Genomic DNA, 72,089 nt, shown 5'->3' with positions numbered 1-72,089 from the left:
CGCAGCACTGCTAAAACAATAGCAATCAATTCACAAACATAAGCTGACTTACTGTGGAAGGTCGAGCCCATTGCACGACTGAAGCATGCGAGTGGGTGCTAATTCTTACTCAAAACCGCCCTAACACCTACATCAAAAGCATCGACTTCCACTTCGAAGGGGATCTCAAAATTGGGCATTGCTAGTACTAGCACTGACATGACTGCTTGTTTTAATGCATCGAATGCCTTTCCTACTAGAGGAGTCCACTGGAAGCCATTCTTCTTTGTCAACTCGGTCAGGGGTGCAGCTATGGTGCCGAAATTTCGAACAAAGTGCCTATAGTACCCCGCTAGTCCAAGGAAAACACAAATCTGCTCGACTGTGTGAGGTAAAGGCATACCACTAGCACTTTATTTGCCTCCATTCAGACACTACCTCGACTTATAACATGGCCCAAGTATGTGACGTGAGACATGCCGAAGGTACATTTGGATAATTTGGCATATAATATGTGTTGCCTCAAAAGAGATAAGATAACATGCAGATGCCTGAAACGTGCGTCCTCATCTGCGCCAAACACCAAAATGTCATCTAAAAAGACAAGGACAAACCTGTGCAGATACGGTCGGAACACGTCATTCATGAGAGACTAAAACATGGCCGCCGCATTGGTGAGTCCAAACCGCATCACACGGAATTCATAATGGCCGTCGAGTGTGAGGAAAGCGGTCTTGGGGACATCTGCATCTAGAACTCTGATCTGATGATAGCCGGCGTGGGGGTCGTTCTTGGAGAAGAATGACGCTCCTTGTAACTCATCAAGAAGATCCTCCACCATAGGGATAGGATACCGATCCTTAATCGTGATGGCATTTTGGGCTTGATAGTCCATGCAAAACCGCCAACTGCCATCTTTCTTTCGCACTAATAAGGTTGGTGATGCAAAAGGGCTCCGACTAGGTTGGATGATGCCCTACGCTAGCATTTCTTGCATGAGGTGCGTGAGTACCTCCCGTTGAAAGGGCTTGTACTGATAGGGACATTGTTTGACAGCGACTGCCCTAGCCTTAATATCAATCATGTGGTCGCAGGAGCGGGGGGTGGTAACCCTCTAGGAACTGGAAACATAACAAAGAATTCGTTAAGAAGTGAAGATAGACGTACTGCATCTATGTTTGGTGTGGCATCTGAACTCTCTGTTGGTTCTGCCTAACTCATGAGGAGCACCAAATTCACAGCTACGCCTCTCAACATCTTGAAATTAACCCCTTCTGTAGCTACGGTTCATGAGCTGGCTGCTAGCGTAAGTCGACGGCCGTCACCTTGGGTAAAATGCATTCGCATACTCACAAAATCCCACACCACTTTGCCGAGTCCTTGTAACCAATGCATGCCCAACACAAGGTCGGCGCCTGCCATAGACAATGTATATAGCTGCACCGGAAAACAATGAACTTGAATTTCCAGTTTGTCTTCATTGCAACAACCTTTACACTTGAGGGCGCTACCATCCCCTACTACCACGTCATACATAGGCTGTGTATCGATCTTACAACCCAGTGCCCTTGCGTATTTTTTACAAATAAAATTGTGAGTAGAGCCTGTATCGACCAGTACACTCACTGTTCGGCCCCTTAGCCACCCTTCGACTCGCATCAACTGTGGTACCTCTTTGCTGGCTAAAGCGTGCAGAGATATTTCGTGTGGGCAGCCAATGGTCTTGTGTACGGCCGACGTCTCCCCAAGTGTCTCGGTAGGGTCTCCTTCGAACGGCTCTTCTTCTTTCTCCACCAAATACATGTGAAGGCATTTGCATGAGTGCTCTATGGTCCAGGGTTGATCGCAGTAGAAACATATCCCTTGGCGATGCTTCTCCCAAATCTGGGTGAGCATGAGTCGTCGCACAAAAGGTCGTGTTGGGCCCTTGCCAACGGGTGCGTATCGCATTAGGCAGACAATTTAAGGTCAGGAAACAATAGTGCTTCTCCTCGGCCATGCGTGCTGCAGCAAAACACGCGTGTAGAGTGGCTGGTCGTAATGCTTGTACCTCAATCTGCAATTCTTCCTTGAGGCCGCTGACGAATGTGCCAATAAGGGCCTCTACAATCCACCCGCGGACCATGTTGCTAACTTCCTCAAAGTGCTCCTGGTACTCCACCACACTTCCTTTCTATCATAACTTAGAGAGTTTTGCATTGTAATCCACATAGATTGACAGGTTCAAAGCCTGTCGTCATGGCCATTACCAGTTGCTGCCAGTCAGGTCAGTCGTGTTGTGAAACTAATCATCGAAACCACCGGATGGTGGGTCCTTCAAAATTCATGTAGCATGACTAACCTTCATTGTCTCCAGAATTCCTTGGCACTCAAAAAACTGTTCGGCCTTAAAGATCCAAGTAGGCAGTCATCTCCATTGAAGCGGGGGAAGTCCATCTTAGTTGGCTTCCATCGGTTGGAGTCACCCCCTCCATACGGAAAAGTGGGCGGCATCAAGGAAGGATTGCCTCCAGTGGGCACTGAATTCATATTGCTGGAGAAAATGCTGCCTGGGGTTGGTTCCACGCCCGCGTGGGTAGCACCGAAGGTGCCAAATGAAACACCGAACCCTCCACTGATGGGTAGTTGTTATGCGGGCAGAATGGCTCCCATCAACGCTGCCGTGTCAAGGTTGGGCGTGTGGGCCTGCACCCAACAATGTGCCATGAACCGCACCAGGCGTCCCAAGAAGAGAATCACCGGCGGCAGGGGGAGGCGGCAGTGGCACCCAATTAAGAACTTACATCTTAAACAAAGCGGGTTTAGGTCCTCACTAAGGTCCCGATCCAAACTGATAAACTTACTAACTCTAATAAACCCAACGTAATGAAAGCAATATTGTAATAAGACTAAATAGAGCCTAACACAAAATTCCAATTCAAATGCTTTACCTGATCGTCCATTGTTTCAAACTCCAACTTGTGTGTTTGGATGCACATGCTTTGTTCATATTCTTGGACCAAAGCGAGATAAACTTGCTGCCCAAGCCCAAAAATATATCTTCATTGGTTATCCCAAGAACCAACGAGGCTACAAATGTTTTGACCCTCTCACCCAGAAAGGGTATGCTAATGCGGATGTCACATTCTTTGAGTCTCTTCCATATTACCCACAATTGTCTACCTCTTGCTCTAAAAATCTCCCTCAATATCCTTTGCCAATCCCAAATTTCCCGCTTATGTCCCTTCTGAGTCCATCTCCACCCTGGAGTCGTTTTTCATATCCTCCTTTAGTCTACTCTCGTCGACATGGCCTCTCACATGGCTCTCCTCCATCATCCTCTCCTAAGGTAAGCGTATCTGATTCCTCACCTTTGGTTATCTCTGACTCGGAGGATCTTTCTATTGCCTTGCAGAAGGGTAAACGTCAATGCACCATTCATCCCATTTCACAGTTTATAACTTTTGAATATGTTAGTGACAAGGTGCGGCAATTCATTCATGCTCTGTCTACTTATACTACTCAGACATGTCATCAACAAGCATTACTAGACCCTAATTGGCTCCAGCCTATGGAAGAGGAAATACATACTTTACGGGAACGTCACACGTGGGACTTGGTTGCTCCACCTTCAGGTTGTGATATTATTGGCTTCAAATGGGTATTTAATGTCAAATACCATGCAAATGGGACCCTTCAATGCTATAAAGCTTGGCTGGTTGCAAAAGGATATACTCAAACCTATGGTATTGATTACTTTGACACCTTCTCACTAATTGCCCGATTAGGTACCATTGATGTTTTGATTTCTCATGCAGTATGATTGGCAGATGCATCAATTGGATGTTAAAAATGCATTCTTGTATGACGATCTTGAGGAGACAGTTTATATGCAACAACCACCGGGCTTTGAGGTTCAGGGGGAGTGTGGGAAGGTGTGCAAATTGCAGAAAGCCATATATGGACTGAAACAAAGTCCCCGAGCATGGTTTCATAAACTATCTGATATTATCTCACAGAGTGGATTCCAAAGGTGGTGCACCCCTTGAACATTCAGTGTTTGTTAAGAAGGGAGCATTGGGTATGGTTTTCTTGGCAATATATGTTGATGATATTATATTGACCAGCAACTATAAACAAGGTATATCTGTGACCAAAGAATTTCTTCAAAAGCACTTTGTCACAAAAGACCTTGGACACTTGAGATATTTTCTTGGGATAGAAGTGGCTTGTGGTAAGGAAGAAATAGTTCTCTCTCAAAGAAAGTATGTTTTAGACTTATTGCAAGAAACATGAATGCAAAACCTACCACCATTCTCATGCATCCACGATTGCATTTACATGATGAGCAATCAGAGCCTGTAGATTCTAAGACATACAGATCTTTGATTGAAAAGCTCCTTCATGTGACAGTTACAAAACCAGATATTAGTTTTGTTGTGGGAAAGTTAAGTCAGTTTATGGAGAAACCATGGAAGGTCCATTGGGAAGCTGCATTAATGATACTCAAATACTTAAAATCTTCTCCTAGCAAGTGACAACTATTCAAAAAAGGGAGGACCTTAGATGTCCAAGCCTATAGTGATGCAGACTACGTAGGATCTGTTGAAGATAGAAAATCTACCATTGGGTTTTGTGATTTTGTAGGAGAGAATCTTATATCATGGAGGAGCAAGAAATAGAATGTGGTCTCACAGTCTAGTGTTGAGTCAAAATATAGGCTCATCGCCTAAATAGCAGTAGAACTGATATGGGTCAAATTCATGCTTGAAAGCCTAGAAATTCCAGTTCAACTACCTATGACTATGTTTTGTGATAATAGAGCAGCCACCTATATTGCAAACAACCCGGTGTTCAATGAAAGAACTAAACACATTGAAGTAGACTGTCATTACATTTGTGATTTAGTTCAAGGAAGAGTGATCTCCACAACTCATATGGTCTCTGAAGAAAAAGTTGCTAATATCTTTACTAAAGCTCTTGCAATTAGTGAGTTTTCAAAGTGTTGTAACAAGCTGAGCATGGTAGATATCTATGCTCTAGCTTGAGGGGGAGTGTTGACAATGAGGAAGGTTTTTGAATATTAAAGAACCTGATAGTTCTTTAATAATTTTAAATATTTTCCTGGTTTACATTGTAATGCTATTGTTTACCCTAATTCTCCCTTAAGGGTTAGGGTAAGAGATCAATAATGAATCACGTGTTTTCCTTCTCTCTCTTTCTCTCACAAAGACAAAACTAATTAACAAACATTCAAGTAAATACACTTTCTCTCTCTAGAACAATTCGTATTTAAAAACTAAGTATATCTACTAATTAACAACTAATTTTCATCTAAAACTATTTCTTAACAAAAAATAACTATTTTTTTCTTCTAAACTACACTAAGAACTACAGAAAATTATAGCAAAAACAAGACACATCATAGGTGGACATTCACTCTCTAAAATATAAATATGTAGTAAATAGCAATCTACACCCTAAATCGGAAAAAAATCATTATAACAACTACTCTTTATAATAAATATAGATTCAAACAAGAAAGAATTGATTAATCTATTCATGACAACAGATATTTGCTTTAAAAAATAGTAAAAACAAGATTAAACACCTGGACACTATACTTGAAACCTGAAAACAGTGAAAAACAGTTTGAAGTCGTAACTACAAAGATTAACAACTAATTTTTACTTTGAAACTATTCCACATGAAGGAATGAAAGATAATTAATATTCACAACTTAAAAAACAAGATTTGACCTGGAAAACTGCAGTTAACTACTGTAAGCTAAGTCCACATTAGCCAATAGTATAGTAAAACAGCTAGAAAACTGTAAAAACATGTAAATATATACTAGTAATTTTACTAAAGATAGTAACAAACATAAAACAACCTAAACACTACTTCTAACTGCACGACATTCCACACACTCAACTGAAGCACATCTAACAATATGACTATGCAAAACAAGTAACTAAGCTATGGTTAATATATTACAATTTTAGTTTACACTAGCTGGCAGACCTGTAAAACTATCGATTAGTGGTTCGACCTTACCATACACTAAGACTATGAACAAAACAACTCTTTTACCGCATTATGAACTAAATCCCTAGATTATGCTGCTCCAAGAGAAATTCCAGTAAAAACATTATGTAGATATACTTAAAAAGCAAAGGAAAATATAACATACACTTTAGTTATCTTGTACACAGTCTACAACTGAATCGAAAATGATTAAAAATGCAGAACTAGGTGATGAAAAATAAGGCATCTAACAGCTACACAATGGAAAAAACAAATCTACAACACAAAACACTCCTATAATCAATTAATTTAAGTGAAAATGCATAACATAAACTAGAAAAAATATGAAATGCAAGCATGAAAATGTATGATTCTAATGCAAACTTACAACAACAAATGGGGTTTGGTCTCCTTGAATCTGGGATGGGAAAGCTATCGATGCCTAGAATCATCCGATGACTTTACTCCTCCATCCACCGAGCTGAGTCTATAGGTTTTAGAGATAAAGCCATGGAGAGAGGTTGGGTCACGGTGCAAATGGAGGAGCTCCTTTGAGGGGCATCGCCTAGGAGAACCGGCGGCATCTTCCTTCTCCAACCTTTACTAAGAGAAACCACCGAGAAACACAAGGGAGCTCGTGGTCAGGATCACCAATTTCTCATGAACTAGAGTTTGGGGTTTTTAGTTTTTTTTTAATGATCCTTCATTAATGCTGGATTTTCAAAATATTTACCTTATTTTATTTCTTTTCTATTTAATTCATCTATTTACATTTAAACTTGAATTTACCAAAATAAAATACATAAACCAAGTTTACTCAAATGAGATATAGGATTCAAGGGCCTAAATTCAACCAAAAATATGAGTTTTTAGCAATAAAAAAAAATTACCTTTAGGAACCAGATTTTACTGTTTTGCACATAGTTTTTTCATTTTAACTTCGATTTCAATCAAATTTGAATCGTGATTCCTTGAGCCCTACACAAACGCAAACATGAGCTTTAAGCATTAAATCACATTAAAGTTGTATGAAAATAATATTAAAATTAATGCATTTCACGCATTATCAGTCATGAAATTGGTGCATCATGTCCTGAGGTCCATCACTGATGCCTACTAAGACATGTACAAGCCATATTCACAACAGTCATAAGAAGCATATTATGAGCAAACAACAATAGTCATTTTATTGAATATAACTTGAATATGAACAATGTTGAATGTAATAAATTTGAAACACGATAGACAACATACATGACATTACTAGATTGAATTACTATTGAAGCACAATGGGTAGTCAAATACACTTTCATATTTTGATATATGTAGAATAATACCTTCATTTATGACTTAATCATCATCAAAGGCTTTTTCACCACCTGAGAATAAGGCCATGAAAATTCAAGAGGTAAGTTCCCTCTTTTGGTAAATTTCCTTCCAAGTCCTTGTAAATAAAGAAGCAACCATTGGTTCATTACATCCTACTAGTGTGCTAACAACATAAACCTTAGGTCTATGTAGTGTTCTAATAATCTGGTTCTAACTTCTACAGTACTATTAGAGACAACTGTGCTATGAAAAAAGCAATCTTTTAGAAGTCACTTTTATCAATTTCTTCTCATCCAAAATGAAACAAGGAGAAGCTTACATAGTTAAAGAACAATGTATGAAGGAAACTTTTCCTAGAATTTCAAGATATATTTGTGTTAGTCGAAGACTTGAAATTTCACTTACAACAACATGAAAGTAAGGAATGGTGCAAGTAGGCTTAGTTATTGATAGAACCTAGCACAGTGTTGACCACGATCTTGCCCGACTGCCGATTCTATCCCCAAGATCACTTGGGACAGCCATAGATAAAACCTAGGACAAGTCAAGTCCAAGACACTACCCAGTCGAACAGGCTCCTCGGCGCAAATTCCTTTAGGACAGCAGTACAATTAGTGTTTTCCTAGCCCACAAGTCTTGCTTCCTACTACAAACATCCATCACATCCACCCTGTCATTCATGCCTAAGCAATGGCCAAACCACACCCAAATCCCAATAGGTGGTCTAGTGCCCACGTGATTGTGTATTCGGCTCTTGAGACTTAGAGGTACTGCAACAAGAGGCAATAGGCCGTAGCCGGGTTTCAAAGCAAATACATGCAACAGAACACCCGATAATCCCGCGGCTATAGGGGGTTAGGATCTTACTAGTCGAGACTAAGCTCGGCCTAAGGCAACAAAGTTGATCCGAGGTGAATCTCGGCAGCAAGCTGCCCTCGGATATTGCAGCTACAGGGTAGATGAACCTCCTTCGACATGAGCGAGAGTGGTTGTAGTCGGCCGGCAAGAGGGTCCTTCGTTCGAGAGAGCGGTTGGACCATGGCGGGCGTGCGACGTTACGGCCGAGCGGTGGAAGACTTCTTGGCCACGGTTCCTCCTTTGCTACTGGCTAGGTGGAAGGTGAACCACGTCAGCCCTAGTTGCTTCAGAATGAGCATGCTGGTTTGTGAAATTATTGACCTAGGGGAATCTTTCAAATTTTGTGGTGTATGCTTCATGTTTCTTCCAAATGGTTCTTTTTTGGTTACCAAGTCATACTTTTTCCTCGTTATAAAGGACTTACGTATGTTTTGCACAATGTTTATTGTATCCTTACAATCTGAAAAATGTTTTGAGACTAAGAATCACATTCTACTTCTGGCTTGTTCTTAGTCTCTTATGTTTGGCGCCTGTGGCATGATACTGGCTTGTTAAGATAATAGCTACTTGTGGTTTATCTTTGTTGGACATATATCGCTCTTTTCCAAAAGTTAAATTATATTTGCCTTCAGTCGTAGCTCTTTTCTCCTTTCTATTTTCTGTTTACATATTCAACAGAATCGCACTTATATGTCACTGGTGGTTTATTCTTCAGGATACTGCGATCTATACCACGGCAAATGGTTTTTTGACCCCTCTGGACCACTATATATATTGCATTCATTTTCTGCAATGTTTGAGCTACTTGATATTTGATTTATTGTATTCATAAATGTATGAGGTAATCCATTTTCATATACCAGTTCTATTAACAATGAGATATAGAATTGTAAAGAGAGAAAAGCCTCATCTGCCCATGGGAATCTGGTAGAAGTTTTTAAGACAGAAAAAATCAATCGGCAGGAGTGAATAGATGTTAAAAATTGCTGAAGAAAAGATTTCTAATTGCCTAGATTTAATATATTAAAAAAGTGTATGCTTCAAATTTAGTGATAGCTTCAATTTTTTTAAGGTCAAATTTAGTGATATTATGTTCTTCTACTAGTTAGTTTCTTCATAATTGCCTGCTTTTAACTATGTCATTAATTCGGATTAAGATATTTCTATATTAATGAAATTACGCATTGTGCATCTTAATGGTCCTTTTTATTGTTTTGGTTATTTACATGTGTCATTTCAACTTTATGTCAGTTATGTCGCACGGTATGTCTGATAAAGAATATTGTCCAACTTCTAATATGGAATCATTGGAATCATCTACCGAGAGAGAAGCTGTCTCCAAGAGAAAAAGGACTTCAAAAGTATGGATTGATTTTATATTGGTTAAATATAAAGGAGAAGATTTTGCAAAGTGCAAACATTGTGGAGAACGATTGAAAGCAAGCAGTGGTCATGAAACTAGCCATTTAAGTCGACATATAAAATCTTGCTTAAGTAGGCAAATCAATGAAGGAAAACAAAGAACTTTAGCTCTTGCAGTCAATGATTCTGGTGCCGCTTCTGTATCTATACAAAAATTTGACATGGAGTCTATTAGAAAGTTGATGTCAAAGTGTGTAATAGCCCATGAGCTTCCATTCAATTTGGCAGAATATAAATATCATAATAAACTTCTTCAAGCTTGCAATCATAGGTTCGTTCCATTTTCTAGAAGAACTATGAAAAGAGAAATTCTGTCAATGTACAAGATTGAGAAAGCCCGACTTGAAGGATTTATAAATGATTCTACCCAGCGAGTTTCATTGACATTTGATATGTGGACTTCACAGCAGACATTGGGTTATCTATGCGTGACAGGACAATATGTTGATAGATATTGAAAGTTGCATGCTCATATGTTCAGTTTTGTACATGTACCTCTGCCACATAATGCAAATAGTTTGTGTGAGGCTTTATTAGATTGCATCTCCAAATGGAACATTCAGTCAAAGTTGTTTTCTATTACTGCTGACAATTGTTCGACGAATGATAGTGCAATAACTACATTGACAAGGAACTTAGGAAGAAGACATCTTATTCCAATGCAAGGGCAACATTTGCATATTCGCTGTGGTGCACATATTCTAAATCTTATGGTTCAAGATGGTATGCAGGATCTGCATGATACAATCTCAAAAGTTCGTGAAAGTGTTAAATATGTAAAGGGATCACCAAAGCGGTTACATTCCTTTAAGGATTGTATAAGAACAGTGGGCTTGATTGGTACAAAGAAATTAACCTATGATGTTCCAACTCGATGGAACTCTACATATATTATGTTGAGAGATGCATTGTTCTACAAAGATGCATTTCAACATTTGGCTTCTGTGGATCCCAATTATATAAATTTACCTTCTGAGGATGAATGGTCTTATGCAACTACCTTGTGCCAATTTTTGAAGTTATTCTATAATGTTACAAATATCTTCTCTGCTACTAGAAATGTAACAGCTAATGTGGTTTTTGAAGAAATACAGAAGGTACGCAATCATTTGCATACACATAGTGTGGCAGGCAATGATTATATAAGATCATTAGCCATCAAAATGCAAGGAAAATTTGATAAATATTGGAAAAATGACTACAATGTCCTCTTTGCAATTGCATTTGTCTTAGATCCCAGGTCCAAATTGGGATATTTGAAGTATGTGCTTGAGAAATTAAATGAACGTGATGCAATGGTACAATATGAAAAAGTAGAGAGAAGTCTTCATGAATTGTATGCTGAGTACAAAATTGTGTATGCAACATATGATGAAGAAAATGAGAATGCAAACAACACCAATGTGGAATTTGAAGAAGAGAGACCTTCAATTTTTTCAAGAGATGCCTTCTTCACATATTACATGAGTTCTGTATCTCCTCAAGTACCTCGCACAGATCTGGAAGCATATTTAACTGATCCAATAGAACGTCCTCGACCCAATGAAAACTTCTGTATATTAAATTGGTGGAAGGAAAATGAAAGTAAATATAGAGTTTTATCCAAAATGGCTCGAGATATATTGGCAATCCCTATATCCACGGTTGCATCTGAGTCTTCATTCAGTACAGCTGGAAGAATCATTAATGATTATCGATGTTCTACCACTCCTGAAACTGTTGAAGCACTAGTTTGTACACAGAGTTGGATTCGTGATGAAGATAACTCATGCGAAATGTAAGATGTTCATTGTTTAATGTTAAATTTTGCTCATTCCTTTTGTTTTTTATGATATACTAACATTGTAGTTTGCTTGTGGTGATGTGTCTTTTGTAGTTTTGAAGATAAGGAGGACTCTTCTGGTGACGAATTAGCATGATTCATATTTCGTTGTGGTAAAATGTTACAACATTTCATTCATATTTCGAATTAGCATGTCCATATAACATAGCCTTTTATATGTGTAGGTTTTATTGAATTAATTTTTACTTGTGTTTCCTACCGTTGCTCTTGTAGGAGAAATCCAAGTTTGTCATTGGGCCATTGCAAGTGCAGGAGCAATTGGATTGCAATCATGGTGGACATAGAGGAGGACTGCAATCATGGTGGACATAGAGATACAGTGTTATTCAGATTTGTTAGTGAAACATGTAACTAGGCCACTGATTAAGTGATTTTCATTTGTCTATAGACCCCTTAGAGTTAGAGGGTTATTCAGATTTGTTAGTATATCTGAAACATATGCTTGTTAAATCATATTGAACTGTTGAAGCTAACCAAATGAGCAGCGGTGCTGCGTTGGTGTTGGCCTTGGTGGATACAGGCACACAATTGCATTTGATAGTGTAAAACAGTCTTATGCACTTGACGATCAACTGCACCTTTGTGCATTATAAGAAAATGGATTAACTTGTGCAGGATTTCAAACCTAAGATTTTGGTTTGTCTGAACTCTGAAAGGTAACCCAACATTGCACGTTATCTGCAGAGTGAAACTTGTTTACAGCACAATGGTGTCTTGCTAATTGCTATGTTCATAAATCTAGTTTAGCCAATCAGTCTGTAAACTATCAATGTGCCTATAAAAGAACTTGATACTCCATGGTGTTTCATCATCTGAAGTTGTAAATTGTGCTGCCTCCTGCATTCGTTGTGTCTGAGTTTTTTCAATAACGGTCCGGGCCGAAGCCCATCTCAGCCCGCCCGGCCCGTTATTAATGGGGCCGGGCCGGGCCTCGGGCCTTGACCGAAGCCCAAGGCCCGATATGACTTGGGCCCGGCCCGATATGACTTGGGCTCGGGCCGGCCCGTTTCTAAACGGGCCGGGCCTCGGGCCGGCCCGTTTCTAAACGGGCCGGGCCTCGGGCCGGCCCGTTTCTAAACGGGCCGGGCCTCGGGCCGGCCCGTTTCTAAACGGGCCGGGCCTCGGGCCGGCCCGTTTCTAAACGGGCCGGGCCTCGGGCCGGCCCGTTTCTAAACGGGCCGGGCCTCGGGCCGGCCCGTTTCTAAACGAGAAACGGGCCGGGCCTCGGGCCGGCCCGTTTCTAAACGAGAAACGGGCCGGGCCTCGGGCCGGCCCGTTTCTAAACGAGAAACGGGCCGGGCCTCGGGCCGGCCCGTTTCTAAACGAGAAACGGGCCGGGCCTCGGGCCGGCCCGTTTCTAAACGGGCCGGGCCTCGGGCCGGCCCGTTTCTAAACGGGCCGGGCCTCGGGCCGGCCCGTTTAGGTTATTGGGCTTCATTTTTACATTTTTATCGGGCCGGCCCGATGCCCAGCCTTAATGGCAAGATCGAAAACCCTTTAGCATTGTAGCATTACACCGACCAAATACAATTAATAAGGAAAAAGTTATTGACAGTTCAGAGTACACTGAAGAGTTATCCCGACATTCGACACAAGAGAATCGGCTTTTGATGTTGGTAATCATGTGTTCTTGAAAATTTCACCTACTAAAGTGTTTTTTTGATTTAGTATTAAGGGAAAGTTGAGCCCAAGATTCATTGGACCTTTTGAGATATTAGAGAAGGTCGGAAAGGTGGCATACAAATTGGCACTACCACCTATTGGAGTCATATTCATGACGTTTTCTATGTTTTCATGCTTCGAAAGTATGTACTGGATCCTACATATGTGATTGACTTTCAAGGTATCCAAGTGCAAGATGATTTGATGATTGAAGAAAAGCCTATTAAAATTATGGATCAAAGAGAACAAGTATTTTGCACTAAGAGAATTCCTCTAGTAAAAGTGGAATGGCAACACCATGCGTTGAAGAAGAGCACATGGGAACTTCGAAGATAATATGCGAAAGAAGTATCTACACATATTCTTGCATTGAAGTATGATCTAAATTTCGAATACGAACTTTTATTTAAAGAGGGTAGGATGTAACGACTTTCGTTTCAAGCAAGTCAGATTGGATCAGGATCCAAACCCGGACTCGAACCTCATTACTCAAAGAGGAAGCCCGATGTGGGTTCCACTTCCCCTCTCTCTCCCTCTTTGTTGCCCTCCCCTTTCGCAGGCGTCCATCGAATGCAGATAAGAAGAAGGTGGAAAAAGGAGCGGCGGAGGTGTGGCGGCATTGAGGTAAGCTCGCCTCATTTCTCTCTCTTATTTCTTCTTTCTTCTCCTCCTCCCTCCCTCACGGTTTTCTGTCGCCTCTCCCTTTGCGCCGATTCTTCTCTGTCGAATCCCTCTCTCACCTCCGCAAGCTCTTTCCCCTCTCTGTCTGCACTCTCTCACTCACATCCCCTTCTCATTCTCCTCGGCCAGCTCTCTCCTGCATAGTTTCCCTCCTACGCTACCCTCTCTCCATTGCCAGTCCCCTCTCATTGTCTTTCCCTCTCCTAAATCGAGCACTCACTCTACACCCACTCTCTCTCTCTCTCTCTCTCTCATGTCTTTTTCCCTCACCCGAACCCTATGTTTCCCTCTCTTTCGTCTGTCCATTACTGCGTCCCTCCCATGTGGTGTCTCTTCACTCAGGCCCTCACATGTATGCCCTCTCATCTTCAATCTCCCTTAGCTGAACCACATGTGACTTCATTGAATGCCCTTTCTAACGACAATCCCTCCTTTTGAACTTTCTTTTGCTTATTCTCACTCTATTTGGTGATGTTTGATCGGAATTGCAGATTGAGGGACACGTCTTTTCCCTCATTAACAGCGAATCGAAGGCATTGGTGGTGACGACATGGTATGATTTTAGCTGCTTGCGGATCAATTGAGCATTTGGGGTGGCTGCCGGAAACATTGCAGTAATTTGGACTCTAAGAGTGGGGTGAGCAAGGCCTAATCGAGCCTAAATTGACTAATATTTTTCTAGTGCATGTATAATTATTCTTTAAGCATACTAGACTCAAGATTGGAAGATTTAGAATGCATGTTAGTGACATTGCTATTTTGGGGAAGGTCTAGGACTATTTTGGAGGAACAATGATCCATGTATATAATTATCTTTCTATTATGATGGATTAATATTCGATGTGATTAGAAGCATGATAGAGATTTGATGCGGTTTAGAAGGTTTAGAACCACTGTTGAAAACAATGGCACATGCTATTGTCGATGTCCATATTGCATTGTTGGTTGGAAAAAAGTATGTAAAATTATTGGAAAGACGCTTCAACTATAAAAGCGAGTGAGAAACACATTAGTGATTGGTTGAATTGAAAGCTTGAAGCTTAAATTGTTTGGTCAAAACCTCAAAATTTTGAGAAGAAACCTATTTGAGGGCTTTGTGGGCTGATGCTACCTGCCGACACCCTCTTGAGGCAATGACCTATGCCTCAATGATTTTGTTTCCACTTGTATAGATTGTGAAAGCGGAACAAGTAGAAATCTTATCGCTTGACTTTATTTGCTGGTACACCAGACATGTTGAGTAGTCCTTGAGAGACACAATTCAAAGCTCGAGGTGTTTTGGATATTTTGGCGATGCGCGATAGGTATGGTGGCATTCCAGGCAAATTCCTACCTTGAGCCAACTTTAGAATGTGGGCCATTCAGGATCGTTGGATCCTATGTTTGTGTTATGATTGAATGAATGTATGCAAGTGATTGAATTGTTATGAGATTGGTTTTGTTTTCAAAAAATTACTAGGCAATTGCATGTGCATGCTAACAATGATAACTTCTTAGGACAAATGAGGTAGGACATCAAGTTGAGTATCTCTTCGACTCCGATTAAGCATTAGAAAGCATCCTAAAATGATAATTGTATAGAACAGCTATAAGCCAATCACGGATCGAGACTACTCTCTATGGTTCAGCTAAGTTTTGAAAGATGTGATTGATGTATTCGATTGATGTGAATGTTATAATAAGTTCCATATGCACTACTGCAGGCATGATATAATTGAATGAATTTGAAGGGTAGTTGCACTCGTAAAGTTAGCTAAGAATGTGGACTACATGTGTAGCCCTCGTGTGGAGGCATTCGAAGGTATGAGTGCACTCGTGAAGTGAACCAACCTCATTTGCTAGCTGCTCATTTTGTGAATGTACTATCATAATGATAAGTAAGAAAGAATAATAGATATGAGGACAGAGCAATGTGTTTGAGAGATGTCCCACCTTCACCACTGGTCTCACCTGTTTGGAGTACAGGTGGTGCAAAGCCCTAGGATATCGTGTATGATGTGCTTGGAGCATTGGGCTCCCGCTTTCCCAACCTGGGTTTCCTAGGGAAGGCTGAACAACTCTAATTAGAATTCACACACCTATGAATGATTGCTCTACCATTGCTGCGTAAATGGATCTATATCGTTTCGGGCCACCACGGAGTTGTCTCCCGACTGTAGGTCACTCATGGTGTGCATGTGTCTGTGTTTGCACCCACAGGAATTGTCAATTCACTAAAGCTAATGTAAATAAAAATGATGTAAATGAAGTGTATGTGAATAAAGTGAAAATTCTTGAAGTGGACGTGATTATTAAATGTGTTAATTATAGCCATTGAGTGGCCTTTACATGTCATGGTATATGTGAGGGTCTTTCAAGACAAGTCATGTAACTGCATGCTCCTATCACGACATGATAGTGTTTTGTTATCGTATTTGTTTTATCCCATATTCGAGCCCTTACCTTAGAGGGTTAGGATTTATCTAGTGTTTTGCCATATTGCGAAAGCTAAGCCTTCTGTTGTTTTCCTTTTTTAGGTTTTGGCAAACCTAGGGCAGCAGGTTGATCAGATGGCTCAACTCACATTCTACTTGAAAGATTTTGGGTCTATTGTAGTGCCAGCACATCATGTTTTGGTTTCATTGATGTCATGCTTTTGTTATGAATCAATGTTGTGGTTTTAGTGGTATTTTTGTCATATGTGATATTGAAAAATGTGAAATAATTTTGTATGAATGGAATTTATTATATAATGAAAAGTTTGCACATTGTCTTTGATTTGCATAGCTCTTTTCATTTTGAATCGTTGTGTCGTCACACCTCAATGTTTTATGTTCTAACAAAGAGAAAAAGATTATTTGAGGGTCAAAGGCTTGGAGTGTGACAACTAGTGCATTCAAGAGTTGCATTTTTACCCTTTTAAGGTGTGACTGAAATAGTCTATAGATCAACCCAAAGGGACAAAATTTTCCTCATCAAATGTTATATTAACTAGTTTGTCTTTCAAAGCCACTAAGAAGTGCAGTCCAAGGCAATATGTTTCTTTCATGCAACTCCTTGAACACTCTCTATGTCAATTCTAGCCAGCCATGTTTGACCCTAATCTCTAAAAGAAGTGAAGGCCATCAGCTGCACATCCTCAGCATTAACTACTCCTCTGTCACATTAAATCCTTAACATTGACGCAGGTTCACTGCTGATCAATTAAATTGCAGTGCCAATGCATATTGCTGACCTCAGCACAATCAAATTAGGGCATCTGAATGCCAAAGTCAGAAAAAACATGATGACTTAATGCATCAGAAATCTTCTTTTGAAAACTCTGACGCCTAGCATACCATCAGAAATCGGCAACTAGGACATGATTAGACCAACACTACACTATTATTGTTTCTTCATTTAGCATTGGGAGCAAGGTCCTTTATGTTTGCCACCAGCACCACAAGAGGAACCACGTGCGGTTCCCCCAGTTTCATTATACTGCTGACAATGGACGTGGACAGAGGGTGAGAGAGGGGGAACGGGAAATATTACAGCCATGGGGTTTTCACAGTCATTTTGTTTATCTGGAGTTGGTTTTTAAACAAGGACAATGCAATAATGATGAATTAATTCCCATTAAACCATATGGGTGATCCGTGCATTAGTGTAGACAAAGCCAACATATGTCTTTCCGTGTGTTGGGACATAGGTGTTGTTAAAAGACAAATTTAGTGTAGTACAAGTTGCATTTGATGGGATAAAGAAATTCTCCAAAAGTTTCCAAGTGTTTGATGAGCATGGAAATATTTCATGGATAAATTTTTAAATCTGCCTCTTAATAAAGTAAACAATTAACATCCAATAACAAAAAAAAAAAAAGCAATTTACTCCCTCTAATGTCATAGTAAATTCATCACTCTTTCATTATCGGCCTACCTAGAATACAAGCTTCAAATGAATGACTACTTGGAGATTTGCTTTTGTTAAGGATAATCACGTCATCAACTTCATATCTCTGCACCAGCACATAAACAACCCGACGATAAGCCGAATAGAATTTTCTATAGTTGGAGAAGATCACAATGAAACCATTCAATCTGCTCAAAGAGAAAGGCTGAAACATTTCACAACGTACTTGCCTTATCTTGTTGTAAATCATATTTTCATCCAAAAAGAAAGGATCTGAATGCATTGTCAAGAATATACTGCAAGATAAAGGAACCTCTCCTCTTATAAAAACTATGAAGAGAGTGAAAGAATGTTAATCATGGGCATAGGCTTCTATAGTTAAACCACGTCAAATTGTGCCTTTGCATATGTTCAAATTCTTTGTACATTGCCTTTGCAACTCTGATATGGTATCAGAGCTTGTGTGATTCACCTCATGCTCATCCAACGTCAAATCTATGTTACAACCTGTTTTAGAACATTTGTTTGTTACATGCTTCTCTTCTTTCCAATGACAACAAATAACTGGACAAACAATGCTACCAACTCAAGCAACAAGAGCAGCAACATAGGTGTCATTGTTGCTGCCTTGGTCAATCTACAGTAAAAGTTTTAATTTGATGAGATTATAGAACTAACCCTTGTTTGACTATATTTCTTCTTGCTAAAGCTAGAAAAGAAGCTTTGCCAACTCCTACCTGTGAGGAATGGACAGGGATGGACCAACTTCTCCTTGGATCCTATCATCATGATAGAAACTATCCAAAGTCAAGTTGTTAGTATGAAAAAATTGTTTACTATTTGGCATTCTCTTAAAAAGATATGCACAACAAAATCTCATACCAAAGTCCAACAATTGAATTATCGGCTTCATAAATTGAAAATGATACTATTTCTCAAAAGCTAAAATGTTGCACACGGCTTGTGCTAGCCTCTAAACCTATTGAGGATGATGATTTAGTTGTTCAAATCATTAATGGTCTTCCTATGAATAAATATGGAGTCATTAAAATTCCCTGGAAAATTAGACCAGATCCTGTGAGCCTTGAAAAAGAATGTTGCTTACTCATAAAACTGATATACAAGAACATAGTGATACCAAATTTCCTATCTCTAAATTGACATTCATGCACGCTAGCAATAATAATAATGCAAATCAAAAAGGTGGCTTTAATTGATTCAACAAATGAAAAGAATCAAATTGAGGCAATACAAATTGGCTTTACAACTTCTCTATTTCAAGTGGAACAATGTTTGCCTTGATTGTGGTAACCAGAGATATATGTAGAAAGAAAGGGCATGGTGAATTGAAGTGTCATAATACACCTCTCAAAGGTGTTGCCTACTGTTCGCACTAAAAGCAAGGGCATGAAGATGGCTATATGGTTCAGCTCCCAAGGTTTTGTGGATCACAAATTTTCTCAACATGCGTGCACACTTCACATGGCTAACTATGGGCTTAAGCAAGCTCCTCATACATGGTTTCAATTCCTTACCACCTTTTTGGTTTATGTGGTTCTGAGGGTTCTAAGATCGATACTTCTCTTTTCATGTGCTGCAAGTAAAAGCAGATTTTGTTTTTTTCTATTTATGTTGATGACATACTGGTTATCATCTCCTTCATGGCTCTTATTAAAGATCTTCAACAACTTTAGCCAAAATTTTCAATCAAAGATTTCAGCAACCGATTTACTTTTTGGGTGTTGAGACATATTCTTCCAATTGATATTCTCCTCACACAATAGTACGTTTGAACTTCTACAACTACCAGCATGCTTGGAGCAAAACCAATTGCCACTCCTATGGCAATCGCACTAACCTATTCCAAACTGATGGCATGCTTCTCGCTAATTCCAATATCACAAGGTTTCAATCACTCACTTATATTTTACTTTTTGCCTGGTAATATTCATTATATTGTTTTCAAGCATGTCTCATGATATATCAAGCACACTGTTGCACATGGTCTTTTCTTGGATCCTTGTTCTATTCTTCTCAATACTTTCTCACGTGTTGGTTGGCCAAGTGATCATGATAACCACAAGTCTATTGATGGATTTACTATATTTCTTGATCAATCGCACATTTCGTGGTCTAATAATATGCCACACTAGATTGGGCCAATATGGAAGCGATATGGGCTCTAGTTAGTGATGCTACTGAAACCATTTTGTTCACTCATGTCATTTGGAAAATCTAGTTTCCTGCTTCCATGCATCCTTAGCTCATGTGTGAGGGCCAGCTACTTGACTGCCGACCTTGTGTTTCATAATCATGCTAGTCATATTGAAATTGATGTGCATTTCATTGGGTATCATACTGTTAAAAAGCATTTGATGGTTGGATATTTGCCTAGCTAAGAGCAAGTGTCTGATATCATTGATAAATTGCTTTCTAAAACTTGGTTTAACTCATTAAGAGACAAGATCAGCATCCACTGCTACAGTTATGCAATATAGGAATGGATCCCTTGGACCGGTCATAACCATTCCTAAGTTTTTCTCTATTACTATAAATGAGCATTCCTCTCTTAAATTGTGCACCTACCCTTCTTTTCATTCAGTCTGCCCTCTCCATCTCCCCCTTCTATCAATCTCTATCTTTGCCTCTCTCTCAAATGCCTCATGCTTAGTCCTCACTCTCTCAATCCATCTTTTTTTCTCTCCATCTTTGATTGTTTCTCTCTATCTCTACTCTCTCTGAACCCAGATTTTTTTGGACAGACCAGTCTTGCATTGATCTCGTGCTTATTTCCTGCCGATTGATGATATTGGCACTGCTCCCTCACCACGTACATTGCTTAAGCCCAAGCATATGCAGATTGAGTCAAAGAACCCCAAATATTTTCAGATCGCCATCCGATGTATAATGAAGCATCTCTCTCTACCAATAGCTCGTGGAAAATATCCCTCTCAATTCATAGATTCCTTGATAGCTCATCAAAGCCTTCTTTATCAATTCATTGATTCTGTTCATGATGAGCTGAAGGTATGCATTGATTCATATGATTATTTTCTTGTACCAGCGGTTTCATTTTCATTTCTAAATCTATCATCATTACATATTATAAATTGATAAAGCCAAAGTGGAGTTCAGATTTGGGGTTGGAGAGATCACCTCATTCAGGAAAATTAGAAGCGATTTGGATTTTGGTAGAGGTGAGTACATGAATTTTCTGAAATATTAAAGAAACATCTATCAATTGAATGTGGCATCTCCCTACAACGACTACTTCTTTTCAATTTTAGGAAATTCAGTTGTCCTGTACCAAATTCTATGGCTATTAATCAAATTTAGATTTATTTTCTGCATAGATATGCCAGGCTAGACTGTGTTTATTTTTACTAAAACTTTGTGCCTTGTAGATATTTGGTGACTTCATGTTGAGTAGTACTAGCCATTGCAGTCCTTATGAGTATCTCTCTAATAATGATAAATCCATATCAAATCTACATGTTTGAGTTAAAAATCCATGTCCTTTGCATAATCCACAATCATTGTAGATGAATCAAACTTAACATGTTGATACAGTCAAATATTCCCATCTTGTGGAAGTGTGCAATTTAAATTATTTCAAGGTATTCTCACCTAATATTATGCAACAGAAAGGATTTAGATGCATGTTATATACTCAAAGTTAATGGCATAAGGTTAACTTTGCATGCTTATAGGTTGTTAAAGTGAATTCTAGGCTTCGCACAAAGCTCAACAAATAGTTAAGGGAAAGATATCAATCCAGTGAGGAACAAACCTTTTGGATTGATCTTGTCCCCAACTGATGGCAGATTATGGAAACTGAGTTAGATCAAGCCATTGACAACTAATTAGAAATTATGAAAACTAATACGTGAAAACAACAGAACTTGTCACCAGATACTAAAACACAAAAATTTTCAAGTGTAATTTCTTTTGCTTTCCCTTTTGAAGTCTCAATTTTTCTTGATTAGATACATCATCGAGTTTCTCTGTAATTGGTATTACATGTATATTAATTTAAGCAAAGCAACCGTTAATTTTGATTAGATTTTATTAAAGCATATGACAGTGACACCCATTTAGTGAAATTTTTGAACCAAAATGTTTTGAGCTGAGAACTTAAACATAAGTCTCCCTTGGAATAACAATGTTGGAAGAGTTTAGTTCTCTCATAACAGATGGGGACATAAAAATCAGATCGTTGATGGACGGCTTTTTTTATTTATTTTTTACTTGTTTGCCATAGTTGCATGATGGGGAAGAAGAAGATGAAGGGGGAGGAGGAAGCCCTCCCCACCACCGCCCGGAAGTAGCCATCACGCTGTCGCCACCGCCTGATGGCCGGCCATCCCCTCATCTTGAAGAATGGAAGAGGGGGGATTTCATCCCCCCCTGCCGCCAGATGGCAGCTATCATGCAGTGGTCGGTGCAGCCCGACGGTCTTCGCCGTCCAGTGGCAAGGGGGATGGAATCCCCCTCTCGTTTCCTCTACCCAGAGGAAAACCTCTACCCGCAATGGGTAGAGGCAGGGGGGCCCAAGCAGTTGTCACATATATTGCGATATTTTTGAAAATATCGTGATATAAAGTTTAAAAAGGAGGAAACGGAAAAACATCAAAAATCTTAATATTTTGAAAATATCGGCAAAAAATATTTATCGATAATATTGCGATGAAATCACATTTTTTCGCTACTGAATTGTGTGTTGTTTATATGATCTTGCGCACGGTTTTAATTCTTAAAAACTGCGTGCAATGAATTCTTTTAGCTAAAAAAGGGTATAACATGTTAAAAGCAAAGAAACAAAGGGTATTTTTTGAGCTGAAATTTCTTTTTATTGACAAAAAGGGTATTTAAATCTAACTTTTAGTAAATAGGGTTTATTAACTTTACATTTCAAGTGAGACGTGAGAGTGGAAGCTGCATCTTCCAGCTGTGCCTAACCTTTTACCGAGTGTCTGGCTCTTGGATGAGGATTTGAGAAGTGAGGAAGCTTCTTTTGACACGTGAGGATTTGAAGAGTGACGAATGATAACCTGCATTGAAGGTGAGGGTTGCTGGAAACTCAGAAAAGCATCCCATTAGATAACCTGTGTTGTTGTTATTTATTAAAGTGCCAGTTTCATTTTTTAATTTTCATTTCTTGCTCATCTAGTTAGTTTTTTTGATGCTCTTATATTAGTTTCTTATTTATTTTATTTTTACTTAATTTTGACAAACTTTTACTTTTTTAAAATCACTGAGATTTTTTCAATATTTTTTGAAAAAAAAATAGCTTTGCCAAAAACTGCCCGAGAAAAACCTTGCCGACAAAAATCTGAGAACGGTATATATATATATATATATATATATAGAAAAGTTAGAAAAACCCAAACCTAGACAAACACAAAACCCATTAAAACTATTTATTAAAATAAATTTTTTGCAATCTAGCCTTATAGATATGATGTTAACAACATATAATAAAAATCAAGCCTGATAGTAGAAAGATCTGTTTTTCCTTATACCTCTTACAACATCAAAATTTTAATAACAAAAAGACCTTTTTTACAAAAATAACTTGAACTGAAGTATGATTTATATTAAATTAGTGTTTAGAAATACAAAAGAAGAGGTTCACATTCTGTTTAAAACACTTTCTAACACAAATTTAAGAGGTCTAGTTTCTTAGTCAGGCAGATATATATATATATATATATATACTTACAAAGCCCTTCAATAGGCCTCTTTCCAACTCTTTGAGGTTGTCACCAAATGATTGAAGCTCCGCGTTTTTTATTTGAACCAATCACTAATCCGTCTCTCCCTTGCTTCCATTGTTGATGCGTCTATCCCGAAATTGAGATTCTCAATATACGACATATATGCACATCAATAGAAGCATATTTTCAAATGGTTCTAAACCTTCTCAACATCATCAAAATCTCTATTATGTGTCCAAATCGCTTCAAAAAATCGTGTTAAAAAACAATTATACACTTAGATCCTCATCCTTCTCAATATATATATATATATATATATATATATATATATATATATATATATATATATATATAGTTCCTTCTTTAAACTACTAAAAAGGAGTTCATCCCCCTTGTGACACCATGATTTGTGGGATGTGCTACTGCAGTAGCATAACTGATCTCAGCGAACTTGGAGTCATGGTAGTGGTCACCGCATGCCTTTCCCAGTGACTTAGTATTTTGGACTATAAGTTGTTTGAGTGTCCGGTGGTCCACCTTAAGCACCCGAGGTGGGGGTGGCACCAAATCTATTGCTCAAGCGGGTGTGTGCATGTTTGTTTAAAATATTTTGTTGTTAACTTGCATTCTCAAGTATGACTTATATTTCTCTCTTGGAATGATTGATTACCATATAGTCTTACCATAAACGATATTATCTACGCTACATAACTGGTACCAGCCTCGTTTCCTACAAAGCTACACTAGATCTCAATTTAGTTGTAGGAGAAACTAGAAATTTGATCATACTTATTTATTATACTGATCAATAATCCCATCAGGCAGACAATGGTACTCGCTCATCACAGTGGCCGTCAAGGAATGGTGTGATTCTAGTGAGATGTGATGATGCCACATTATTTGCCCTACATTTTCGGTTTGTACAAGGGCTTTGATGTATACGTTAATGCCATGTGTTTGACTTGTGGTATGTTGTATATATGGGTTGATCTTTATACATTTTGATTTTGTTTATACATATGATATGGTTCTGTTCTAGTTAGTTATTTAATTCTGTACTAATATAGAGTACCGCACACTATCTATTTAGGATAGGTCAAGCCATGGGCCAATTATGCAAGCAGATATTATATTATATCGTAGGACAAATCGTGCCATAGCTAACTATATAGGCAAAAAATTTCCCAAATCCTTGTACACTTATGCTGCATTGTATGGTATGGTTGAATTTCAATTATGGCATTGTCACAATTGATCCAAGTGAAGTTCATGATCAATGCGATAATTAACTCAATTTACGGGAGATGGTTAAGAGTCAAGAAGTTGTGTCATCTTAAAACAGAGGCCAGTATCGTCATAAGTGAGGGAGGGTTGGTTGCCACCCACTGCTTCACACAGTAGTTAAGGTAGTTGGGCCTCCAACAAGGATTTCAGCCAGAATGCTCCAACAACATGGAGTTGATAGATTTCAGTGTGTAGGGGGTGACCCAAAAGAAGAAAATATGGAAGACCATTGGGTTTTGACTCCCGCTGGCATGTGCTTCAGTGATGTTGTGCCCCAAATACATAGTAGAAAGAATAAAATATATTGCTTGAGAGATGAACAACCCATCAAAAAGGAGGATGGATCAAACCCCATGTTGAAGAGGGAGTGCGACTCAACATACCTGAATAGTCGCTCATCTCTAAAGTTTTGGACGGAAAAACTCACCCAGGAACTCAATAACGAGGATGAGAATAGGCCTCTGCTACGCGTACTAACAGTGAAGGGGAGACCAAGGGTTATCTTCATAGAGGATGATATTGAAGTATTGAAATGTCGTTTCTCCTGGTCAGTATTGAAATGTCGTTTCTCCTGGTCAGCCATTTGCTGCTTTGTGGAAAGAGATGCTAGAGGGGCGTTTGACGGGCCGGAAATCCACTGTAGCAAGGGAGATAAATTTCAAATTTTAAAAAGTTTCCTCGTTTATCAAACGCGGAATGAAAAAAATGCCCGTTAAACGCGTTTCCAGAAATATATTTCCGGAAACTTGTTTGCTCGGCGAGGGGTGGAAAAATAAACCCGGGTTTATTTTTCTGCCCCTTGGGAACCCACCCTTCGCCTTCACCTCCCACCCACACAGCGCCTGCCTCTCCCTCCTGCCACAGGCGCACAGCTGCCTCCTCGCCTTCGTTCCGAGTTGCTGGTCGTCGTCTCTTTCTCCCTCACTCTCCTGCTCCCTCGTCCTCTCTCTTGCCCTTTCACTCTCCTGCTCCCTCGTCCTCTCTCTCGCCCTTTCACTCTCCTGATCCCCTCTGCGTCTCTCTTGCCCTCTGAGTCTCCTTCTCCCCTCGTTGTCTCTCTCACCCTCTGAGTCTCCTTCTCCCCTCGTTGTCTCTCTCGCCCTCTCACTCTCCTGCTACCCTCCTCGTCTCTCTCGCAGAACGACCTCATCTTGCTCGCTGCCATAGATCAGATCCTCATCAGATCTGTGCATCTCTGCCTCTCCACCATAGGTAACCATCTCTCTCTCTCTCTCTCTCGATCTCGTCGCTGTTCGTCAGCCGTGAAAAGCAGCCAATATTTTGTGCAGATCTGTGAAGGCTTGAGGAGTGACACTAGAAGAGTGAAGGCTTTTTGTGCAGGCCGGTGAGGGAAGGAGAGGCGGTCCACTTCGCTGGTCGAGTCGTCATCGTCACTTTCTGTTATCAGGTAAATCTCAATTTCTTCAATTTGTGCCTGTGCTCTGGAAATCCCAATTTCTTCATTTTGTGCCTGTGCTCTGGAATCATCTCCTTCCCCTTTCCCGTTTCTCGATTCCTGCATTTCCCTCTTTTTTATGTACGACGTATTTTGACTTTGAGTTGGAGAGGGAAGGTTTGCTTGTTTCTTCTTCCTGTCGCCATACTCTTCTTACTTTATGTATAACTTTTAGTATTGAGCCCCAAGCGAAGGAGAGGAAAGACTAGAAGGCTCATCCAAGTTCAGGCTCCTCTTTTCTCTACCGTCTGGCCTCTACTGTATTCTGCTTTGTTGTTTGCATGCCTTGTACCTAAATCTGTACAGAGAAGTGTACATCAATGAACCTCTATCTTGGTGTTTCTGGTCCATCACAACCAGCTGACTGAGGTTGGTGGGGCATACGACCATCCAATATCCTGTTTGTCAACCTACAGCATTCCTTTGCATCATCTGTTTTTCTTTGAAGTTCATCTCTACCTTTGTTTGATCAGCAAACTGCTAGATGTTTCTAGATTTAATATTCGGCATTGAAATAGTGGAGTAGAAAAGAACTTGTCAGCAAAATGCTGTATCTATCTAGAGTTAATATCAGTTGTTAAACTAGTGCAGTAAAAATTATCCAAGAATTGTTCCTTGAACAGATCATATTGCGGTGGTCAAATTGAGTATGTACAACTGGACATGTGAAATTTCATGTCGATTTTCTTTGTCCTATTAGTGCTAATCATGGTTTGTTTTGTCTACAATTACAGGGAAGAGCGAAAATCCCTTGGTATGGTAGGTAAGAGTTGGAATTGCAAAGGGGTTTGCGAAGGCACTGGCTTACTTGCATGGTCAGGAATTATGTCCATGGGGATCTGAAGCCTACAAATATACTCTTGGGGGAGATGATGGAACCATACATATCAGATTTTGGATTGGGGAGACTGGCAAACATTGCAGGTGAGTCACCAGGTTTGCAATCTAATCGCGTACCAACTGATAACAGGCAACAACCAACTGATAGCAGGCAACAACAAGCATGACCTCAGAGATGGGATATTCTGTATCAAGCACCTGAAGCACCAAAACTTCTAAAACCATCGCAAAAGTGGGATGTTTACTCGTATGGGGTGATTCGGTTAGAGTTGATAACTGGTAGGTCAACAGAAGTTTTGATGTCGACCTCAGAGATGGACATAGTGAGCTGGGTTCAGTTGTGTATGGATGAGAAGAAGCCTTTTTCAGATGTTGTGGAGCCTGTTCTTCTGCGCCAAATGCAAATGGAAGAGGAAATGATTGGTGTTTTCAAGATTGCATTGTGTCAATATCAATCCAGAAAGAAGGCCTTCGATGAGGAACGTAGCTGATTTGCTGGACAGACTGACATGCACCGGCTAAGAATGTGAAGCTCAACTATTGTTTATGGCAGCTGTTAAATATATTGCCGAGAAAGAAGCTGCACAGGGGATATGTTAGAATCAAGTGAATCGGAGTTCTCAGTTGCAGTTCATTCAAAAAGGTTGTGTTCCATGCTGGAGCCTTTCAAAAGCTCCCTTTTTCCTATCACAACTTGTGAATTTGTTCCATTTCAACAAGATAAAAGGCATATGGCGTGCTTTCTTTCCCTGTGGTGCTTAAACCTGTTGTAACTTTGTTATTTGAATGTAGTATGTGAATTTTGCAGTGATCCTATCCATAGTTTGTTTTAAGATATACATTGTATGCTGGTAAGTCCATGTCAATAACCTGGTTTTGGCATCAAATTAGTTCAAAAGAACTAGTTTTTAATGCCGAAGTCAGGTTTCTAACAAGCTCTTAGGGTCAACGAAAGTAAGGTTACTACACTGCATCAACCAAACGATCCACATATCTGCCTGGCCCGTGATTCGTTCATTTAGCACTTGTTGAAAGAATATCGACTGAATGAGGAGGAAGATTACCCAGATCTTGGCCGTGGGGCATCTGTAACGACATTCTGCAAGAAAAAAGATATGTTTGTTGTCGTGGAGCAACCGAAATGTTCTGGCTTTTGCAAGCTTTTTTAGGTCTAGATGAAGATATGAACAGTAAGAATGTCTCTGATCTGCATATGCTTGATGAACTTGTCCTTTAGTTGGAACCAATATCTCTTGGACACTCTTGTTCAAGTACCTACAAGTTGTTTCCTAAAAGATTCTCATATAACAGGACTTGTTACTGTTCACACCACTGGCAGCCACAGCCATTAATAAAGAAAACCAAGGCACTGAACAAACGAAAACTTTGGTACTTCCAATTCAGTAGTTTCTTAAAAATGTTTCTTAAAAATCTGGAAATATGTTTCTTAAAAATCAAACACAGAAATATGTTTCTGGAAATATATTTCTCAGTTATCACACTCTCATAAAAATGAGAATTGGAAATATTTTTCTCATTCTCTTTTTCCAGAAAATATATTTTCAGAAATATATTTCCAATTCCATAATTTCATGCCATCAAACGGTCCCTAGAGGAAATATGGATTATAGCTTTGTGATGGCCGATCTAAAGAGAATCTGGAAGGACATTCCAAACACTCCCTTTTCCTTTTTGGGGAGAGGTTCCTTCCTTATCAGAGTTGACTCGCCTAAGCAAAAGGTACGAGCGTAGAAGCTTAGAGGGAGGGCTCTAGTGCCACTAAACTTTCAACATGCAAATGAAGCTGAAACATACCTTCATCTCCCAGGCTACCCACCTTGTTTTGGAACATCCAATTGTTTGAGGAAGTAGTCAAAGCCCTTCGGGTGAATTGATTGAGGTAGATCTTCTTACGACGAGTATGCTCAAAGTGGAGTTCCCTAGTAGGCTAAGCATCAGTGTCCCACCCAACTTTGTCTCCAAATATGTCATCAATCTAGAGGTTGGAGACGAATGGGGTCCTCCCTCAGGAAGTAGTGTATGAGGAATGTCTTTGCTTCTATACTACTTGTAGAGCAAACACCCACTATATAGAAGTTCGGGTTATGGAAGGCTTGAAAGAAGTTCAGGGTATGAATGGTTTTCTCATGCCTTTGTCGTTACATGAGAAGACACATATTCTAGAGGGCTTAAAGAAAGTTTGGTTATGAAGAACAACAAAATACATGGGAAGAATATTGTTGTAGATCAATTTGGCCTTCCTTCGGTTAATACATCTACAAAGTCTTTTCAAGTCCTGCAAAATTTGGAGTCTGTGATCAAAAGGGAAAAGCAAGGTCCCCTTGTGGGTGGTAGCCATGACTACATGATTGGAATCGGTTGGTGGAACTAGCCCCAAAAAGCAGATGGCTGAACTGAAAAAAATCTGTTGACAAAAGACTAAACTCAATCATCAAATAAGAGGTAGGTTCCTTTGGGGATAATTCCTCAATGTCCATCACGGAGCAGACAACTACCACGACAAAGCAAAGGTTTAGTGATGGGAGATTTCCCTCATGCATATACAAAAACAATATGCCTTAAACAGGATCATGTTCATGCTAAATCATTAAAAACAAAATTTTAACTGTAGCGGAAGCGTACCTGAATCCATTTGAATAAATGGACGATCGGATTACAGTAGGATCTTCCAGGGTCTTTGCGATGCACGTGCGGTGACTCTCAGATGGGGAAGAGACCACCCTAGAAACCAACGTTTCTAGCAACCATTCGCATGACCCCAGGGACCACTACCATTTTATATTATGGGCAATTACGGATTCAACCCATCAAAGAGTCTGTAATTGCGTACAAGTATTTATACATTTTAAAATCACCTCATACCATCTAAAATGACGTAATATCTCAAAATACAATCACTTAAGCGGATATTTACGTTAAGACAGCCATAATGTCAAAAATTTCTCATAGACATATGCCGGCTTGCCAAATGATCTTACAATCTCTCACTTACGCCAAATATGTCTTTATACATTCAGACATTACATAAAACCTGAGGAGCTCATAATTGTTATCTCATTAAACATCATTTTCACCAATCTCGTCCATGACTATATCAATACAGAACCAAAGCGGCTTTTGCTATATTAAAATTCGCTAAACCTTCAATGATCACAAATGTTAACACAATCAATGACATAGATCTGATATGGATGTATAGCATGAGAATTACATGTAATGTGATTACAACATATCTATTCTCAACTGGTCCAACTTTAAAACCTTAAAACAAACACAGAATGGAACCAAATAACTTTAAACTTTATTCTATAGAAAACTGAATATGCGTCCATATATAAGAGCAAACAAAATGCAAACTCCCACTAAACCAGCACATCATCTAAGGATAACACCTCCATATGAACAACATATTCATGAAAGACCTTAGGTGTTAAACTTTTAGTAAGCGGATCCACAATCATAAAGTTTGTCCCAATATGCTGTAAAGACACCTGACCATTCTGTATCATCTCTTTAACAGCCAAAAACTTAATGTCGATGTGCTTCGACTTTGATAAACTTTGGCTGTTATTAGAGTACATGACTGCTGAATTATTGTCACACAATAACCTTGTGGTCTTTGTACACCATTCATAATGCGCAGCCCCATAACAAAATTCTGCAACCATAAGGCATGATTGGATGTCTCGTAACATGCTATGCTACTTTATTGGCACCCAGTAGAGTCAGAATCTGAATACCCAATGATCTCCAACTGATCTGACTTCTTGTATGTGAGCATAAAACATTTTGTTCTTTGTAAGTACCTCAATACCCGTTTGGCTGCTTTCTAATGATCCATACCAGGATCACTTAAGTATCTGCCTAATATTTCAACGATGAATGCAATATTCGGACGAGTACAAACCTGAGCATACATAAGGCTTTCCCACAACAGACGAATAGGGAATCATTTCCATTTCCTTATATTTGATTTCACTTTTAGGCTGTTTGAGACTAAACTTGTCTCCTTTAGCAACTGAAGTGTCTCCTGGTTTGCAATTCTTCATGTCGTATCGCTGAAGCACCTTATCAATGTAGGCCTTTTGTGATAATCCAATAATACCCCGAGAACAATCTCGAAATATCTGGATCCCCAATACGAAGGAAGCGTCACCAAGATCCTTCATGTCAAACTTAGTTGACAAAAAATTCTTAGTTTCATGTAATATACTCACATCATTACATGCCAGCAATGTATCATCGACATATAAAACCAGAAAGATAAATTTACCGCCACTGAACTTTTGGTATACACATTCATCAACCATATTAGTTTTGAAACCAAATGAAACTATAACTTGATGAAATTTGTAATACCACTGACGGGAAGCTTGCTTTAACCCATAGATGGATTTCTTGAGTTTGAAAACAATTTTCTTTGCATCTCCTGAAATAAAGTTTTCTGGTTGCACCATATATATCGCTTCATCAATGTCTCTATTTAAAAATGTTGTCTTTACAACTAGCTGATGCAGCTCTAAGTCAAAATGAGCCACAAGTGCCATTATAGTCATGAAAGAGTCTTTCGATGAAACTGGAGAGAAAGTCTTTGTATAATCAATGTCTTCCTTTTGAGTAAAGCCCTTTGCGACAAGACGTGCCTTATACCTTTTGATGTTTCTTAATGAATCTCTCTTGATTTTAAATATCCATTTACAACAAATGGGTTTCACACCTTCAAGCAAGGGAACAATGTCTCATACGTCATTATGCATCATGGACTTTATTTCCTCATTCATGGCATCTATCCACTTATGAGATTTAGAACTCTTTATTGCTTGCTAGAGATTAATAGGATCATCCTCCATTAAGCCCATATCAACATCATGTTCTTGGAGATAAACAAAATCATTTGAAATTGACTTCTCCTCTTTCTAGTGGATCTCCTAAGTGGCACCTCTACTTGATTTTCTTGAGGTTGTTGAGTTTATTCTTCAGTAGGGAGATCGACATCATTGTCTTTTTTTGAATATGCTGTTGGAACAATGGCAGGAATGAATACCTGACTATTGGTTACAACATCCGTATGAGTGGACTCAGGTCCCTCTTCAAAGGCAATGTTTCTAACCTGATCACCTTCCCCAAACTCAATATCCTCAAAGAAATGAGCATTTCCCATTTCAAAGAAAGACTTACTGGATGGATTATAAAGCTTATAACCCCTTGACCTTTCAGAATACCCAACAAAGTAACAGCTAACCGTCTTAGAGTCCAGTTTCCTTTCGTATGGCCTATATAGCCTCGCTTCAGCTGGACATCCCCAAATATGAAAATGCCTCATACTAGGCGTTTTATCTGTCCATAGTTCATATGGGGTTTTCGGTACTGCTTTTGATGGTACTCTATTTAGAATGTAAGTTGAAGTCTTTAATGCCTCTTCCCAGAGGGACTCTGGTAAGGTAGAATGATTAATCATACTTCTTACCATATATATCCATAAGAGTCTTATTTCGTCTCTCAGCTACACCATTCATTCTGAGAGAACCCGGCATGGTGTATTGAGGGACTATACCACATTCCTCTAGGTACTTAGCGAAAGGCCCTGGACGTTTTACCTGATCCGTCAAATCTACCATAGTATTTACCACCATGGTCAGATCTAACGACTTTAATCATTTTACCTAATTGATTCTCAACTTCGGCTTTAAATAATTTGAAAACGTCTAAGGATTGAGATTTCTCATGAATCAAATACAGATAACCATAACGAGAATAATCGTCTATGAACGTGATAAAATATTGTTGTCCATTCCAACAAGCCGTAGGGAATGGACCACAAACATCTGGATGAATCAGTTCTAAGACGTCTGAAGCTCTACTTACACCTGTTTTCTTAATGTTTGTTCGTTTTCTTTTTATACATTCTATGCAAACATTAAAGTCTGTAAAATCAAGGGACTCAAGAATTTCATTCGACATAAACCTTTTATTCTCTTTTCACATATACGTCCTAAGCGCCTATGCCACAACATAGCAGAATTCTCATTGGCTAATTTTATTTTAGTACCACTAGACGTAACATGCAAGGTTTCATGATATGAAGCAACCGTATCAAGCAAATAAAAGTTATCGCTACCAGTCAAAGAACCAGTGGCTATCAAATAAATTTGAGTGCAGAAATAACTTAAATTTACTATCTCCAAATGAACAATAATAACCAAATTTGTCCAATGATGAGATAGAAATCAAATTCCATCTAAAAGATGGAACCACATAAGTTTCTATCAAATTCAAATAACAACCAGTCTTTAACAATAACCTAAAATCTGCTATGGCTTCAACCTTCGACTTCTTGTCATCGCCCACATAGATGAATCTTTCAACATCATTTGACGTTCGACAATTTAGGCAGTCTTGCATAGAGACACTTATGTGAGTAGTAGCACCTAAATCTACCCACCAAACATTTCTGGGTACTGAAGTTAAATTAACCTCAAAACAAACAAAAGTAAGAAGTTTACCTTTCCTTTCACGCCATGCATGAAACTTAACACAATCCTTGTTCATATGACCTTCACCCTTACAAAAAAAGCAGCCTCATTGGCTTTCCTTATGCTTCTTCTGTTTCTTAATGAATGACTGGTCAATTGCAACTTCCTTAATAGTCTTTCTTTTCTTACTTTTAAAATTCGAATAATTTAACTTAGGAATAGTACTCAAATTTACAAATATCATGGAAGCAGAACTCACTGTACAAAGAACAAAAATACCGAACATGCTCACAATCAATACATGTACATAGATGAAATAACAAATATAAATGAATTTAAATACAATTGCCCAAATCCCATCACAAGGTACCGGTGCAACATTAATATCTAATTTTTTGATTAAATATTAACTGCAAGTGGTATTCTTGGTCAACAATGAATATAGATAATTAGTCCTGTCAAATAACGAGTCCATCTTTAGATTGACTCACTATTCACATGAAAACCTAAAAATTATCACATATTCATTGCCCTGTATACTTAAACACGGGCATGCAGGCGGGGCAGGCTGCGAATTTTTTTTTTTTTTAAATCTGATGGATCTGGATCGGGTCTGTCAAGACTCGACCCGATCCAACCCACGCTCGACCGCCCGTTCGGCAGGTGAGCGGTGGTCTTCCACTGGCAGGCCACCCAACTTCGTGGGTGGCCGCCGGTGGGTGCCGCCAGGACGGCCGGCCGTCGCCCACCGAAAATCGGCCGGAATCAGCCGGTTTTCTACCTTATGCACATCTGCCCCCTTTAATGGATTTGGGCGGCTGCTGCAGCGGCGAGGAAGCCACCGGCGACCTTGGGTGGGCATCGGTCGGTCTCATGGGCCCGTTCGGTGACAGCTATGTCGCCGGTGGTGGCCCTTCGACGGCTGTCGCCCCTCCCTTCTGACCCTTTCCCTTCCTCTTCTTATTCAATGGCTGCGACGGACGAAAAGGGGTTCACCGGCAGGCCACCCATTGGCAGGTCATGCTAGGACGACCCGAAGCCAGCCATCGCCTTCCAGTGACGGTCGCTCGCCGAACTAACCGTCCCCTTCCCCATACCTCCTGCATCCTCAAATGACTGCAACGGAAGCCGTCGACCCTTTTTTTTTTTTTTTGAAAAAAAATTTTGCAGCCGAGAACAGGGGAAGAATCGAAAGGGAAGGACGCACAAAAATTCATCCAAAAATCAACGATTTAACAATGAACACAGGGCTCTGATATCAATTGATGGGAGATTTCCCTCATGCATATACAAAAACAATATGCCCTAAACAGGATCATGTTTATGCTAAATCATTGAAAACAAAATCTTAACTGTAGCAGAAGCGTACCTGAATCCATCTGAACAAATGGACGATCGGATTGTAGTAGGATCTTCCATGGTCTTTGTGATGCACGTGTGGTGACTCTCAGATGGGGAAGAGACCACCCTAGAAACCAATGTTTCTGCCAACCATTCGTACGACCCCAGGGACCAATACCATTTTATATTATGGGAAATTATGGATTCAACCCATCAAAGAGTCCGTAATTGCATACAGATATCTATACATTTCAAAATCACTCATACCATCTAAAATGACGTAATATTCCAAAATACAATCACTTAAGCGGATATTTACGTTAAGACAGCCATAATGTCTGAAATTCCTCATAGACATATGCCGGCCCACCAAATGATCTTACATTTAACTCTCCCCCTTCACTAGGTTTTACCCCTCCATATCATTTGGGAGAACAAGGGGAAGCCTTAGCGATGGCGATAAACTCAATAAACATTCTAGCAAAAGCATCCCAGCAAATATCACTGATAATTAAAAGACCAAGTCTGAGCTCATTCCACAACAAGCACGGTAGAACAAAAACAACATTTGATTTATCCACTTATAGCAGGAAGAAAAGAAGGAGTAAAAGATCCCTTAAGGAAGTCACTAACAAACTGGGCTTTCAATCTCAATCCGAAGATGACGTTAGTGATGAAGAGGGAGACTCAAATCAAAGCAAGCTTCAGTTCCACGATGCTACAGTGAACAGCGAACTCAACCAGCGCATGTTGGGTGGCCAATCTTGAAGGCCCTAATGATCATTCTTGCTCCATCATGGAGAAGGAGAGGTGCGGCAGCAGCCCCACGGTTGCATCCAAGGAAGCTGGAGGAAAACAGCAGTTAGTCTCTACTAGTGATAGCTTGGAACATTGAAAGGTTAGTTCCTGGTCTCTCTCTCTCCCTTATCAGCCATAAATGAGTTTTGTTATCTTCATTTCCTGGTACGTCCAAGGTCTACTTTGAGTTTCTGCGTAGCAAGACCTGTTGTGTATGATTTGTTACTATGACTTCAATTGCATAGTTCTACTGGACACCTTTTTCTCCCCTACCAACTTGGAGAAGTGGTCATATGCATAAGAGTTTTACTTCTTTTACCAATCATGTACTTTGGGAGGACATTGTTAGAATCGTTATAGGTTAAAAACTCTTAGTCCTTCAAGTCACTACCATTAGTGTTATTAAATACTAGATTACAATTATATACTATAATCGATTGGGTCAAAATAATTTTGTGCTCTATGGAGTCTATCTCCATTGTCACCTTGCCACCTGGGCAGACTCCTTGAAGAATTTGAAAGTGAGTGATGCAATAGAACTTACATGTTGTCTTGATAGGACATTTAATATGATGTTGTCCTCACAATAAGAAAAATAGTAAGTCGACTTAACCTGTGAATCCTTTAGGAAATTTATCCAAGAATGTTGATGAATTTCAATCATTTACATGAAGCAACAACCGTTTTGGGGGACAGAACATGCAATGTCGTCTGGACTGGGTGCTTTCTACTAATAGGTACCTCTTGAACATGAACACTAACTGTTCCCTCATGGTAGCTCCCCAATAATATTTGAGGTAATCCATAAAGTTGTCTTCTCCTCTGCAAATGATAAAGCCGTAGGACCTAAATGGATTTCTTTCAGATTTCTTTAAGTCATGTTGGGATGTGGTGGGGCCAACATTACGCAGCTATCAAAGTTTTCTTCTTATCTAGCAAGATGTTTATGAAGCTTAACAGAGCTCACTTGGTCCTCATTCCCAAACACCAAGGAGTAGTGGAGATCAAAGACAATAGACCAATCACATTGTGCAATAGCTTATACAAGTTCTTTACAAAGATTTTTGCTCATCGCATGTGGGATATCCTTGGCTGGATATTGGGGGTTGAGCAAGGAGTCTTTCCTCTTACGAGGCTCACCTAGGACCAGATGAGGACCGGATCTTGTTAGCTCATGAGTTAGCCAATAGTTTGGATAAACATAAAGGTCTATTTGCTCTTAAAACTGGATCTCTCCAAAGCATACAATATGGTAAATTGGAGATTCCTTAGACGAGCCTTAGAACACTTAGGATTTCATCAAGAATCGATTGATTGTATTTGGTGTTGTGTCTCCACAGCATCTCAAGTGGTGGTGATCAACACAGGGAAGAACGGTATTTTGACTCTCAAATGGGCTTAAGGCATGGTGACCCCATTGTAATGGAGACGCTCATATGAAAACTCAGAGTAGAGAAGGAGAAAGGAATTGTTACGGTACCATGTCTTCGAAACCTTAGCCTGTTGATGTTCATCCTCATTAATTTTTCACAACTTAGTGTGGTCGCCTACGATGAGAATGAAATACCTTGCAAATGCTAGCCTTTGGATAGCAAAACTAGCCTGTATCACTCATGGAGCTAGAAATCAATAATTTGGGGTTGGGAGGATATAGGCTACTGTGTTTCATGACAGTGGGAGCAGGTGACTATGCACTTTTTTTGACAAAACTATGCAATTATGAGAATGCCTTATCTCTTAAAAGAAGATTATATGAGGGTTCTGTCACATTGCAACATGAACGTAGGAAAAACTATAAATGTGAAGTATGATTTTGACGGATTGCTTGAGTTCCCATGGATTACCCACTTACTCTGTCACTTTCTTAACTTTAAAATCTGATTTGCGTAGTTTGAAAGGATACTAATGTGGAACAAATAGGTTGCAGTGAGGCATATGAACGGATTAGGCAAACAAGCACATCTAGGGCTTGGAGTCAAGATTTCTAGAGGTCAAAAGTTAGACCGTTGATAGTTTGGTTCTTATTTGTTTCAGTCGAGGGAAGACTCCTGACCCAAGACAAGCTGGAGCATATAGGTATCGCTTTAGCTTGCTAGTGTTTTCTACGTTCATTGGCAGAAGAAACCGAACACCTCTTCATGGAATGTAAATTTACCATTTTGGTGTGCCCATTTTGTTAGGAGACCCTCATGCTCGGATCACCTTGAAAGGAAATTGAAAAAACGGATTGATTGCTCCTTCAAATGAGGTTGGTTGTTTGATATCTAGCTTGTAGGCCCTCTGATGATTCATTACTTCTATATAGAAAAACCATAACAGAATCCTCCATGAACAAAAAAGTCTCGGCAAAAGTGACATGAAAACTCCAATGAGAAGAGATTAAAAGTTTAGCCATAAGTGACATGCAAACTGCTATAGGAAGAAATTAAAAGTTTAGCCACAACTATCTCGACAGCCAATAGTTGTCAAGCCACATCTTATGTCCATGATATCAAAAGATGGTTGTCATCATCTATTATCCCAGATACCTGGCCTCCACCATCCATTAAGAGCGTTGATCTTCATCTTGTTGCCATGCAGTGGGGGAAGATTGGAAGGCTCTTGATTATGTTCTGATATTTTGGCCCCAAACATTTTCTATGGCATTCAAGTCATGGACGAACCTCACAGATGTAGAGTGAAACTTCAAAGGTGTTTACAAGTTCCATCCAGTTCGGAGATGGCATCCTCTACGTTTTATGTGTTTATGTATCACATTACCTTTTTGGCTTTTAACCCAGCTGCTGAACTCATAGACGTTGTTTCCCAGCCTGCAAAAAGGCAAGTGAGCTGCACTAGGACTAGTCATTATAGTTGAGGCCAGTCCTCCTTTGCCACATTTTTTGAAACTTTGTAAAAAATCACTGTTTTGTCAATAAAAGTAAGGGGCTTACCCTCCAACATGGTTGCAGCAAAACTCAAATGACTAGGAGGAGGGAAACTCATTAATTTTAGATGGAACTTTGTAAAAGTGCATGATCAACAAATGAGATTTCTCCAGAACATCTCACCTTTTTCGATTTTAATACCGCCAAGTGAATAGGACGATGTACGAAGTGTGTGTCAACGACAATTTTACATAGCTATAAATGGTTACCAAGTCTTTTTTTTCTAAAATACTAGTGGCATCAGTAAAAGTGATTCATCCATGGCCCGCCTTTCTTGTGCTGGGGAGGCTTTCCTAAAGGTTTTAATTGGCATAATACGGAGTGGAATTTCCCCTACCTATTAGCATTTTTCAAATCTAATTGTGAATAAACAGCTGATGTACATATGAAGTCCGCTTTTTTTTTTTCTAGTTAGGAACCCATGAAATTCCATTAGCTTCCAAAAGAATCATCTTTTCCTAAAGCTTCTCCATAATGGAATATAGATCATCTCCGGTTTAAATGTTTTCGCTTTCTGACCTTTAATAACAGCTTTGCACCATATGTGTGTGCCTCATTGATTTTGAGATACGAAAAGATTTTTGACACCTACCAGGGACTTGTACTTCGGGGCTTACCAATTTGAAGAACGTCGAGGCCAGATTAATGCCCATGGGTAGGGTGCATTTTTTGTCTTAGGAAAGGAAACGAAAATTTTCCTTTTTCCTTTTGCCTTCAACAGAGAAATCACTTTTCACAACAAGGACTGTACTTTACAAATGCTGTCAAATAAGAACGCGAAGCAACCTTCCATCAACTTGAGATACAAAACATGTTAGCTAAATCGGTGAAAACATAATTTTGCTATGCAAGGTAATATTGGAAGAAGGTCAAAAAACTGTAACCAAGGTTTTCTATTCTTCAGGCCTTTGTTTGATATTTTTGTATTAGGTATCTCTTATTAGAGAAATTACATAAACTGTTCGCTTTCTGCATGTTCATCATCCAAGATGACCAGCAAACTCTTGGTAAAAGGTGAAGAGTTTCCAGGAAGGGAAGAATGGGGGTCAAACGTACAGTAATGAGATACCCATCGTTGCCAAAACATGTTCCAGTCTCAGCCTTCACATCAGGTAGGCTATGCCAAGAAAGGTATCGACTCATATAAGGTTATGTTGGAAGCCAAAGTTAATAATAGAGGAGAGTGGATTTACTAAGACCGTCCGACAGAATGACTGGCCTAACTCAATACTACATTCTCATCTCCTGAATCCATGCTTCTGATCTTAAAAGAAAAAACGCCAGTGTGGAAAGTACTAAGTACTCATTACATCGACATCAAGATGGAAAGAAGAAGCCGTATTTTGAGAGGGAAAAAAAACTATTTACTGTTGTTTGTTTAGCTAGTTTTCTTATCATTACTCACATTGTTGGAAGCAATAAATCAATGTAATATTTGGAGTGATCGTGTGTTCACTTTACTAATTTAACAAGTACATTCAGGCTCATTTGGTTCATTCGTACACTATGATCATATGTCATTCCAAGGAGATGACAGTTTACTGCTAAGTGGGGCCATCTCCCCCCAAGTCCCATTGGTAGTTACATGTAAGAGTAAAAGCATGGGACATAGATAGCAAATCGTTTGGAAAGGGGGCAAAAAGGCTCTAGACCAGTATCCAACTAAAAGGAAGTGAGGTGAACTGGTGCGTGGTCAATGTAAACTAGCGTAGGCTACCTAACTCTAATTGCCTGTGAAAAGGAGGACAAGGAAAAACTAAGCGGTCATCAGACAACCCAAGATAGAGTAAAATGAGAAGAAAAACGAGAATGGAATTAGATGATGGTGGTGGAAACAAGAAACAAGGTAGCAGGGCAGCAGTAGCTAGGGATAGTGGCTGTAGTGGCAACAATGGTAGCTATGGGTAGTGGCTGTAGTGGCAACAATGGTAGCTATGGGCAGTGGCTGTAGTGGCAACAATGGCGATAATGGTGACGTTGGTAATGGCCATGGCAAAGTTGAATGGTAACACAGGTGGCAGAAACGACAGTGGTGATGGTGGTTGTGGTCTTAATGGCGATGATAAACCGGTCATAGAGGCAGCCATGTGATGGCGGTAGCAGCAGTTGGAAAGGACGTGATTGATATAATGACTGGTCATGTCAGCAAGAGGGAAGGCCCTTGCCCATGCTATAATAAACCATTTCAGCCATAGTTAACAGCAGCCACAAGGGCTACGGACCAAGAAATAGTTAATCCCGTGTCACGCGTACGGTTTTTCAGCAGCAGCACGGCAACATCCCAATTAGAAAGGAATGAACTGAGCAGCTCATGAATCGTTCATTCTTGTTGGCAAAAGGTGCTCAGAAGGTGCCCCTTCATCAAGGAGAATAAAACATATTCAAAATACAAAGGTGAAAAATGTTTGTCAGAAAATTCTGTTGAATTCTTTCCATTTTCAACCTATCAGTATCGTCGATGCCAGCAGTGGGTTGCCTTTAAAAGCCAGCCCAATGCAGGTCGAGAAACATCAACGACAATGACAGCGGAAAATAACTAGGAGAATGTTCTGTGATTATGGTAATGGTTATGTGCGGTAGATAGGAAAACATGTGAGTCGTGGATGCAGAAAGACAATTTGCAAACTACATTTTGTCAGATATAAGAAACGCACACATCCAGCATTTAACTTACAAGAACAGAAACAACGAGGAATAACAATTGGAACACGAAAGTACTACGATCTTTTATGACGAGACTCAGCTTCTACAGATGGCAGACGAGGCACTATGAGAGGGCTTCCCCTGACTTTCTCGATTGCAAAACTTATCCGCAGAGGCCTACCCAGCAATGCCTGTTAGACAGAAGAAATTTCTTTATTTATGGGGAGAAAAGCATGAGAGAAAACTTAAAAATTTTCATCAAACCTTGCCATCCATGGCATCTTTTGCAGATTTAGCATCTTCCTCATTTGAGAAGTATACAAATCCAAATCCTCTTGTCCTTCCAGAATCCCTGTCGTAGATTATCCGTACTGCCAAATTGAAAGGTTTGGTTATTGAGACTCCAATCAATAAGCAATTCACTAGTAGATGTCGTTTTCTATTTGGCCCTGGATAAGTATTATTTGTCTACTAGCAAACAAAGTGCAATAGTAACGTATTACCAGCCATTGCAAAGTATGATGTGCTGCTACAGCTATAACTATGAACTGAAGAATGTATCCTCTTCATGCTGTTGTCACAAAGCAGAGGAGGCTGGAATTCAGACCAAGGTGTTGAAGCATTGACTCAAATACCTTTTCTTCTTACGATTTAGCTTGATGAAGCTCTAGAATGGACTACTCTTGCCTCAAGTTTCAAATGGCTACATAGATAAGGAACTGGATTTGACTTTCATATCTCAAAAAAATGTCATTAGAATGCACTAATCTTCCTTCAAATTTCAGATGGCTATATATAGATAAGAAACTGGATTGATTTTTACATCTAAAAAGTGTCATCAATCTAGAGATGACATGCCTTACACAAAAACCAACACAGAGAATAAATGTTGAGTGATTGAACCTAAACATGCTGAGAAAATCCAAGCGCAAGCAACCTTGCCCTCAGGATGTAGGACGTATATATGTAGTAAGAAAGTAAAAACTCTTCATTTCTAGTTGTATACAGAAGTACATTCTTCTCCGTGAGCTTATGCTACTAGAAAGGCCAAAAACTGATGCAGGTCGCCAAGTGAGAATTAAAAAACGATGTTTCCTTGGCCGTGTGGAACATGGATCAGTAAAAATTATCGACAAACGGAACATAAAAAAGCATAAGCCTATATACCATGGTACCCATGCAACTTCAATTTCTTTAACTAGGAAGCTGGAACCTGCCCAATTAGCAAGATGAACTTTGATCACACATTGCCATTATGGACTCATAGCCCCCAGTTGAAAACTCAATCTTGACTGTATTTCATTATATAAAAAAAAAGGACCCATAATGGATGTGAAACTATTACAGAAGGGAAGGGGCTATTTAGCTTCAAAACTACTCATGGAGCTTTCTTGCTTTTGCAGCAAATGTGCAATGTCTTTGTGTTAGTATACAAGTATAAGAGCATATTTGCGTTGTGTACTTTTGAATTATGAAAACAAAAACCTCAAATGAAACTCACACTCATGATGAGAAGTGAGAACTAACTACATTAGTAGCCAAGCTGATCATGACGTTGGCACCTTGACAACCAGGATAATCACCTTACTTCAAACTATTGAAATTCTATTTCCCAGAACACCTCATAGAAATCTGTCATATGATTCATGTATATTGATAAAGACTTCACCTGTCAACATAAATTGCTATACTCAGCCTTTTTCAACTGAATCTTTACAGCAGGAAAGAAGATGCAGATTAAAGAATCGAGCGAGAGAGAGAGAGAGAGAGAGAACTTTTTCATTTGCCGCTTTCATATCCTACAAAGGTTGTTTACAATTTATATTTGATACATTAGAATGATTACTGGAGTCATTCCATGACTCAAACACACCTTCCTGGGTATACTTTATTCACCGCTCAAGGCAATTGGGTTTCTATCAAGCTTCAGCCAACCTTTTCAGAGACACCACTAACACTAAGAGTGTGTTTGAGAGATGCTACTTTGGTGCAGGCTTCAAAAGTAAGATAGTTTATGTAAAACACAACATATGAACTCCCAATTTTGTATGTGTCACCGATGGGACATCTTTACAAATCTAAAGTAACGGAAAATTTAAAAAGGAAGAACATTATTCAAAACTTTTCAAAGTACCAAATGTAAGATGTATACCCAAATTGAACTTAAATTTGTTTTCCTCTCCCAAATTATGGATCATGATTGTAAGGTTGTTTTCTCACCTGAAAAATGTTGGATACAGGATTACCCATCAGGGAAGATGAATGGGGAAGAATGTAGAAGAGGCAATTTATTATTATATAGACTTTTTGGATTTGTCAAACTCCTTGCGTAATATTGTCAACAAAGAAAGTATCACTCTTTGGCATCAAAGAATAGGTCACATTAGTATATACGAAAAATTGCTTGTATTCCTTTCTTAAGGAAATTTTGTAATCAAAATCTCTCTTGTAATGCATGTATTTGGGAAAAATGAAATCCCTTCCTTTTTGAAATAGTTCTTCAACTACATCATCACCTTTTGCTCTAAAGCATGTGGATGCATGGGGTCCCACTCTGCTTATATCTAGGGGTGGTTTCCCTTACTATGAGATATTTATTAATAACTTCACTTAGCTAAGTTTGAATTTACTTCTTAAAACACAAATATGAAGTTTCCTCATACTTCAAAATCTTTCATCAATTAGTTAAAAATCAATTTGAAATCAATATTAAGACTCTCAGATAGGAGAATACCTCTCAAAAAAATTTAAAAGTTTATTGGAAAATAGTGGTACCCATCATTAAAGAACTTGTTCAAAAAACTCCTCAACAAAATAGTATATCTGAAAGGAAAAATCATTATATTATTGAAACTGCAACTCTGCAGTTCCCTTCTCCTTCGTAAGAATATTCCTAAAAAGTTTTGGGCTGAAGCACTTTTGGCTTCTGTTTATTTAATTAATAGATTGCATAGCTCAAGAATTTTATATAATTTATCTCCTTTTTGAAAACTCAAGAGTTTTGAATGCAAATGCTACATTGTAAATAAGGTAGGTCATAAACTTTCTCCTAAAGCAATTGAATGTGTTTTTGTCGGCTATTCGGAAAGTCAAAAAGGATACAAGTGGTATCATATTAACAAGGAAAAAATAGATAATTTTTTTGCATCATACAAAGTTGTCTTTCTTGAGGATGAAAAAGATTTTAAAAAATAGGAACCAAAACATAATTTGGATTATTCCTTTTTATAGATCTCTTACCCTCAAATTTTGAAGATAATGAAGAAGATTAAAATTGCTCTCATGACTATACAAATGAAACTCCTGAAATTGATTTTCTAAATAGTCAAGAAGACCTTGATAGAACAGAGTCTGCTAAAGAAATTGTCACTCACTATAGAAGAGAAGTGCCTAGAAGTGAAAATGAACCTGAAATCTTTGTTAGGAGATCAAATAAATGCACGAGACCCCTCAAAGATTTGTCTCTTATGATTCTTTCTCACCCAATCACAAAAAATCAGCTTCCTGCTATTCACTTATATAATGAACTCACAACATATTTTGAAGTTGCTCAAATTCCACAAAGGTTTGAGGCTATGAATTTTGAGCTAATGGCCTTGAAAAAATGTAACTATGGGAAATCCTATTATTACCCAAGGGAAAGTAACCATAGGATGCAAATGGATCTATAAGGTCAAAACTAAAATTGACTGATCAGTTAAAAAATTTAAAGTGAAATTAACTAAGGGTATTCTCAAGAATATGGGATAGACTATGAGGAAATTTTTGTCCCTATTGCATCCGTTAGAACCTTTGTTGCTGTAGCAATAGTCAAAAGTCGGCCCATATACCATATGGATGTTAAAAATGTCTTCTTGAATCGAAAATTAATAAAGGAGTTTTCATGACTCTTCCTCCAAGATACAGAGTTCATAAATAAAAAGTTTGATTGAAGAAGACTCTTCATGGGTTGAAGCAAGCCCCTAAAGCCTAGTATGACAGATTTACTAAAGTCATAATAGACATGGTTCTGAAGCTTGTTACTCTAGTACTTCTTTATTTACTAAGATCATATCTAAAGGAACTGTCATTCTTCTTCTCTATGTTGCCGATGTAACAATCACAATTCACCAATGCCCCTGCCTCGTTCTGCACTTTGATGAAGGAGCTCCACAACCTTAGACGACGTTTGTGATGGAGTAAAACAAATTAAAAATTTCTTGCAAAATGAATTTGATGTCTGACTTAGGGTTTCTCACTTTTTTTTTTTGGATTGAAGCTCATACTCTCAAGGAGGTTACTTGTTCTCACAAATCAAATTTGTTGCCAATGCTGTAAATAGATCCAAGTTAACAAATGACAAGATTATTAATACTCCAAAGGCGCTTGGGCTGAAAACGAGAGTAAATGATGGAGAACCTCTTGAAATCCTACAATGCTACGTGTAAAAATAAAAGATGCTCCTAACATTAGACATGTTTGGATCTTGATCAGTGTCCCCAACATAAGACATGATCGAGATCCAAACACATTAATACATCCTCTTTAACACTCCTTCCAGTTGTGCATGGTCAAGTCCTTGACCATGCACAACTTGTTCTTAAGAAACCAAACCTGATGGACTTGATTGTTTGTTCTTGGCTCGATCTCTTTATTTTTCATCTTTTGCCTGATAAAATATTGATTCAATATGTTTCATTCTGCTACGGAGAATCGGGTTGAATGCTATGTTGATAGCACTTTGATTACGATAGAAGAGTACATATCGACTAATCTGTTCCCGTAATTCACCCAATATATTTTTCACCCCCATGACCTCTGCCAATAGAAAGTTTGATACTAAAATGATCTACAACTTTCTGTTTCTGACTGCTCCAAGAAATGAGGTTCTGCACAATAAAAATACAATAACCTGACATTGATCTTCTTCGGCCATGGTCCCTAGCCCAGTCAGCATCTACATAAGTAGCAAAAGTATGTTCTTTACAAGTGCAGTTACTTCTACAATATTTCTACAGTATATGGGCATCACCTACCACGCCCTTCAAATATCATAAAATCCTTTTGACAACATCCATATGTCCGCACCTTGGAGAATGCATAAACTGCAATACTTGATTCACAAAGTACACAATGTCTGGCTTGTTAAAGATTAGGTGTTATAGCATCCAACAATGTTCTGGTACATAGTTGGGTCAGGATTCAAATCCCCTTCTTCAGTTTTCAATTTCTGGTTTAACACATTGAGGTACTCATAGGTTTGCTATTTGACGTACTTGTCTTCTGCAAGAGATCAAGAGTGTACTTTTGTTGTGTCAGTCAAAGTTAAACATCATTTTACCTGTCAACTTCCATTCCAAGAAAGTACCTCAAGTCCCCGAGATCTTTCCTCTTGAAACACTTCCTCAACATTGCCTTCACTTCACAAATATAGCCTTCTGAGCTTCCAACTGTAACAATGTCTTCAACATATATGAACAACCAAGTGGAATCTATTCTCTTGACAAATAAAATGAGAATGATCAAGAGCACTTCTTCAAATTCCACATTTTTTAATTGTTGGGAGAAACTTTCAAACCATGATTGGGATGACTGTTTCAAACCATAAAGAAGTTGCAACTTATATACCCAATTCACTGGATTGTTTTCAGTATACCTTAGCAGTTGCTCCATGCACACCTCCTCTTTCAAGTCCTCATGGAAAAAATCATTCTTACCATTCAGTTTAATTAACTTCCAGTCATGATCGACTGCTAAGGATATAATAATGTTATCGTCCCCATTTTAACAACCTGACTAAATGTTTCATCACAATCCTACCCAAATTGTTGAGTAAAGCCTCTTGCAACAAGTCTAGTTTTATACTTTTTGATGTTGCCACCTAGCTTGTACTTAATTTTGTAAACCCATTTGAACCCTACAACATTCTCTCCAAAAGGCCTCAGAACCACTTCCTATGTTGTTAGATATCGGGTATGGGATCATGGGTTAGGTCCACTGGACTGACCCGATAACACCCATAAATAGGGGGACGGCCAGAAGGGAGGGTTATCGGTGTGCGTGAGCTTCTCAAGGGTTTGGCTGGTGAAGGTTGGTACTGGCTAGCAAAGGCTAACAATGATACCAGAGTCGGAACCCAGCAAGTCGTTGCTGCCGATGATCATCTATGGGGCTCTTCAATTCGGCGGACGGAATTCTAGAACACTACATGCTTCTGCAGCTTGGATCGCTATCTTTGGTTGATATTATTTGTAAGTCTCTATCGCCGCCCTCATCTATTTATTATTGAGATTAGGGTTAGTTAATAAGATGATTTTCTCACTCTAAGACTGCCGACTGTAACATGGCATCAAAGCCAGCGATATCCACCCTTCTCCACCAGCGGCTGACTTGACCTTCCGGCGACATCTTCTCCTCTTCTCTCTCCAATCTCTTCCCACCTCTTTTCTTCCTCTACCCTTCCTTTCTCTCTTCTCTCTGCTGATCGGGAGATAGTGGAGCAGCGTGGAAGGGGAACCTAATCACACGTGAGAGGTATGTGATTAGGTTCCCAACGTTGATGTAGCGGCGCGTGAGCAACTGCATGGGAGTTGCGTTGGCAAGTTCTAAGTCAGATATGGGCTCATGGAAGAGTGGCTGTACGTGGACTATACTCTTATCAGATTGATTGTCATTCTTATATGCATATGTGGATTCTAGTAAGCAATGATATGAAGCCTACTATGTGGGAGTTTGGTGGACTGATGAGCAGCAAGTTCATAGATTTTTTTTAAGTACTTTTATTCATGCTGAAAAATTCTGCTGCCTAGATCCTCTCAAGTTGATTACTGTAATTGGTGGACTGATTTACTAAATAGCAAGTTGATACTTGATAGATATTTTTCTAAGAACTCTTATTCATGCTAAAAAAAATTCTGCTGCCTAAATCCTCTCAAGTTGATTATTATGCGCTATACTCTTGATTTTATCAAAGTGCGACCAGATTAAGGTCATAATGTCCAGTCTCGCATATGGCTAATGAAGGCAAAACAGAGATGCAATATGAGCATAAGAACAAAGGCAATCCTTTTTCTTATGGCTCTACTGGGAAACTAGATGGATCTAATTATGAAATTTGGTGATATGTGTTTATGATGTCTATGATTGGACATTGAAATGAACATGTTATAGAAGAAAATGAGCTTGTGATGAATAGTTAATATAGTACATGGAAAGAAGATAATAATATTGTCATGTCATGGATCAAGAATAGTGTGCAACCACAAATTACCTCTACTATTGTATATTGTACCTTTGCCAAACAGATGTGAGATTTTTTGAAACAAACGTACTCTAATGACAAGAATGTTAGCAAGATCTTGCAGGTGGAGGAGGAATTACTTAATTTGTGACAAGGTGATCAAAGTCTTACTCAGTACTTCGCTTCCATCAAGTCAATCCATGAAGACTGAAAGCTTTGCGTCCTCCATATCCCACATGCCACAAGACTCATGGTGAACAGTTTATGGTGGCAAAGTTTCTACAGGGGCTCTAACGCAACAAGAATCAAAATTAACCGATCTTAATCCAACTACATTCACAACTAAACTTAAACTAACAAAAACTCAAGCAAATGATTAAACAAACAAGAACAAAAGTTTGCATTTCATTTATTTTGAACTTCTTGACTGTCTCACAAAATGAACCAAAGTCCCTTTGTATAGAGGAAAGGGATGGATTGCAGATATGGGTCCGTTTAAGAGTATTAAAAAAAACTAACTAGATCCAGTTACAAGATTTGTTTCTGCTTTCATTCTGCATCAGGCTCTCTCCTAAATACGCAGTAGCAAAGGCACAAGTGTTGATTAGAGCAAAAGTCCATGACCTAACTGAGGCTTACAATAGACTCAGTCGCCTTGTTGTGACCCTTTCTCAGCCTTCCACTGATGTTCCTACCTCTGCCTTGGTGACATCAGGAGGCTGTAGGGGTAGTTTCTTCAAGGGGAGGGCCATAGGTCGAATGTCAGGAGGAGGTCGTGAGAGATTTCAATGCACTTACTGTGGAAAATAGGGCATTTGAAAGACAGATGTTGGGATAAGCATGGTCGTCCTTCCGCTACATCCCTAGGCAGAGGTGTTGCATCTAAGCAAGGCAAGGTTTCATTATAGTCTCCTATTGGAGCTGTCTAGGCAGCTTCATCAGCAGTAGAGAGGTCTTCGTCTTCTTTCCATCCTGAGACTGTGATAATGAATATAAACAAGTTAGAATATGAGCAGTTCTTAACACACAGATCTATTCAGCCATCGACCTCCATAATTATGATAGATAGTGCTAAGTCTGCCAATCTTGCTCCACATGATACAGGTACTATGCATCGAGACACTTTTGTAGTAGACCTTCATTGTTTACCTTGCCCCCACATTACCTCAGTCTCGTCATGTGAAACTCGCAAATGGAAGATAGTCTCCTATTATGGGTTATGGAGATGTTAAGATTTCTCAATCTATGACAACTCCTAATGTGTTATATGCTCCTAAGTTTCCCACTAATCTTTTATCAGTCTGACAATTAACTAATGACTTATATTGTTGTGTTGCATTTAACTCTTGTTTATGTTCATTTCAGGACTTGCAAACTGGAAAGACGATTAGTGTAGGCAATGAGAAAGGGGGCATCTAAATCTTGTCTAATTTTGTGGGTATTACAGCCTCCTCGACTTCTTTATTGTCATCCTCCTTCCAGTGGCATCTCAAACTAGGTCATCCATTTGTCTCCAAGCTCTGTCACCTACTGTAAATCAGGCCCAAAGAGACAAATACTTCAAGCAAATCAGCCTTGAAGCTTCCACCAACAAGTCAAACTCACAAGCCCTCAAACAAGAGGTGAAGAAGAACTTAAATTAATCACAATGAGAGATACATAAAGTAGGCTAAAAAGCCATGACCTTACACTAGAGAATCTACACTATTTATAAGGAAGAGACAAAAGAGAGGAGAGAGCTAGCCGTTGGAGACTAGTTCCAACGGCTAGAATTCTAGCCGTTGGGACTAGTCTCCCCTTGGGTCCCCTTTGGATAAAATCAGAAAGGGGCAGGGGTAAAACAGGAAAAATACAGAAAATAAAAACACAAAAAGAAGGTAAAAAGTTACATAAATATCCTAAGTACCCAAACCTATAAAATACATATATATGTATATATGACACATATTAGATGACTAATATATGTAATGTATATACATATATGTATGTATAGAAGGGATACACACATTCTAACACCCCCCCTCAAACTTACGGTGTGATAACCGAAAGTTTGCCAAGGAGAAATTGGAATCTGGCTGCTGCAAGAGCCTTTGTGAAGAAGTCGCCTAGTTGATATTCAGAAGAAACATAGGAGAGATCAATATTCTTCTGAAGGAATTCTTCACAAACATAATGACAGTCCATCTCTATATGCTTCGATAAAGAAGAGACAAAAGAGAGGAGAGAGCTAGCTGTTGGAGACTAGTTCCAATGGCTAGAATTCTAGCCGTTGGGACTAGTCTCCCCTTGGGTCCCCTTTGGATAAAATCAGAAAGGGGCAGGGGTAAAACAGGAAAAATACAGAAAATAAAAAGACAAAAAGAAGGTAAAAAGTTACATAAATATCCTAAGTACCCAAACCTATAAAATACATATATATGTGACACATATTAGATGACTAATATATGTAATGTATGTACATATATGTATGTATAGAAGGGATACACACATTCTAACACCTACTTCCTCATCTGTCAGTACCAGAGTCGTTCCAGTGTGAAGTCTGTCATCAAGTCTTAGGTCGTCTAGTTGTAGACTATTTGATCTTCTTCATGTTGATGTGTGGGGTCCTAACAAAGTTGCTAGCAGGTCTAGATTTCATTGTTTCATTATCATTATTGATGATTATTCTCGAGCCACTTGGGTTTTTCTTTTGAAAGAAAGGTCTGAAATCATATATACTCTCAAGAACCTTATTATTGAAATAAAGACCCAGTTTGCTATTCTTGTTAAAAGCATTCGCACTAATAACGCACTTGAGTTCAAGGCATCTACATTAATAAAATTTTACTCTGATAATGACATTTCCCCTCAGTTTACTTGTCTCCATACCTCCCAGCAAAATGGAGTAGCTGAGCGAAAATATTGCCAACTTTTAAATGAGGTGCGTTCCCTGATGCTTTATACTCATTTACCTGCATATTTTTTAGGAGATGTCATTTTTGTTGCTTATTCATTGACCAACCGTTTACCCTCATCCTCCATCGACAACCAGGTTCTCATTAAACTTGTGTACCCACAGGGCCACAACGACCGTTGTTTCTGATCGCTTCCAAAATATTTTGTTGCACATGCTTTGTTCACACCTTGGACCTACACATAATAAATTGGCTACTGAAGCAATTAAGTATATCTTCATTGGCTACTCCAAAACTCATAAAGGTTACAAATGTTTTGACTCCTTGACTCAAAAGGAGCAGTGCGGATGTCACATTCTTTGAGTCTCAACCTTATCATAGTCCCTCTCCTACCTCTATTTAGATGCCACGATCATCTGGCCCACTACCTATTCCTCTCATTCCATTGGTGTCATTCCCATGTGGTTCTCCTTCTAGTGAGTCTCCTTCTGGTCTTTCCAAGTTTCGTGATCCTCCGCTAATATACAGACACCGACAGGACCCCTCTCATGATCATTCCCCAACTTCTTCTCAAGAGTTAAGTACATCTAAGGTGACTATACCCAGCTGAGCATAAATATATCTGATCCCCATCAGGACTTACCTATTGCTCCTCACAAAGGCAAGCGACAGTGTACTTTGCATCTGATATCTCATTTTGTTTCTACTGACGGTGTTGGTCAAAGTATGCAACAGTTTATTCAAGCTCTGACTATCCATGCAGTTCTTACTTGTCACCAATATACTTTATTAGATACTCAGTAGAGACAAGCTATGCAAGATGAGATAGATGCCTTGGTTCAGGTGGGCACCTAGGAACTTGTTGATTCACTTCCTAGTTGTGACATTGTTGGCTCCAAGTGGGTATTCACTGTGAAATATCATTTTGATGGTTCTATGAAAAGATACAAAGCCAAGTTGGTTGCTAAAGACTGCATACAGACCTATGTTGTTGATTTCTTTGAAGCTTTTTCTCTTGTTGTCCGGTTGGAAACCATCCGTCTTATCATCTTCGTGGTTGTACACCATGACTGGCACATGTATCAGCTTGATGTCAAAAATGTCTTTTTGTATGGTAATCTCGATGAGACTGTCTAAATGCAACAGCTACTAAGGTTTCAACTTTCAACAACAATGGAAGTGTGAAAAAGTGTGCAAACTGAAGACAGCTATATATGGAACTCAAGCAGAGTCCTCATGCGTGGTTCCACAAGTTCTCTGAGGTGGTCTCAAAGTGTGGCTTTACGAAATCCCCTCTAGATCATTTTCTGTTTATCAAGAAGAATTCCAAGGGTATGACCATTCCAGTAGTTTATGTTGATGATATTATCTAGACAGGTGACTCCGATCAAGATATTTCTGGTACAAAGTTGTTTCTTCAAAAATACTTTGTGATGAAAGATCTTGGTTAACTATGATATTTTTTGGGAATAGAGGTTGCTCCCAACAATGAATGTGTAGTTCTATCCCAATGTGAAGTATGTTCTTGATTTATTGTAGGATACCAAGATGCTAGGAGCTAAACCGGCCACTCTACCTATGAATACACGCATACATCTTCATGATGACCAATCATAATTAGTAGATTCTCGATCATACAGATCCCTTACTTGAAAGCTCTTCTATGTTACTTTGCAGTAAGGAAGCTAAGTCAATTCATAGAAAGACCTAGAAAAGTTCATTAGGATGTAACATTAATGGTGGTCAAATATTTGAAATCATCTTCAAGTAAAGGACTTTTGTTCACAAAAGGCAAAATCTTAGAAGTGGAAGCCTATAGTGATGCTGACTATGCTGGCTCAATCGAAGACAGAAAGTCTACCACAAGATTCTGTGTATTTGTGGGAAGCAACCTTATATCCTAGAGAAGAAAAAAGCAAAGTGTGATGTCAAGATCTAGTGCAGAATCTGAGTACAAAGCTATGACTCAAACTAAAGCTGAATGACCTGAGCTAAATTCATGCTAACTAGCCCAAGTGTGTCAATTCTTTTTCCCATGAGGATGTATTGTGACAATAGAGCAGCCACATACACCACATACATTACAAACAATCCAGTTTTTCATGAGAGAACTAAACATATTGAAGTGGATTGCCATTACATTAGGACCTTGTTCAAGGAGGAAACATAGCCACCATTCATGTATCTTCTGAAGATCGACTGCAGATGTCTGTCTTCACCAAAGCTCTTTCTATTGGTGATTTCTCTAGATGTTGTGACAAGCTTAGTATGATTAATATGGATGCTCCAGCTTGAGGAGGAGTGTTGAATTAGAAAACTTTAAGTTTCTAAGTAGTCCTTTACAATATTCAATAGTTAGAAGTTCTCTTTAAACATTTCTCTATTTTTGGTTGATGTTATTTGTAAGTCTCTACTGCTGCCCTAATCTATTTATTATTGAGATTAGGGTTAGTTAATACTTAATAAGATGATTTTCTCTCTCTAAGACTACCGGCTGTAACAGTAACTTTAGTAGACATTGCGCTCTAGCCATTTAAGAAATGCTATAACCTCATTTAGCTTAAGTGAGCCTCCGGAACAGAAAAGTTAGATTCTTGAATTCAAGTGTTTGCAACTTTCACCATACAATATGATATTTTAGCACATCATCTTTGCTACGTTAAGCATCATCTTCCAAACTATTCACATTTTAAGATTATCTTGATGATTCTAGACATATATTCTCATATCTGCCCCCCATCTTGTTTATACCCGAAAGTGGCATCTTTGTTTGTGATCTTGATTATTCTCAAACTACTATTCTTCCTGTTAATAACCAGCAAGATAAAGGAAAAGTAGGCTGCTGCTTCATTTGTTTAGTTGTTAATACAACTTGCCCATCCATATACTCCTTTCTCTATCCAAAAAATCTAAAAAGACCAAAACCTAATCACTATATTGTCCAGCATTCATTGATACAAGCATGACAACCAGGCATTATTAACAAGACAGGTAGTCCTGGTCTCCTGATGCTTTTAACTTTGACAGGATCATAACCCTCAAGCATGTCATGTGGATACTCCATTTTGGCTTGAATTCTATATCTCCCTATACAGAAACATAATTTAGAACTTAATAAAATTGATGCATCACCTTATATTCATCTATATCCCTGTGACATACTATATCAAAAGAAGGCTCCTCGCAAAAATTATTCCGATTGCATCACTGAGACACAACAATCATCAAATGTTAAGAATGAATTATGCACTTGGCTCAAAAACTGTTCTTTTTTATTTCTTAACTACAATCCAGTTTCATGATTGAAAAAATTCACCCGGATCGAGTGCAATTTAGACATAAAGGACACATAGCTATTAAATTAGAATAGCCAGCAGCCTGTACAGATAATGCTAAAACCATATTAGAAACATAACTTAAGTGTAAATTAGTTTCAGAAGCATGCTTTGATGCTATAACCAGATTCCTTATACAGTTTAAGCGTCACCTCAGTGGGCTCTAAATGTATGCATCAATATCCATAGACCACTGTCAGTTACTAGAGACCTCTATTTCAGATGAGTAGAGAGAAGGAAATGTTATGGAATTCATCCACGAAATTAATACAGAGATTCCAAACAAAGGTGGGAAGCTTAAATTTTCAGTTGTAAACATACTTACAAGCACGAAGCAATTATACATAATTGATTGAATTAAATTTTCGGGTCCTCAAGAATTATTCAAACAGAAGCATGGAAATAAGTAAAACTCTACGGATCTGATACTTGCCAATAAGGTAGAGTCTCGAAATTCTCGATCCAAAATGTAGAGATATGACTTATGATTTATCGTGGAACCGTACAGCCGAGTGGAAAATCTAAGCTACTTACAATCAGAAAAGCAGAAAAAGTTTCCTAGACCAGATACAAGAGAGAGAGAAGCTATTTGGCAACACCCAAGAACATTATTCCCAACCCTTTCATCGTCATACAAAGCTAAGGCAATGAATTGCTAATTGTGCACCATCAGGAGGCGTCTGGCTACGTTCCATTGCAATCACTGACAAAAGTGGGACGAAATGGAACACCCCTAGGACAGCACCGTATCTTCACAAGAAAAATAGCAAAAGTAGCTGCAAAAAAAACGAACGTCGAACATGAAATCCTCAAGTCCAGCATCTCCACCTAGGTCATTCTTGATCATGCGTGACATTCTCAAACCTTAAATATTATTCCAATTTTTCCCGATTATAGCTTCCAGATGTCCAATTTATCCCATCTTTATTCACGTGGGTACAAATCCAAATGCCCCCCGAACATGACAGTGATCCTACGTGGCATCAACTTGGTTTCATCTTTCTGGGCATCGATTAACGGCGTCAGCCTAATTTGATGGCCATTTGCTTCCATATGTGTGTGTATGAGTGTGTGCGTGTGTTAATAGAGGGAGAGAGGGAGGAAGGGGAGGGGAGGGGAGAGAGAGAGAGTTACCTTCTGTGACGTCTCCGAAAGAGGAGAAAGCATCCCTCAAGGATCTCTCGTCCACTCCCCAAGACAAGCCTCCAACGAAAAGCCTGGAAGATGACGTCGACAGGCAGCGACAACCCAGCAGGACAAGTGACGGCGACGATACAGGGGAGAAGGAGGTGGTGAACGAGATGGAGTTACGAATGAAAGAGGCAAGGGAAGGGAATGCACCGAATGACGCATTCCTCAGCGACCGCATAGCTCGAGACGCTAGTGCCTCCGTGCTCTCCTCGTTCCGCGACCGCGAAGTGCGGTTGTTCTGGTTCGATTGTCCCTCCCGCTTATTCGTGTATGCATTCTGCGGCAGAAGATCCACCGATCAGTCACTATTTTAAAGGAAAAGAAATCTCCATATTTAAGTTATTAAACTACACAGCGACGTCCAATTTTTTTTTTTTATCAACAACGGATTACCGCCCAAGTTTTGTACGTGCACAACCGGCCCCTCAACTTTTCATGTAAATAGCCACAAAGACGTCTCTCCATAAAAATGTTAAAATAATAAACTATTGATAAGAGTACCTATTGTATTTGTATATATTATTTAAAAATGTATAAAAAAATAAAACGAAAAGTGACTACCCTCACCAAAAAAAAAAAAATTATCGACGACGTCGCACGGTCTGGCAAAGTAGTGGGTGGGCAACCTCGCTAAACAGTAAAAGTGGCTTTGTCAACATTCGACTCATAGTCTCAAAATGTGCTAAAGTGGGGCAAAATTCTGTAAATTTTAGAAACCAGGTTTTAAAAATATCATCATATGGATACCTAAAACTTGAAAATCAATCTAAAGATGATCTCCTCCATGACCTAGACACGTAGACTAATGCATGGGACATGAACAATACCTATCATGCATGAAACATGCCAAATATGATGCACACTTGTAAGCAAAAAGAAAAATTACATGTTCATAACATGTAGGATGCCAAAACTTGAAAATAACGTATATGAATATATATGGATGAATTTTGCCACTGTTAGTGCCCATTCATCTATGGTTTCACGTGGACCAACCTAATCTCATAATGATCATAGCTAAAAATCCACAAAAACACAAAAGAACCCAAACGAACACATGTGAAACATATTCATTTTAAACATAACAAATGAATGAAAATCAAAGGTTTTATATGAATTAGGTCAATCACATGATGTTCTTGACTTCAAAATCCATAAAATTCATGTAACAAGGGAAGCCAATGATTTGACTGTCGAAAGGGCAACATCCATAGATGCAGCCTGATCTCTTTAGCGGCCTTATAATATGAGAAACACAACATGCAAAATCGAGCACTCAAGGAAACAAACAATGATGATGATGCAAGTTTCAAGGAGCATAAAATGAAGAAAATATGAAATATAATGCTGGTCTAAGGAGAACTCCATCCATGACGATAACACATGTTAAACAACAGATTTTCGGATCCTCCATCTGGATCCAAAATCCAGCACGTTGAACCATGTCTCACGTTATTCAATGCCCTTGTAATATGTGAAGTCTCTTAGGATTCTTCGTTCTTGTAAACTGTGTTGAGGCATTCAATGTCCTTGTAATATGTGAAATCTCCTAAGATTCTACGTTCTTGTAAATTGTGTTGAGGTATTTAATGTCATTCTAATATGTGAAGTCTCCTAGGATTATATGATGAAGAGTCTCTTATGATTCTACAATTGTAAATGTTCTCTCTTATAAATATGGGTCATGTTGACTATCCTGGTCACGGCTTCTTCTTCTCAGTTTCTTCTTGTTTCATTCTTTCTCTCTCTGCCTTCCTGTGTGAATATAGATTTATAGTTGCAGATATTGGTGTCATATTTCTATCATGGTATCAGAGCAAGGTTACGCTATCTCTACCTAACGAAATGCCCAAACAGATCTGATCTGGGCACATCTTGTTATATCGTATCTTCCTTCCCTTTCATTTTCTACCTGTATACCCCTCCTTTCTGTTGTCACGGAAAACCTTTCACACTCTGGTATGTCCTTAAATTTTCTTCCTCATCTTATTACCAAAAAACTCAACCATGAAAATTATCTAACCTGGGAAAGGCAGATCATGCCTTTTATAAGAAGTCAAGGCCTCTTTGGACATCTCGTTGGTTCAACAAAGGCAACACCAATATCTATTCCATAGGAGATAAAGAATGAGGCGGGAGAGGTCATTGTTATACAAGAAAACAGCAACCTTGAACATGTTGTGTGGATGAGACGTGACCAAAGTCTGGTTGCATATATTTTGTCTACTCTATCTCAACAGGTGTTACTCTCAATTTCTGATGGCTGTACTGCGGAAGAATTATGGGAAACTCTTGTTGATACTTTTTCCCAAACATCTATCAGAAGCTCGGATTATGTACCTAAAGAAAGAATTTCAGAATTTGAACAAAGGTTCAACATCTATCATGGATTATTTGGGGTGTATTAAGGCTATCGCAGACCAACTTGCTACCTCAGGGAATAACATTCCTGATAAGGAGAAGGTGCAGCAAACTTTAAGTGGACTTGGGCATGATTATCATGCCTTTATTACAGTTCTTGAGGTCCTTCCTATTCTGCCCTCCTTCAATGAATTACAAGGTAAACTCCTCCAATATGAAATGAATATGAAAAGAGTCATTGAAACGACTGATCAAGGGAACTCCCAAAATGTGTTGTCCATGAGTGTAAAATTTGGTCAGAACCATGGGAACTCGGATCATGGTGGTCGCAGCATTTTACCAACACCAAATAACCAAGGCATGCCTCGTTTGAATACTTCAAGAAGAATACAAATTTGTTTTCAATGTAACAAGAAAGAGCACTTGAAGGCACAATGCTGGTTTAATCCTCAAAATAAAAACAAAGGGGTAAGACATGATTACAAACAAGGAGGACAAAATTCTAAAACCACCGTCGAAGATATGCAACAACTATTGATGGCCGCATTCTCCAAAATGACTATAAAGCAAAATGAGTAGGGAGAATGGTTCTTGGATTTAGGTGCAACTACCCATGTGATAGGAAATGCAGGTAAATTGACTAACTTATCTCCTCATTATGGTAGAAATTGCATTATAACAGGTGATGAAAAATTTCATCCCATTACACATATTGGAAATGCACATATTCCTTTGTCATCTTCCTCTCTATCATTGTCCAATGTTTTTTTGCTCCCAATATAAAAAAGAATATCATATCCATTTCTAAACTCATTGATGATACAAACTCTTTTATTGAATTCACACCTTTTTTTGTCTATGTCAAGGACCTCCAAACGAAGAAAATGTTTGCTAAAGGGGAGCGTCAAGAGAATATGTATGTCCTCAAGGAATGTCTACCCAAAGATTCATCCACCTTTGGTATAGGATTGAAGACATTTTCTCTTTCTCATAATGCGTCACCAAGCCCTTGCCATTTCCAATCAAAAGTAAGAGGCTCTAACCAATTTTTGGAATCTGATCTGTGGCATAATTGGTTGGGACACTATGGTTGACATTTTATTGAAAAACTTGTCACAGATAGTCTCACTCCAAGATCAAGCTTACCTCTTACTTCAAGTGTCAAAAAATATTCAAGTTGTGAACTTTGTAAGAGTCATGTTTTACCTTTCCATAATATAAATCAAATGGCCTCCAAACCCTTTGAAATTATTTTTTCTGATGTTTGGTGGCCAGCCCCTATTGATTCCATGTCTGTTCATGATATTATGTCTTATTCATTGACTCTTACTCACGATTCACTTGGATTTACTTCATGAAACATAAATCGGAAGTACTCCACATATTTTGAAACTTCTATGCCATGATTCAAACCAATTTTTCATAGAATATTATGCATTTTCAATGTGATAGTGGGGGAGAATATTCTTACTTGATTTTATTGAATTTCTACGTGAAAAAGGCATAACTAGACAAATCTCCTGTCCTTACACACCACAACAAAATGGTGTAATTGAGCGCAAACATCGACATATAGTTGAAAGCACCATGAGCATGATGCATGATACTAATCTGCTCATTTCCTTATGGACTGAAGTCTTACGTACAGCTGTATACATAATAAATTGTTTGCCTATGACACTCTTGATGTCTAAATTGCCATATTTCACACTCTTAGGCAAACAACCTGATTATAAGAAATTGAAGGTTTTTGCCTATGTATGCTATGTTCATGTTGATGCTGCATTGAGGAATAAGTTTCAAGACAAAGCTATTCAATGTAGATTCCTTGGATATGCTAATGAATATAAAGGTTTTCAATGTTATGATCCAACAACTAAACATATCAAGACTTCAAAAAATGTTACTTTTGATTAGCATAAATTTGATGATACTAATGAAATGCTTATGACCATTGAATCTTATGATCCCTGGACAAGTACACAGTTATTCAATGCAGATTCTATTTCAGAAAATGATGTGCCTCAGGGTGAAGATCGAGAGAGAACAATGCAGTCATCTGACGTGCCCCAAAGTGAAAATCAAGAGGGTCCAATACAATCATCAAGTGTTCACGAAAGCAATAATGAAGAACAGAGCAACAATTCACATCGGTATTCGGGTCTTATCTACAATCAATGACTAAAGGACAAAAATGCTCACAATAAAGAAGACAACATGCCCCACCTTAGAAGATCCCAATGCATTCGCCATCTTATTCACAGGTGGGTTAGCAATGGTTTTTTATCACTTGATTTTCAGTTATTCATAGTAAAAGTTGGCAAGAGGAAGAACATACTTCATTTGATCAAGCATCAAAATCACATCATTGAAGAAAAGCTGAGAGAAGAAATGTATGCCTTGCATGAATGTGGAACATGGGAGATCGTTCCAAGTCATGGAAAAAATATAGTGGGCTCCAAGTGAGTATACAAAATCAAATACAAACATGACGACAACATAGAAAGACACAAAGCAAGGTTGGTAGCAAAAGGATTTACTCAACAATTTGGGCATGATTATGATGAGACGTTAAGTCCCATAATAAAAAAAGGGAACCATTCGCGTGATTATATCCCTTGTTGTTGAATATGAGTGGAAACAAAATCAATTAAACATTAAAAATGCTTTCCTTCATGGTGATTTGAAGGAAGAAGTTTTCATGGAGCAACCTCTTGGTTTTGTTGAAAAAGACTCTAGCGAGTGGGTTTGCAAACTAAAAAAATCTCTGTATGGACTTAAGCAAGCATCATGATCATGGTTTGATAGTTTGTCAAACAAAATAAAGGAATACAGATTTCAAAACAGTCATCTCAACCAGTCTCTTTTTATTTTCAAGAAAGAAAGTGTTATTACCCTCCTCTTTATATATGTTGATGACATCATCATTACAGGGAACTCGAAAAAACATTTTGATGAGATAAAGGGTCAAAAACTTTCAGGAAGCCTGCAATATTTCTTTGGGGTTGAAATTGATAGGCAAGGAGATCATCTTACCTTGACGCAACAGAAATATACTCTTGACTTGTTGGATAGAATATGCATAATGGATTGTAAGTTTGTTGAAACACCGAGTGTTCTGAACCAAAGGATGAGTATAAATGACGGGGAAACATATGAAGACCCCACCAAATATCTCAACATTGTTGGTGCTTTGTAATATTTAACATTTACCAGACCTGATATTACCTATGCGGTAAATCAAGTGTCTCAATTTATGCGTGCACTGAGGGACACACATATGAATGCAGTTAAAAGGATACTAAGGTATCTCAAGGGAACTGTTAGAGATGGATTAGTGTATTGTAAAAGTGAAAATGAAGCTGCTAGTCATGAATTAATCACATATACTAATGTTGATTGGGCTGGAGATCTAGACGAAAAAAGATCTATCTCTGGTTTTTGCATCTTTATAAGCAAAAATTTGGTATCTTGGAGTAGTAGAAAACAAAGAGCAGTTGCAAGATCAAGTACAGAAGCTGAATACAAATGTACGGCTGCAGGGACAACAGACGTGACTTGGATTCGACACTTGCTAGAAGATATAAGAGAAAAATTTAAAAGCTCAGTACTAATGTGTGACAACCAAAGCGCCATCGACATTGCTTTCAATCTTATACAACATGGCCGAACAAAACACATTGAGATTGACTAGCATTTTATCAAGCAGAAGGTGGACAATAAAGAGATAGAACCAGTATTTGTTGGAACCAACGAACAAGCTGCTGACATATTTACTAAAGGATTGACAAAGTATCAGTTTTGGTTTTTGAAGAGCAAGTTGTTTATGATTTAAAAACATGCACAGCTTGAGGTAGGGTGTTAAACAACAGATTTTCAGATCTTCCATCTGGATCAAAAATTCAGCACGTTGAACGATATCTCACGTTATTCAATGACCTTGTAATATGTGAAGTCTCTTAGGATTCTACATTCTTATAAACTGTGTTGAGGCATTCAATGTCCTTGTAATATGTGAAGTCCCCTAGGATTCTACGTTCTTGTAAACTGTGTTGAGGTATTTAATGTCCTTGTAATATGTGAAGTCTCCTATGACTATACGAAGAAGAGTCTCTTAGGATTCTGCAATTGTAACTGTTCTCTCTTACAAATATGGGCCATGTAGACTATTCTAGTCACGTCTTCTTCTTCTCAGCTTTTTCTTGTTTCCTTCTTTCTCTCTCTACCTTCCTACGTGAATACAGATTTCTAATTGCAGGTATTGGTGCTAGATTTCTATCAACACCAACATCTCATCAACAAGCATGAGAAGCCTCCATGAAGTGCTTGAAGAAACACAAAAGTAATACGGAGAGAGAGAGAGAGAGATGGCATGCCTTGCTTGATCAATTTCTTCTTCCTCCTCCTCTCTCTTCTTTCTTCTTCTTCCTTCCTCATTCCTCCTTCCCCTTCTTCTTTCTCTTTCTAGACTCTTTGAGGCTGGATGTGGGCTCCTTGAGAGTTTCTTAGAGATAGCCCCGACTCCTTAAAGCTCCTCCCACCTACAAATAAACGTCCGTAGATAGGAATCAATGGATATATTTGTCCATGGATGATAGTCCAAAGGTCCATAGACCAAAAAAATGCACGTCGGGTATGATGTGCACGGACATATATATCTGTAGATCCTCCCCGTCCGTTTGATAAAACAGAGATAACAACAATTTTCACCACTGTTTCCTACCACTTTAACTAACAATGGTAACTCAAACAGTTTAATGGTGTTAATCAAGAAATACAAAAAACCATTATTTGTTGCTAATGAACATACACAAACAAAAAAACCATTTTTGCTACTATTAATTAACAATTTATAACAAATTTAGAAACAATTTATTTGTATGTGCTTACCTTCCAATCATGAACTACATATATATCAACACCACATGTCTATTTTCAGATTTAAACCGACATTGCACACCTTGACAACAATAACATTGTAAATTTCAATACAACCAATTCATAACAGACAGCAATATAACAAATTTTTGCATCATAACTTAATCATTGGAATTAATTTTTGGATCATAACTTAATCAACAGCAGAACTAATGCATATTTGCATAACAGTAAAATTTCCTCTAGTCCTCATCCTCACACCTCTCAATATTCTTAGCACCGAAAACAACCATCAGCCTGAAGTAGCAGCCTTATCAAGGGTTTAACATATACTTGCATTCTTGTCACTCGTGGCCGGTTTCCACCCTCGACATTGCTTGGTGGGGACCCAAATCCTCTGCTCGCCAGGAAGGCCCATCGATTGCCGTAGAATCTCCACCTTCACAATCCTCCTCCATGAGGTGAGGGTCCACACCTTCCCCACTCCACTGAAGCATCAACCCTCCATCCCCAAGGTATCCACCCCTGTCTGATGCATAGCTTGCTGGAGGAGCGGTGGACGTGCCTACAATAGGACTGTTGCCCCTTGCCCACCCATTCGCAACCTTGACCTGACTCTCTCTTGCATTCACAAGCTCTCTCGCTCACTATCTAGGACATATTCACCACCACCTGAGTCATTGTTAGAGATTGAGCAGGAGCGTACCTATTCAGGTCCTGGTCGACGAAACTTCTGTGGCAATAGATGGAGAGCAGATACAAGGGTGAAGAGGAGGCGGGTGAGATGGAGAACCTGTGAGGCTCTTCCTCTTTTACATGCATGTGTAGTGCCAGTGGATGACATTTTTGAAATAAAAATCTCAAAGAGGGGTGACACCCTAGGAGACTTTCTACTAATTTTTTAAAAAGTAAAACCATGATTTTGAAAGGTTGAGATTGCTTCCAGGGCACATGGCATGATCTGATGCATTCAAATTTCAAATATGTATTTTAGCCATAGAGTCATGTATAAATTTGGATTGTGATCTGAGTTTGAAAACTGGTTTGGATTTCAAACTCAGATTGGATAGTGGATTAAAGATTCTAAGTAAGATCCAAGACCCAAAATGGAGATTTGGATCTAAAATTGAAGTTGGACTATAGTTTCTGGACATGTTGCAAATCTAGGTGTGAATTTGATCTAAAATAGGGCGAGGCATCCTACTGGACCCACTGAGTGAGGTGGGCTTGGTCTGGGTCCAGTTAACTGAGCCTGGGCCGGTCAAGGTAAACTGCAACTAGTTCCAATATGTTGAGTTCAATTGACTAAGCCCGAACCAAGTTTTGGTTAAACTGAGATGGGTTTGATGTTGGATTCAGTAACTTTGAACATACTGGCCTAGAATTTTGACTGTATTCAAGCCAGTACAACTTACTAAGCTTTTGTTAGGGCTAGGCTAATTAAGGCAGGTCTAGTTAACGTTGAACAAATCAAATGAACTAGGCTAGAAAACTTGGTTCAATGAACTCAGTCAGGTTTAGTCTTGTTGGACCAAGTGGGTTTGGTCAAAGTGTTCTAAAACGGGCATGCTCTAGCAGACTAAGTTCAGTGGACTGTGCTAGTTTTAAATCAGGCAAGTAGGGGAAACGGAATCGAGTGGGTCCTGCTATACTAACTTTGTCGTGTTTGAATGAACTGAGATTTGTAGGTCCAGTTGAGGCTATCTTTGGCAAGTTTCTAGAAATCAGGGTTTGTGGGTCCTGCAATGATATTTCACATGTTTGACAACTAGTGGAATTTTGCCCTCAAATTTGGCAAGATCAAACATCATGTCCTATATCATAACCTAGTTTAGATGAAATTCAAAAATTCTTCCCAATGTGCTAAAAGATCAGTTTTTAAAAAAATATCAAACGCATACTGAAAAAATAGAAAAACTAGGGTTCAAATGGGGAAAAGCTAATTTAGTAAGTTTTGGGTCGAAATTTGATAAGTTGAGCTAAGGGACCAAATCAGTGACTTGTGGTCCATTAATTAAAGAATTCGGAAATTCAGATCAAATTCCAACTCAATTGAGGTCGAGGCAGGAAGTATTGTGAAGTGATCGAGTGGTTCGGGTTAATAATGCTAATGAATTTGTGAAATCGCAATTACACTTCACAATCGATGCTTGAATTGAAACTGTGCTGGGAGAAGATAGATACATACAAGAGAAAGGTATTCTTAGCTCGTCAGGAGTTGACATATCAGGACCAAGATAGAGTTGAACTCAGACATCAAAACAGAGTCATTGACATTGGGGGGAGGGGGCATATGATCACCTAACAATTTAAAGACTGAGTTGAACGAAATTCATAATGTGCTAACATGAACTGAGCTAGGGCCAGATTGTCATGAGTGTGATAGACATGTCGAGCGGGAGGAAGAGAGGTGAAGAAGCAAACACGTCGAGCGGGAGGAAGAGAGGTGAAAAAGGAAACATGTCGAGCGGGTGAAACCTTACCCGCTCCCATTTACGTCAAACGGGTGAACTTTCACCCTGTTTGTTACGTTTTCAGTCGGGCGGGTGAAATTTCACCCGCCCATACATTTTTCAACCGTTCCTCTTAATTTATCCCGCCCATCAAACGGGCCCTTAAGATCGGTTTGGGCTAACTCAACAAGGTGAAGCTAAAATGGGCCAAAACATACCAAAATAGGAGAACGAGTGACACTAGAGTAAGTTCTGAACTTGTTAAAACCGAAATTCGGAAGTTGTACATCAAGAGCCACTGAAGGTAAGCTAGATACCCTATAAAGAGTCTATCCTAGGTTTGGCTCAGGCTGCAAATGAGAATTGAAGTTGAAAACTTATCATTTTTAAATCAATGGGGCCCACCAGACTCAGTTAAATTGAAACAAGCTTCTCTAAGTGGGCTTGAACTCACGCAAGCTAGAAATCGTGACTCCAGGACCTAAACAAAATCGAGGAGAAGATAGGTTTGATGATAGATTAACCTTAGATAGATGACCTCTAGAGTTTTCAGAGTGTTGTGGGGTAAATGGGTAAAAGTGACCTAGAATTAGTACGGGTGCTAGCGTTGAATTAAACTTATGAATCCAATCTATTTCTGAAGTAATTTCATTTTCTGCTCCTACAAAAAACCAGAATTTAAGCTAAATTACAGATTCTATAGCTCCCATCTTCAAGCTTAATCTTTGTCTATATATTGGTAGAAAGCTTGCAATGATCTGTAGCTTCCCACCAAATTTTGTGGGATTCTAAGAATGTTATTTTTGTTTTCCACTCCGATAGAAAACCAGAATTCTACAGAACTTAGAAAAGCAATAACTCCAATTCCCATGCACTTCTCCTTGTGATCTAGGTGTCTTTGGGAAGATTTACATGACTATTTTATCTCTAAAGTTTAGAACAATCAAAGGTCACTTGGTAGGTCTTTTTTATGAAATAATACAATGTATTTTCTACAAACTTGGAATTTCAGGATTCCCTAAAACCTAGAACCTGTAGGACTTCCTCAGTTTTCCCTCTTTTGTTCTATAACCCCAACCCGAATCTAGTAACCTAGAATCTTTTTAGGATGTGCCTAAAACCTAACTGTCAAATTGAATGCCAATTGGACCCAATTTGTCTAATAAACTAAACCTAGACTTCAAACCATCGATAAGATAATATGGGAAAATCAAGTATAATACTTAGTCTTCCTATGCACTGTAAGGTGCTATTCATTGTATGCTCATGTCACTGAGATAATCTTGCAAGGTATATGTTATCATATACTTCCTTTTATTTCTTGTTCGCACCCCACCCCTTTCTCAAAGGGCATCGAAATGTGGATCAGAAAAATTCTTTTAAAATTGGGGTTCTGAGAAAAATTTTTAAGAGAAAGGGATCCACCTGTCGGTATGAGGTCCAACCCTTCTTGTCACTTTTAACATGAGTAATTGGACGAAGGACTAAGGATCATTTGAATCATGTACGAGTTATTGATGTAAATCCTATATGCTTATGCATTGAGGTTTTGGATTCAAGAACCAAAGTGATTTGTTGGATTCAAGAACCAAAGTTTATTTTGAATAAGTGATTAGAACTTGTTTTGAAAATGAATTCCCTTGATTTGAAGATTGGAGGAGGGTTTTCAAATTGATTTAAAAAACCTTTGTTTTGGTGTCATTTGATTTAAAATCCACAATTCTTAGAAATTTTGAAGATTTGAAATTGAGTTCTTTGTTATGAACTCAAGATGATTCATGAGTTGAAATGATGATCATCTTATGATTAAAGTTGATTTTGAATTCCTCTTTTCCCAAATTGTGTGATTTGGTCTAAGATATTTAGAAACTTGTGATTTGGTTAGGTAGAGCTCATTCTTTTGATGAAACATAGATTCCAAATTGTTAGAAAACGTGTTGTTTTTTAAACATATTTTGGCCAAGATTATGAATGCATTGCTTATGTTTTCTTTGAAAGCTAAGTGAAATTTATAAATTCTTGTTAAAATATGACTTGGCCACTTTTTGTAACTCAAATTTGAATCACTTAATTTCTTGAGAATGTGCATGTGGAACTATTGACTTTGGGTGAAAGTAAATGCATGAAATAAGAAGAGAAACTACATGAGACATTCATCAATCTCTCTCTCATCATCTCTCAATGTTCATTCATATGAAACATTCATTCTTCACTTTCTCATAATCTCTCAAAGTCCATTCATTGCAATTACATGTCATACAATCTACACATAAAGATTGATTTTGATTAAAATGTAGGACTTTTACTAAATGTGTTCATCCTATTATTATGCACATGCATTAGAGATGTAGTCCATAAGCTTGAGAATTGACAAAATGATGAAGAATGATGCCAAAATTAGTTTTTAAACTAGATGGAGACGTGGATGACATCCACCTTTGTCTTAAAATAAATAAATAAAAAATCAGATTTTGGGCTGATTTAAATAGCTGAAAATTGTAGAAATTGATTCCAAGAGAGAGACTCATTTTTTAGATAGAGATGACAAGCCTTTCAAACCTACTCAAAATTCAGATTTCATGCCAATGGAATTGCCCACTTTTTGGATGATTTTAGACTAATTGATACTCCTTTTAGGGAAGTAAAAAAAAATGAAAATTTTCAGTATTTTAGGAGAAGATTAATCTCATACAAATCTGAAAAATTATGAATGAGATAAACAACCCATCAAAAGTGTTTTAGGATGCCAATTGGATAGCTTTAGATTTTTTTTTTAATTTTCCCCCAAAGCATAACCACTTTATAGCTGAAAATTGGCATTTCAAGTATGTAAACTTTGACATTCTTAAGCCAATTCCTATAAAGCGTGGTCTGATTCAGTAACTTGCATACACTTTACGTATGTATTGCTGAAAATAAAAGAAAATTTGAGATGAAATGAAATGATTTCATAGCTTTGTACTATGAAAATCAACAAAATGATCCCTTCTTTAAAAAAAAAATCAGTTTGGAAACGTGTTCCAACCTGATTTTAAAAGAGGAAAATGATTTTTAACAAGACATTGCATGTGTATAACAATGTATGTATGTATGTATGTATGTATATATATATATATATATATATATATATATATATATATATATATATATATATATATACATATATATATATATATATATATACACACACACACACCCACACACACACACACACACACGTATCATACTCTCAAAATAAAATTTAATCAAGGGACTGCATAATTCATGAATCATGATGATTCATGATTGGGTTCTTTTACGTAGGAAGATTTAAAACTAGTTTCTAATCTCCTCTACCAGAATTGATCAATTAAATTGGAAGACATGGATCAAAATGACTTAAAATGAGAAGGAAAAGAAGACAATGCTCAAACTAGTTTGTCCATAATTTCACCATGCAAAGGTGGATCACGTTCATGAGAATGCATCCATCCTTAATAGGCTTTTTCGTCATATATGTTGCAGCAAAATCATTCTCCCACTGTGGGATTCTCTCATGGTGGAGAGTTCAAAATGGTTTTAAGCTGGTTGTTTTGAACAATGCCTAGCCTTGGGGCCATTTTCAAAATTTGATATATTGGTTCATCTTTTAGAAAAAACGACTCATGCATGCATTATGCATTAATATGTACATTTAATCGTAGTTTCCCCATAGCTGGACATCATTCTCAGCTATAAAACAAATAAAAATAAACTACTCCTATGAATTGCTGAAATTAAAATGAACAAAGAGAAAGCTAAAGTAGATGAGGAATGAGTTAAAATCACCTGCCTTGTAGTCGGTCTTGATGTTTCATCTTCTTCTTCGGAATGAGTTAAAATCACCTGCCTTGTAGTCGGTCTTGATGTTTCATCTTCTTCTTCACTTGTTTTATAAATCAAACAATCCTAAGCAAGAATCCAAGCTTGGATTCGAGCTTAGCAAAGCAAGAAGAAGAAGAATGACTTGTTAAAATTTACAGTGGGAAAGAGAGAGATTCTCTCCATGAAAATCCTAAGTAAAAGTTCACTTAAGCACCCTAACTTAGCAAACTCGATAGAGATAATAGGGAAAATGAAGAAGATAATGAGAGAAAGAGGGGAAGAATGCTTGGATGAATCTTATTTCTCCTCTTTGGCTTCTTCCTCCTAACTCCTTGGTTGCAGCAATTTGATGAAGCTAAAAATTCATCATTCCCCTTGGTTGCCAATGGAGGATTTATATAGAGAAGAAGAAGGGTTCAACCACCTTCTTTAATTTGCCTTGGAAGATTAATGAAGACTTAGGGAGTTAGAAAATAGATTAAATGAGTTTTTAATGGCTCTAATTGATCATTTTTATCTCATTTACACGAGCTAGGTGGGATGGGCTAGGTGTGGTCAACCTTGGTTCAGACGTAGCTGACCAACTTTGACCAAAATTTTGGACGAAAATGTCCTTACACAGAGTTTTGCCTTAGTTTGTTCTATTTATTTTTTTCTTTGTCTGAAATTGAGATTGTTAGGTTAAAAACTAGTTACTAAGCTCTAAATGTTATTGAATTATGATAATTCAATTAAAATTTGAATAAAATTTGAAAATTCTATCAAATTTGGTTTGAAAAGGGTATTTTTGTCCAAAACTTGATTGAAGATAGATTTCAGTTGAATCAAAATTTGGTTTGAAATATTAAATTTTAATTTGATATTTGATTTATACATTTGACAAATCCAAATGTATATTTGTTTTTCATAAACCAATTTAGGCTCTGTAATATCAATTTACTCATAAATGAGCAAAATTGTCTAGATTTGCCAAATTTGACCAATTGACCAAAGTCAAAGTTTATTTGTGAGTAGTTTGCTTCTGTTTGAGGTAATTTGATAAATTTGAGCTAAGAAATCTCTTAATTAAGCTGAATTGTACTTCGACTGAGTCTAGTCAAAGTGGTCTTGATTCGGTCAAGGTCTATTTTTGTCCACTAATTGGATCATGAGACAGACCAACCTTTTGGCCAAGTTGAGCTCGTGTTGACTAAGCTGAGCTGAAATTGGTTCCATATTTGGGTGCACTAGGGTCGAACCTACTTGAATTAAGTGGGTTTGACCTAGTTATTGCTTTTGGAGATTGATCCCTCTTTAAAGAGGACCTACTTAAGGAAGAGAGAGAGAGACATAAATGTCTCTCTTTTCCAAGGTTTCTAATTATGATATCATTCATTTGCCTTTAAAATGATTTTTTTTCATTTAATTGAGAGAAAATATTTTTGAAAAAGTGGGGTGCGTGACCTCTTGGGGGGCTCTTGACCACACGGGCTAGGTGGGGCCCACATGTGGGTCCCATGTAGCACTTTACACTGAATTAGATTCAATTCTCGGATTTAAGTCAAAATTTGAATTTTGCAATTGGATTTGGATTTCAAATGACATTTGTAATTGGATTTAGATTTCAAATGATATTTGTAATTGGACTTGGATGTCAAATGACATTTGTAATTTGATTTGGATGTCAAATGACATTTGTAATTGGATTTGGATGTCAAATCCTAATTTGGACATAGTTGGACTCATAATCCTTCATTGGGATTTGTGTCATGGGTTAAATTTATGATTTGAATCTAAATTGTTCTTTAGATTCGAAATTAGTTCTGCAATTGTATTTTACATAATTCTTTTGTAAAATTTTGACACTGCTTCAATTCTGATGTGAAAAAATTTGGGGTTAAGAGATGCCCCTCTTTATTGTTAAGCAAGTTGAAGAATTTGCTTAATAGCAAAGATTTATGCACCAAATTTTTGCAAATTGTTTGGAAAATCCGTTTTTCAAATGATGTTGAACCATCTTCACTTGAGGAGAAATGCTAGGACATAGACCTTAAATAAGAAGATTTTTCTCTATCTCACTGGAGACTCTGTATAAGAATTAATGTTGGTTAGAAAATTTTGCAATTGTGAAAGTTTTTACATTTGATGCTTAGAGAACTTAGCCCTTGACACCTTTTAGATCATTGGCGAGCGTTTTTCTCTCTCATTTTTACTTAGTTTTTCACCTATTGGTTTTAGTTTTTGAATTTTGATTTTCTTTTTGAGTCACCCTTCACTCTTGGGGGAAATTTCTCACCACCCCAAAAGCTACTACAGAGTTCTACCACTTTGATGGTTTTGTATAGTTTGCTTTGTACAATATCAAGTCTATCGGGCTTCCTTCTGAACCCTTGTAGCGAGCTTTGGGTCGATAACTCTTAGACCAGTTTGCCTTAGGTTACCAAGTGTAAAACACTCCTAAGACTTACTCGAATTCAAAAGACTTTAGGAGACTTAATATATGCAAAATGTTCATGGATTGCTTTTTAGCTTCACGGTGTAAGTATAGGTCATATGCCCACCCGCGCCTGCAGAGCTTTGAACCAAAGGAACAACTACACTCACCCCGAGCTCATTGCTCAACTCATTTTGTTTGATAGCCTTTTCTAGCATCTTGCCAAGGTCTTTTGGGTCACAAGGGCTTTGTCTTATAGTGTCTCACGCTAGACCTTTACAACTGCTCAATTGTCGGGCCCAACATTAATTTCGGTACATTAATCCCTCAATTTCATTGAAATTTCTTG

The 72,089-nt window shown here is 38.4% G+C and overlaps 1 protein-coding gene and 1 long non-coding RNA gene across 3 annotated transcripts; one reads left to right on the top strand and one right to left on the bottom strand.

The window, feature by feature from the left end:
- The first annotated feature begins 25,406 nt into the window (after nt 1-25,406).
- LOC116248790 (uncharacterized) lies at nt 25,407-27,784 on the top strand. Its single transcript, XR_004171060.2, has 3 exons — nt 25,407-25,863; nt 25,941-26,059; nt 26,842-27,784. It is a non-coding gene; the product is annotated as an uncharacterized LOC116248790 (long non-coding RNA).
- Nucleotides 27,785-41,040: 13,256 nt separating this feature from the next.
- On the bottom strand, nt 41,041-56,094 carry LOC116266097 (glycine-rich RNA-binding protein 4, mitochondrial-like). 2 transcript variants are annotated; one of them, XM_031647194.2, is made up of 3 exons: nt 55,736-56,094; nt 41,415-41,521; nt 41,041-41,341 (listed from the first exon to the last, which is right to left on the bottom strand). In XM_031647194.2, the coding sequence occupies exons 1-3, from the start codon at nt 55,968-55,970 to the stop codon at nt 41,225-41,227; spliced, it is 459 nt and encodes a 152-aa protein (XP_031503054.1). In that variant the 5' UTR covers nt 55,971-56,094; the 3' UTR covers nt 41,041-41,224. The 2 variants fall into 2 exon arrangements, with proteins under 2 accessions (XP_031503054.1, XP_049936451.1); XM_050080494.1 differs by having other exon boundaries at nt 41,233-41,361.
- Between the last annotated feature and the right edge of the window lie 15,995 nt (nt 56,095-72,089).

The sequence above is a fragment of the Nymphaea colorata genome, chromosome 1 (genome assembly GCF_008831285.2).
Source record: "Nymphaea colorata isolate Beijing-Zhang1983 chromosome 1, ASM883128v2, whole genome shotgun sequence".
Classification (NCBI taxonomy): domain Eukaryota; kingdom Viridiplantae; phylum Streptophyta; class Magnoliopsida; order Nymphaeales; family Nymphaeaceae; genus Nymphaea; species Nymphaea colorata.
This window is presented reverse-complemented; position numbering and strand designations above follow the sequence as displayed.

What these genes read in the sequence shown, in the direction of transcription:
- LOC116266097 (XM_031647194.2), bottom strand. Translation starts at nt 55,970, where the DNA reads ATGCGGTCGCTGAGGAATGCGTCATTCGGTGCATTCCCTTCCCTTGCC. An exon ending in TTTCGGAGACGTCACAGAAG is followed by an intron (nt 41,522 to 55,735) that starts GTAACTCTCTCT and finishes TCAATTTGGCAG; the next exon opens with TACGGATAATCTACGACAGG. An exon ending in AAGATGCCATGGATGGCAAG is followed by an intron (nt 41,342 to 41,414) that starts GTTTGATGAAAA and finishes TCTGTCTAACAG; the next exon opens with GCATTGCTGGGTAGGCCTCT.